Source organism: Cannabis sativa, chromosome 9, assembly GCF_029168945.1.
Source record: "Cannabis sativa cultivar Pink pepper isolate KNU-18-1 chromosome 9, ASM2916894v1, whole genome shotgun sequence".
In the NCBI taxonomy this organism is placed as follows: Eukaryota; Viridiplantae; Streptophyta; class Magnoliopsida; order Rosales; family Cannabaceae; genus Cannabis; species Cannabis sativa.
Window position 1 is genome coordinate 42,024,110 of NC_083609.1, and position 72,089 is coordinate 42,096,198.

The 72,089-nt window shown below is 34.3% G+C and overlaps 2 protein-coding genes, 1 non-coding gene and 1 pseudogene across 4 annotated transcripts; 2 read left to right on the forward strand and 2 right to left on the reverse strand.

Annotated features, from left to right (window-relative positions):
• Nucleotides 1–20,110: 20,110 nt before the first annotated feature.
• LOC115721770 (uncharacterized) lies at nt 20,111–22,068 on the reverse strand (annotated as a pseudogene).
• Nucleotides 22,069–23,162: 1,094 nt separating this feature from the next.
• On the forward strand, nt 23,163–44,570 carry LOC115722316 (pyridoxal kinase). Its single transcript, XM_030651501.2, has 13 exons — nt 23,163–23,492; nt 23,598–23,691; nt 26,332–26,425; nt 26,566–26,670; nt 27,591–27,674; nt 28,494–28,567; nt 33,797–33,861; nt 34,337–34,400; nt 41,136–41,201; nt 42,033–42,089; nt 43,519–43,563; nt 43,655–43,708; nt 44,260–44,570. Exons 1-13 carry the CDS (start codon nt 23,401–23,403, stop codon nt 44,398–44,400), a joined length of 1,035 nt encoding a protein of 344 aa, XP_030507361.1. The 5' UTR covers nt 23,163–23,400; the 3' UTR covers nt 44,401–44,570.
• On the reverse strand, nt 31,574–33,123 carry LOC133030894 (uncharacterized). 2 transcript variants are annotated; one of them, XM_061103869.1, is made up of 2 exons: nt 32,090–33,123; nt 31,574–31,781 (listed from the first exon to the last, which is right to left on the reverse strand). In XM_061103869.1, exons 1-2 carry the CDS (start codon nt 33,063–33,065, stop codon nt 31,753–31,755), a joined length of 1,005 nt encoding a protein of 334 aa, XP_060959852.1. In that variant the 5' UTR covers nt 33,066–33,123; the 3' UTR covers nt 31,574–31,752. The 2 variants fall into 2 exon arrangements, with proteins under 2 accessions (XP_060959852.1, XP_060959851.1); XM_061103868.1 differs by lacking the exon at nt 31,574–31,781 and adding an exon at nt 31,939–31,988.
• Nucleotides 44,571–54,798: 10,228 nt separating the features above from the next.
• LOC115724261 (small nucleolar RNA R71) lies at nt 54,799–54,905 on the forward strand. The gene has a single exon (XR_004013060.2). It is a non-coding gene; the product is annotated as a small nucleolar RNA R71 (small nucleolar RNA).
• The last annotated feature ends 17,184 nt before the right edge of the window (nt 54,906–72,089 follow it).

A 72,089-nucleotide genomic window follows, 5' to 3' on the forward strand; every position in this document is an offset into this window, starting at 1 on the left:
TACTAACTACTTTTAAATATTTAATGGTATTTTATAAATAAAATTAAATAAAAAATTAAAAAAGATAAATAAATATCTTTTTCAGATTTTAAATGTAATTTAAATAAATAAAATAACAAAATTTAAAAGTTAGCAAAATATCTTACATCTATTTAAAATTACATGATTATAGTTATCTTATTTTAAATTTAAATAAGGTCAAATTATTTTAAAAAAAATTAATTTAAAAAATTTAATATCTGACCTTAAATTTAAAAAATAAGATAAGATATAATCAAATTTAAAAATAAGATAGATAATTAAGCAAAAAAGATAGATATTGACTATTTCAAATTCAAATTAAACTAATATCATGAATTAAATTTAAAAAATATTAAATAAATTAATTATGATAATTAGAATTGAATTAGGAATAGTAAATGTATAAATACAGAACTACACAAAAAATCGGAAGTTAAATCCATGAAAAAACATGAAAAATCGAAGAAAAACGAAAAGAATGCGAGCTGTACGGACAGTATTCTTGGCATACTGTCCGTGGGCGCGCAAGGGGCTGCATGCAGCCTGTTCCGCGCGTATCCCTGTTGTTCAACCCCGATTTTTTTGAAACTTCAAAAAATCATAACTAATTCAAATTAAATCGAAATTGAGTTCTGTAAAAAAGTAACTTGCTTAATTTTTCCCATACTATCCAATAAAAATAATTCCAGAAACAGGTATTCAATTATTTTTCACGAAAATTCACAAACATCAATCAATCATCAAATAACACTCAATACAACATGATACCATCCAAAAACATCAAACAATCGTTTTAAAGTCCAAATTTCTTGCAAGCAAATCAATTACCATGACTCTGATACCAGTTGTTGGAAATTATTTTACCAGGATCTTAGATCTACTCACAAGTATGTTGATTAACACCCTAAATATGAACTTTCTAAAACGATAAAATAAACACATATAAAGTTTAGTAAACCTTACATTGGGTGCAACAGAATATAATGACTCCTTCCATTCAGATATCTAGCCCTTGATTCCTTTCTGTAGCAGACCACTATCAATATCTGAACGTGGATCTCTTTCTCTGAATCTTTGATGTTGAATCTCCTTCTTGCTGATAGTCTTTCTTCACGATCTTCCTCACTATGATTGAGGTATCACTTGCTGTGTGTGGGCACTACTCATACACTTAGAATTTTGAAATTCAAGAGGGAAGAAAAAGAGAGAGGGAGTGGTCGGCCAGATAGGGAAAGAGAAGGCTCAGGTTTTTCTCTGAATCAGAAGTGTAATTTTCCTGAAGCCTTCACTATCTATTTATAGCATTCCACTAGGTTAGGTTTGAATTATTTGGCTTTAAAATAATGAAAATATCAGTTTAAATTCCCTACGAAAGTGGCCGGCCCTATACAAGTGGATTTGGGCCTCACTTTTTGCAATTTTGCAGTTTTATCTTTTCTGCATTTGATTTTCTCAAAAACGCCAATTTTCTAATTCAACCATTTAAATGCCAATTCTAACTATTTAATAACTATAAATAATTATTAAATAATATTGTCATTTATCATATTTATTAATTGAACCACACAAAGTATCATAATTAACAAATATGCCCCTATAAACTCTTTCTTTACAATTTCGCCCGTACTTAGTGAAAAATTCACAGATAGACATAGTCTAAATTGAGAATTATAATTGATTAATCAAAACCAATTATATGAGTCTTACAAGCAATATTATCTCAACTAGTGCGGGGACCATGGGTCTATATGACCGAGCTTCCAATAAGTAGATCAAGAATTTATCACTAAAATTCACTAACTTATTAATTCTTCGTTGAATCCACGTATAGAACTTAGAATTGCACTCTCAGTATATAGAATGCTCTATATGTTTCACCATATAGACACATCATTAGTTATCCATTATTATAATTCTAATTTGATCAATGATCCTCTATATGAATGATCTACACCGTAAAGGGATTAGATTACCGTTACACCCTACAATGTATTTAATCCTTAAAACACTTAACCCCGTATAAATGATATTTCAGCTTATGTGAAATGAGATCTCCACCATTTATTTTCGTTTGGTCAAGCTCGAAGGAGATCATCCTTTACTTACTATTCGCCAGATAGAAGCTATAGATTCCATGTTTATGATAGCGCTCCCACTCAATTGCACTACCGTGTTCCCAAAATGTACGTATCACCCTAATCTAGGAAACTTTATTCACATAGTCATGTTTACTTTCCAATGTGTTGATGACACAATAAACAGGATCAAGTATGTGAAAAGGGTTTCAGATGAATTCATACATTATGTACATATAATCATGAAATAAATCATGTGAACCATGCAACATTAAATGTTATTTCTGATCTATATTAATAAGTAAATCTGATTATATTGAAATGAGTTTTATTTAGGGCATAAAACCCAACATTATCATTATATCTGTTGGTTCATATTCCACAAAATTGACACGTGTCACTTTCTAAAGTGCAGCCGAATTTTGGGTATAACAGCCTGCTAAAGAGATAAAGGCAAATGATGACGATCATTGATACTGCCCATGCACCCAACACTACTAGAAAAATGGGTTTCATTGACCCATGTTGAGTGTCTCTAAAAATATTTAGTGACACTTCACTGCGCGTCACTAATGTGGGTGACTGGAAAAACAGTATTTAGTGACACTTCAGTGTGGGTCACTAAATCCTTTTAGAATCTCTCATCATGTGTCACTATAGGCTTTTAGAGTCAGGCACCAACAAACTGAAAAAGTAGCAGCAACACTTCAGGCATGTCACTATATATTTTTCTTTTCTTTTGTTAATTATTTCTTTAGATACAATGACGCACAAAAAAAGCCACTATATCATATTTTTTTAAAAAAAAAAAATAATAAAATCACAAACAATTAATTTTGATTCATCAAAACAAATGCTAATTTGTATATTAATTTCTCTTGTCATATAGCTTTTCTTTTCAAGAGAGAGTAGCAATTTTTTAATACAGATACTAAATAGAAAACATTATATTATCAATTATGAAAAGAAGAAATCAAAATAATAAATCTACAAGTCCTAAGGGCCTCTACATCATTGGTGTTTTATGAACCATGACCCCAGCCACAGCTTCAATGAATCTGAACCATCCCACCGTCTCAGTCAACCTACAGATAAAAAATAGATATACATTTACCCATAAATCCAAACATCTATACATATTTCTTGCCAAAAATTAAAACAAATTTCATATAAAACATGAAATTTCAGAACAGTCACCAAATAAAATTTTGTTTTTTTTATTAGCCAAAAAAAAATTATTGAAACAAAATAAACCTAAAAAAATCAATCCATTTTCCCTCCGACATACACGAACCAAAAACCTCTGTGAAACACCAAGCTCCATCGAACACGGATGATCGAGGTCAACGACAAGCTCGAACGTTGTCACCTGCACAAGAGAAATAGCGAGCGAGAGAGAAGAAAAGTAAAGAAATAAAGAAAAGAAAATGAGAACAAGTGTTGATCTTTGGGTTTCGAGGTTGTGGATCTGGGACAAGCATTTGCTGGAGGTTAAATAGTTGTCTCAGGGGAGGAGGAGAGACGGCGAGTCGGAGAGAGGCCAAAAAGGGGAGATGGCGAGGTGGATTAGGGGCTTTGGAAGTCGACAAAGTTAAATATGATGGGAATTTTTGGTCCCAGTTGCCGGAGGAGGGCTGCGCAGCCATGACGAGAGAGAAAACTAGAGAGGTGAGAGGGAGCGAAAGAATAAGAACTGAATAAAAAAATTAGGGTTTGTGAAAGGACCGAATAACATATGTCCTTTTATTTATCTTCTTGTAACTTGTTTTCTTTTGTCAAATTAAAAAGTAAGTAAGAAAAAAAAGGCTAAAAAGAGGGATTGGTAGGCTCATTTTAGATTTTTTTAAAATTAATATTTTATAAGTTCTTTTTTTTTTGTTTGTTTTTATAATTTTTTCATTAAGTATTTAGTGACCCGCATTGTGTGATTCTGAATACTTTTAGAGTTGCACAATGCGCATCACTATATATATATTTTAAAATAAATAATTTTTAGTGACACACATCATGGAACATAAATATTAAATTTTACGGTCCAGCAATGCGTGTCACTAAAAACTAATAAAAACATTTAGTGACCCGCACTTTTTGTGCTTGTCACTATAGAGTGTCACTAAATGTGTAAATTGTAGTAGTGCAAGGCACGTGTCATTGCATTTATTGAGGCTGGAGACAGTGTACAAGTCTCATTTACCCACGACTAAATAAGACTTGGGGGTGAATGTTGCCCCAAGTTTCTCCCAATATATGTGGCAACTGTAATGCGGGACACGTGGCAGGTAGAAGCCTATCATCCGGAGATGAACAAAAGACTTAATTAAATCTCCTTTGTGTTAACTCAAACTTTTCGATCTCCTTGTTTTGATGATTAACAAATATTTGATTATTATTTGTTACTAATGATTTATTGATTTTGTAGCAAATTTAAAAGAGAAAATAAATATTTTGGTATTTTTACCAAACTTTTGAAAGCAACACTAAATGGATTCAACAAGCATATCAAGAGCAAAAGATTCATCAAGGGATCAACAACTCAAGACCCTATTCAAAAGAGGTCTTCAAAATCCCAAAGTCAAAAGGTCAACCCGAAAGTCAAAGTCAAAGTCAAAGTCAAGGTCAACTCTCGGGAAAAGTCAACTTGGGATCAAAAACATGCAAATCAAGCTAGGAGGCTCATCTACATCAAGACTACTCAAAATTAAATGGTATAAATCTACTTTAGTCTTGTTAAAGTGATTTGCATAGCACACTAAGTTTTTATAAATTTGAATTTTGGCCCATTCACTAACTTGTGCAACAAGTTTTCTCATACGATAGTTCAAAAAAAAAACAAGTTGGTTGAGCATTTATTACATATATCTAACCTATCTAAGTGAGATTAAGGAGCTTCTAAGTTTGAAATTCAAACCAACACTTTTCACACACTTTGAGCCAACATTTGATTTTATTCATCTTAAGTGTGCTTGCTTTTCACTCTAGGTTTCCATTGTATCATCATATTTCTAGAGTGATTTTAGCTTGTATATCAAACACATTTCCATATTGTGATTGAGGTGAGGTTGGCACCGGTTTTGTAAACAACCCGGTAATAGTGAGATTGGCACTTCAACAATCCGAGAAAGAGGTTAATAGTCCTCGGGGGTGCGAAACTATTGTAAGAGGTTTGGAAATACCTTGGTGAAAATTTCCCGGTTGTAAGGGTTAGTCAAGCCCGTTAACTTGGCTCGATATTGGAACTCAAAGCTAGGTCCATAGCTTTGAAGACCAAGGACGTAGGTGGCATAGTTCTACCGAACCTTGTAAAAATTGAGAGTTTGCATTTTCTAATCCTTAAACTCTTTACCTTACAAGTTTAATTATTTGTCTTAATATATTGCTTGCCATACTACTTGTGTAAAGCCCGCTTAGTTAATTTGGAAATTAGCAGTTGTTTATGTTTAATTATGAAATTATTTATAGCTATTTAAATAATTTATGATACTGTTATTTATGTTATTCAGTAGCTTGCATATTTTGCATTTCCGGTGTCCGGTATTTTGGAACTCGGCGTTTGGCTCAGTAGAAATCACAACTTAGTATGTTAGTAGTTTGGGGACGGGTTTTAGACATTGGGAATGTCGGGAATGGCCGGGAATTTAGAATTTCCCAAAAATACCCCTTTTAGTATGATTTATGTGATTTTATGTGGAGGGGCAAAATGGTCTTTTTGCCCCATTAGTTTTGTCTTATGTGATTTATTAGATGGATTAAATGCTTATTTTAAATATTTATTTTGGCTGAAATAAGGTGTTATATGCATTAAAATCCTTTTTCTCTCAAACTTTACACAGCAAAAAATTAGAAAACTTTGAAAAAGAGAATTTTCTCTCATTCTTTCTCTCTATTTCGACTTGGTGTGAGCTGCTAGGGCTGGGGGATTTTCTCATCAATTCAATCATTTTTCTACCATTTTAAGTGTAATTCAATTGTAGGTAAGATCCTTGAACTTGTCCTTCTATGTTTTCTTGGAATGTTTGATAAAAAGATGAGTAAATGCATGTTATTTTGGATGTTGTTGCTGCTGCATTCTGTGGTTATTTTCTGTAGTTAAAAAGCATGATTTTTAGATGTTAATTAAGCTACTTGCGGTGTATGATTCCTAGGTTGAGCATGCTAGAATTTTCTTATGCAAAAGTTTGGTTTTCAAAGGAAAAATTGAGAAATTGTTGGCTGTAGTTGTTGCATGAACTAGGTTTTGTTTTCTGCTATATTTCTATGCTTGATTATGTGATTCTAAGCTAGCTTGAGGCTTGTGTGAGAGCTTTAGCCAAGTTTGAGTTTTTACTCAAAGCTTGGAGCTCACATGGTGATTTTTGAATCTGTGATTTCTGGGTTAGTTTGAGGCCTTAGAAATGTTCTAGGGAAGGTATAGAACAGGTCTGGAAAGTTTGAGGTGATTTGGGGTTGAATTGTGCAAGATATGATTATTTGATGTTGCTGCCTGCGAGGAACTGGAATTCCGGTTGTGCATCCGGAATTCCGGATGGGGGTCCTGAATTTCCCAGAACCGGAATTCCGGTTGGGCAACCGGTCTACCGGTTGGGGGATTTTTCAGAACCCTAGTTTTCCTCGTTTTTAGGTTTTTAGGGGTATTGCCATGCTTTTTATCGATAGGGAAACTTTTAGTTCCAAGTTTTAGTCCCCGGGAAGTGATTTAGCGTGTCACTTATAGCGTTGTGATTTTTATGGTTTAGGAGCTAGTAATCCGCCGCTCAGCTTCAGTTCCAGTCAGGTTGACCGGCACACCTGAAATCGGAATCCATGTAAGATTAGTATAACAGTATGCATATGTAGATTACATGTTTAGCGTGCATGTAGGAAGCCTGCTAGATTACATTAGATATGTATTTAGGCTTCGAACCATCCAACCCTGTCACGTCGGTACAGGCTGGAGTATGACCAGCAGCCGGAGTATGACCGGTTCGACCGATCAGCCGACACTTGGTTGGTGGTTCGGTCTTATTGACCTATCCGTCGGTACAGTGGAGTATGACCGACGGCCGGAGTATGACCGGTTCGACCGATCAGGAGGATACTTGTCAATAGTACCGTCCCCTGAACGTTCAAAACTCAGTACCATGTTGGACATGGCAGTAGTGGCTCAGTACCATGTTGGACATGGCAGTAGCGGGACTCAGTATCGTGTTGGACACGGCAGTTAGTTTTATGTATGATATTATTATGCTTTTCTTACTGAGTCTGTCGACTCACAGTTTATGTTCATGTGTAGGTAAAGGCAAGGCTATAGCTGATGGACCGTGAGCGAGCTTATGAGATTGTACATGTCGGGGCGGTTAGGCCTGGAGCGTACGATCCTCGGGACAGCAAGGCTGAGATTTTTGTAACTGTCGTTAGACGACTTTTATTTTGATGTAATAGTTAAACAGTTAAAATGTTTGTAAATGATTTTATAAATCGGGATCCCGAGACTTTTATAATATGGTTTATAAGTTTAATTAAAAAGCAAAATTTTAATTAATCACGTTTTTCCATAAACCTCGTTGATTAGCAACGAGCTGCACAGTACGTTTAAAAATCACGTAATACGCCTAAGATAGTTAGGGTGTTACAATTTGCTTTTACTTGATTAATTGACTAATTGCATAATTTTGTGTTAAAAGTTTTAATTTTCCGAAATTAGTTTAAATTTCCAATTCACCCCCCCTCTTGGAAACATATCTTGGGCTAACACTTTGGACCAACAATTATGATTCAAGGGCAAGCTCCCAAATATGGAAAAATAGCTCCACTTCTTCTTTGGGAGGTGAAGGACGAATAAACTCCTCCGGGCCAGTGAAGCTGGAGGTGAACAGTCACCTCACATTTAATGCGACATGGGGAAAACATCTGCGAATACCCATAAGAGGACGTGTCAGACGTCATAAACCCAGTTTTGGGCGATTGCACGATAATCAAGGAAGCTAGTGACGACTCCATTATGAAGAATCACATCAATCAAGAAGGGATGAAGGCTAATCTCACTTAAAACCTAAACAGCCTACTACGTAGGTTATGCATGCCCTATTTTGTACTTTTTGGGAACTTGTGCATGCCCGTAGGTGGCACTTGAAGACAAGTTACCCCTTTTCTTCTTTCCACCAATCGGTATAAAATACCCCTCAATAAAATTAGTGAGGGGATCGGAAAAAAAATAAAAGAAACACATTCTCTGTAAGAAACACTCACTCATTAATAACAGAGACTCGTGGACTACGGATAATTAATGCTCGAACCACGTGAAAAACTACCTACATTAATTATCCCTAAGCTCTGATTATTACTTTAGATATTTGGTTGCCGAAAATCTCGGTCAACAATACAAACCAACTTTTAAACTTATTGGCTCTAAAATCAATAACTAAAGTAAATATATATATACAACAAAACTTACCACAAAAACTTCAAGAACAATCTCCGAACTCAATAAAATGCTTCAAAAATTTAGAATAGACGAAGACAAACACGAATTAGCTAGAGGACGAAGAAGGAAAAAATAAAAAAGGATGAATGAAATGATGATGATGATGATTAATACTAAACTAAAAAATTCCCCAACCTAAAAAACTCTAAGCTCCATCTGTGATAAAGAAAGAAGAGCTAAAAAATGGAGAAGAAAAAGGAAGAATGTGAAATTGGGAAAAGAAAAAGTGAAAGAGCAATAATGACTGTAACGTTAAGTGTAATCTGTAGTAGTTGTGTATACAAAAAGCAAGCTACTATTCCTATTTTATTTCCTTATTTTATTACATTTTAAATAAAATTAACAAAATGAAAAAAAATAAATTATGTGTTATAAAATAATATAGGATAATATAAAGGGCCAAGATGCAAAATGACCCTAAATCTAATAATTAAGTTAATAAATGTCTCTTTTTATAAAAAATTAACAAAATGTATCTATTCTGTTAAAAGTTTGATGATGAAATTACAATTATAACCTTGAATAATTGAGTGTTTCGTATAGTTATTTTGCACAATCGTATATCGTTTTTACATGCAATTGTATATTAAAAAAAAAACTGAAAGGTAGTATATTAGTTTAAGATTGTAGTATATTATTTTGATATGCTATGGTATATAATGAACGAAAGACGGAAATTTAAAAATGTGGAATATTAATATAAGTTTGAGGTATAGTTATATTTCACTAGGAAATATTGTCTTTATGTTCATTAGTATATCATGAAGGAAAGAAAAAGAAAAAAAAACATGTGGAATATTAAATTAAATTTTTGGTATGTATATATTTTTTCCACTATACTGGTGGTATATTAATTTTTCACTATAGTATTTATGCTTATGATTGCAGAATATAGTTTTTATATGCTATTGTATATCGTAGAAAAAAAAAACCATTTAATAGTATATTAGTTTAAGTTTATCGTATATTCATATTGGTCTAAGGTATATCGTTTGTATGTTATATTATATATCATGAAGGAAAGAAATAAAAATAAAATTAAAAGAATACATATCAGTAAAAAAAAAATAAAAAAGGACATAATAACTCATATTACTATAAGGTATAGTATTTGTATGTTATATTCATATTACTCTAAGGTATTTTTATAATACCTTTTATATAATGAAGGATATTTTAGGTATTAAAAAGTAAAAATGGACATTTGTTTAATTATTTTAAAAAATGGACATTAACTATCACTAAAGTTAGAAATATGGTTATTTACTAACATTTCTCTAATATAAAATAGATAAGAAGAAAAGAAGAAGAAGAAGGAGAGAGAAAGAGAAAATGAATGAGAATTTCTCAGTTGTTTATTCCAATAAAGTGACTATTTATATAAAAATATGACTAAAAGAATAAGAAACTAAATCAATATAATAAAAGAAAATACAACCAAGCATTAATGGTGATAATTAATTTGGTGATTTGGAGATCCATAAATAATATTTCATAATAATATAATATTTTAAAAATTATAACATAAAAAAATCCATAAAAATATAAATAAAACTAAAAGCCTGTACCATTTAACAGTATTTAATTACGTAAAAAAAATAAACACTAAAAAAATCATATAATTCATAATTCGTGTAATTACAACATATCGAATCATATGCATTACCCCCTAATATTTATATATGGTAATATTATGGTAGGACCTAGCAAAAGTTCCCTATTGGTAGGAAACTTTTTTTTACCATTGATTTTAGATCTTGTAGTTATTATGATGTAAGGTATATACTCTTAGTATAGAACTACTTGTATACAATTAAAATCTTATACATATTATAATAATATTTAATGATATATTTATTTTCAAAAAAATAAAATAATATTAATACTTAAAATTTTTATTAATTTTTATTTTTAATTATTGTTATTTTTTTCGAAAGTTAATTTAAATTGTTTTAAAATAGGTATTTATTTTCAAAGTTCTTCTCATGTAGGATCACTTAAATAATTTTAGACGCTTTTTAATTGGTACCGTACTAACTTACTTCTTCTAAACTCATTTTTTTTTTTGCAAGAAAAATAATATCTAACTCACTTAATTAATTAATACTCAAGCATACAATAACTATAGTTTGCTTTCATATGCTTTTAAGGTAGATAAAAAGTTTTTTTAAAAAAAAAATTTAAGAGAAGCAATTATTTTTTGAAAACAAATACCAATATAAAAATAATTCAAAATTAACTTTATAAAAAAATAATAATAATTTAAAATAAAAATTTCAATTATTAATATCATTTTATTTTTTTTAAAAAATAAAAATCTTTAAATATTATTGTTATACCCAAAATTCGGTGAGCACATCAGAGGAAGACACGTGTTGAGCTGGGAAGAACGAAGAACTCAAACACGCAATCGTAAGTACACTTCGCATGGAACAACTCGTTAGAAACACAATTTGCAGAGTATGTTTATAACTCGGCTGGCTGAACAGTTTTCTGGGAGACCGAAACGTACGAACTGCTAACTTATGTATCGACGAGAAACCATGTGAGTGCAAGTGTGCATGACGAGGCTTCAACCTCGTCGCGTGGAAGAGAAACGATAACGATAAAAATACTTAGCGTATATTACATGGTATACAAACTAAGTATATACAATTTGGTGAATCAAGATGACAGACAGCGAGGCGTCTATCTCGCTATATGATGGTATGCATGCGAGAAAGATCATCTCGATACCAGAAAATGTAGTTATCAGAATTAAAGTAATATTAATCTCGAGAAGTCATATGACGAGCACTAGTTCGCCATCAAAGTTAACTCAGCTCCATTCCTAGCGAGGCATCCTCATGAGATAAGGCTTATCATATATCTTTAATATGCGTTCATCTCGACCCAATAAAAGCGGGATACTCACAGCTATGTAAATTCTAAATAAACACTTCATTTACTTACCGTAATTTCTAATCAAATCCCATGATTTGAGGGAATAATTGCTTTCAAGATCACAGTCAACTTTTGTAGTTTACTGCCCACTATGTACTTATAAATAGTGGCAGACAAGATCAAAAGGGGGGACGAAAAAACTCACACAAGAAAGGCCCTGAAAAATAATCAGAAATCTGAATAAGATGGACTCGTGGACTATGCATAATTTTAACTGCAAAACTACGTAAAAAACCCTGTGTTCATACTTTTATTTCTATAACTTTTATTTTTCTGTGCGAAATCACCACTGTGAGGTTCAAATTTAGTTAACGAAAATCTGCGTTAACAGTTTGGTGCCTTCATTGAGAGCCTCTGTGAAAAAGCTCAGAAAAAGCCTCCTGACATAAAAGTAATGGATGACGAAGATAACAATCCTCAAGAAGGAATCAGTCATCGCCTTGGAAAAGAACCATTGAGTCCTCAGGGATCTATTGAGTCATCGCATGAACAGACTGCAAGCCCCGAGAAAACCCAGTATTGGAGTCCTTGGCTTGATGGACCTTGGGTAAACAACAACTGGGCACTTCCTAACCAGGTTGATGAGGATGGCGCCTACGACCCAACTAGGTACATACCAATCGTGAAATTAGAAAATCGCCATCTTAGCCGTCGATTGGAGAAAGCAAGTCGACGTAATGCTGAGTTAGAGCGTGAAATAGCTGCAGTAAGGGCAGTGCATGAGAATGGTACCCAAAATCAACCTAACCTTGAGAGAAGAGATTCACGAGGCAAACCTCACAACTCGCAAACCAAGGGGCAGGAGACAACCTAGAGATATACTCAGAGCTCTCAGGAGATGCAACCTGAGGAAACTAAGGAAAATTTGGGGACACAACCTGAGATATGTGGAACATCGGACGGAAATCGCCAACCCTCTCTTCAGGTTCATAAAAAAGAAACTCGCGCCATCCCTTATGGGGAGAATAAGGTAAATCAAAACTTAAGAGGAAGAGCAATGTTCGACCGCAGTCACGACATGAGTGATCTACCAGGGCATCTGAACTTCAAGAAGCCTGATCTTCGTCAATAACTCAGTCCAAAGCAAAAGGTTTCATTCCATTTGCGAATGGACGAGTTGGAGAATAAGTTCAGAAGGCATCAAGTCACGAAGCCCAGAAGACAACCAGGGCATGATACTGTTGGAGAATTTGATTCGGAAGCCTGAGGATCAAAGAGAGAAGACGATTCCAAAAGGTTGCCCAAGGATAAGAAACACATCAAATATATCCCTCTTTATGCTGAAGATACCGAGCTCAATGAAACTTAGGAAAATATCTACCTCTCGCATGTACAGGAAATCGTTTTTAGCGAGCCAAAACCTATGAAATATGTGAGGCATAAAAGGGATCCAACTAAACGGTGTGAATATCATGGAGATATTGGTCATACCACGGAAGAGTGTTGCCAACTGAAAGATGAGATAGAAGGTCTCATATCGCAAGGACACTTTCAATGATATGTAAAGGGGCAGGACGATGTCCATGATCAGCTCGATCTGCCCAATAACTCGAGCAACCAAGGGTTATAACCCTCCCCTGTAGAAGGAAGGGACATCTCGGTTATCTCGAGAGGGAGCGAGTCACAAGAATACAAGGGGCAGTTACTCCAGTAAAGCAATTTTAAAAATAATAATAATAAAATTGCGACGTTAGAAGATATTGACCCACTATGGTTGCCATATCAAGCTGCCACAAGGAAAGCTGGTCGTCAACCAGTAGCAGTCAAAGACAAGACCAGGATTACTTCACCTGGAACCCTGAGATATGTCAGGGATTAACCCTAGATATTGAAACAATTATGGGAGTATGTGAGGGATTGACCCTGAACATCAAAACCCGTTTTATCAAAACCAGATGCTCCTAGAAGATTGATAAAATAAACGATTGAACTGGGGAAGTTCTTATGAGATTAATGATTGTAAGTCACATTACTGATGAAATATTTTGAACTTCAGTTGTGAATAAAGTAATCATTTCTCTCAAACAAGTAATTATAAAGTGTAAACCCTTTAAAATTACTTAAGGGGCATATATGTATGATTAACCGGAATTAATCTAGAAATACATAGTACAATGCAAACCCATCATTTAAAAAAAAAATTGAAAACTTTTTAAAAGGTCCTCGACCAAACCTTTTTGATGAAAGAGGGGTCGAACTGTTATAACTCCCTGACCAAACCTTTTTGACGGAAGAGGGGTCGAATCGTTATAACACCTTGATCAAACCTTTCTGACGAGAAAGGGATCAAACAACTGTATTTTTTTGGTTTAAAACCTACCTAACAAGAAAGGAAAATCAAAAGTTACGATTAGCGCATAAAGCTGAATACTAACGGCTCGTGCTAAGTGAAAGTATTAAACGAGACGTCAAAGTGTCTTGAAAAGATACTTAAACCTAACACGTGGGTAGAAGATCTAACTACTCATGTAATTAAGCAATGAAAATATATACAAGATGACAAGTTCATTAAAAATATATTTGAGTTTGCTTAAAATAAGATCATTTCTGATGATCGCGAGGTGGAATCAATGATGGCTCGCAGGTTGAGGGTTGGGCAGATAAGCTGCTAGCGCGTAAAGTAGGAAATTAACTACTTAGCATCAGAGGAAAATACGAGCAATGGAAACCCCTAATAAACTTTATGCATGTGATTGTTTAAATTGTGAATGAAACGCAAGCAAACAGCTGCACATTAAAGTTTAAACTTAAAAGTATGAGGCATTAAAAAAGCAAAGTTGGCCATCCAACCTTGCAAATCTGTCCTTACAAAAAAAAATGCCACCAGGGGCAAACCATTGTCTTGGCCAAGGGGCCATTTTCTAAAAGAGAAAAGCGAGATAAATAAATAACCAAGTCTGCATGCTAGAAGACTTGCACAGGTCTTCTTCTTCTTCTTCCTCAACCTCGCCATCTTCCTCCTCCATCCTGGTCTTCTCGCAAAGGGCTAAAGTTTCCTCTTCCTACTCCTCTAAGAAGCTGGTGTCCATATTGAGGTTCGTCATCTAGGCTCGATAAACGGTGTGAAAACCAACCTTGTCGCATCGTTCAACGGTCTCGACTTCTTTTTCAGCGAGCTTCTTCTCAAACTCATCGGCTTGGGCTTTGACGATCTTCTTGGCCTCCTCTTTTTCCTTCTCGGCTTCCTCTTTGGCCTTCTCGGCTTCCTCTTTTGCATTCTCGGCTTCCTCCTTCGCTCTCTCGGCTTCTTGCTTAAGGCGGGTATTTTCTTATTAGGCGTCGTCCTGATGCTTATTCACAGCCTTGCATTGGATAGTAATTTGTGGACCTCGCCCTCCAAGTATTCGAGCACCTCAGAGAGTAGTTGATTGGAAGCAAAAGAAGCCTGGAGAATTGCAAACAGATGAATATGAAAGAGGTATAAAAAGAATAATATAATTATAATAACAAAGCCAACGTACCATGAAGTTATAGTTTAAGCTCCTTGAAAGCATCTCTTTTGGACTCCTAAGATTGAGAAAATCCCAATTAGGGGGAAGAAGAGTTTGAAGTTGGCACCAGCAGAAAACTCCATATGCTTGGGCAAATTTAGACCCGACCTCTCCTACTGCGGTCGACAAGGTCTCAATGGCCTTGCTCGAAGAAGCAGTAGCGGGGGTTTCCTCGTGACGAGGAGCATTGGCGTCGGAAACAACTGGAGGAGGAACTTGTTCTTGGATCTCGTTGTCAGAGACCTCGAGATCGATGGGCTCGTCCAGTGATTTCTTCTTATGGGCGGTGGTTTTCCTTTGCCTCTTGGGATGAACCACTTCAGCAGTTGTAGGGACCCTAAGATTGGTTGCCCTTTTCTTCCCCTTCCGGTCCATGATATCTTCATAACCCATGTCTACAAAACAAGACAAAGCGTTGTAATTATTGAAAAGGCAGATGAAAAAAGAAGGAATACGATTTTCCACCTAAGGGATTTACCAAAATCACTAGAAGGCGAGCTATCACTAGATGAAGGGGTAGAGGGACCATAATATCCACTAAAATCCCTACAACATGTAATCTTGAATATATCAAAAGGCTCGATTGGTTCTAAATCCCAGCTCGCATCTATGTGACCTGCCCTATCTTCCATAGTACCGTATTTCTCAGCTATACCATAATATGACTCATGACAGTTAACCTGGACGTGGAATCTAGGATACCAGATGTCAAACTTATGAGCAATGCGGTCCACGAGAAGGGAATTTCAAATATAAAAATTAAGATGGGAGTCTTGGAAGGTGACTAATGTATTACGCTCAGCCCTAAGTACAGTAGGAGACAAACCACATTGATTACCTCGGGATGCTCCTTCACCAAATTCTCAAGGGGCAGTGTTTTGAAGGTATTGTGCTTGAGCCAAGCGATCCCAGGCTTGGTCCTTGGTCGGAACAGTAATCTGTTGCCAAGAAGAATACTTGGGAATCTTGTAATCACAAGTATATTCCTTATCAGCGAGAAGGCCCACCGATCGCAGGATGGCCTCGCTCAAAAGGAAATCGCATGACCGAAGACCGTAGGGAAGAGTTATCAGTCGACTATGCCTACTGACCATCTCGGGGGTAGGAGTAGGCCTCGTCAAGAGGGTTGTCAAAACAAACAAAACATTGGTCGTAAACTTGAAAAAAAAGATTGATGTAAATGAGCAAGAAGAGAACAATCACTTACGAAGTTTGCGAAATGTGGTTGTGCCGATGGGGAAAAGACCAGACGTCCAGAAGAAGTTGTTCTTGAAGGATACTTTATTTTGAAAGTCTACAATAATTTTAGGCTCGCTAGAATGAGTACTGAGATAGAAAAAGCCCCCTGCAGCATTCTTCCTTGACGAAACAGCCTTAACCGAGTAAAGATATTCAATCTCTACTGGTGTGGGACACCCCCAGTTCAAAATTTTGTATAAGACTTTCAAACTAGCGAGAATCCTGTAAGAGATGGGAGTCAACTGGAATGGGGCAACTCCAATGTGATTTATGTAATCTTTGAAGTAGTCTCGAAGAGGAAGCGTGGCCCCTGCACTGATATGCTCAAGGCTCCAGGCGCCCATACTAGTCGAACCACTGGTACTAGTCTCACCACTAGTCCCCGAGTTACTGCTTGCAAAACGTGCAGGGGGTAACAACTTAACTCACCCTCCTGTACTGATCTAACTTGGCATGATTGCCCAAGTTTGATCCCGCAGGTCTTCAACATCTCGCCCGTGTAGCCTGAGATAGACCACACCTTCGATTCTATCAACTCAGCCTCAAAGGTGACATTGGGGTTCTGGGGAGTCTTTGATGTACGTGGCTTGGGAGGCATAATTTCAAAATCCAAGTCACCTGGTTCAAAAGCAATCGTGACGTTGGGTAAAAACAAAGGCTTTGCCACAGGAATAAAGGACACACTGGATGGTTCCGGCCAGGCTGCTTCTCGTAAGAATCGGCATTTACCTTCGGAGATTTCTTGCAAGAAATGCCTGTAGCGACTACCAATATCTTTCTGTTGGGTTCTCACTACGTGTTCCCTAACCCTAGCATCGTTCAACTCTAATTTGGAGGTGGGTTTTGAAGGGTTGGGTTTATACGGGATGACTGATTCTGTAGGAAACTCAAACTATAAAACTTCTAGATGATAAATTCCTGAATTAGAGTGGGACATTGCTGCAAGCAAAAAGCAGTCCCAATCCCTGGAGAGAATTTTATCAAATCTTAAGGTAATGAGTTGGAGATCTCAAAACAACCTACATATTGCGTGAACCCTAGTATGAACCTAGATACAGTTTAAACCCTAAAAACTACCAAAACCAGATGAGATGACAATGATACAAACAAACTAATTAACAAATCCAAACAATGTAACAAACATGAGAAAGAAGAAAGAAACTTACTGTTTAAAGTTAGGGCTTGGGGCAATGACTGGTTACTCCGTCTAAAAATCTTCGAATGAAGCAAGGATCGCTTTGAGAGGATGAAGTCGGAGGAAACTCTCAAGAAAAAGGTCATGGACAGAAATGGCCTACAAGTCCTCGGACAAACTTAATTGTGATCCTTGATGAAGAAGCTTAAGAGTTTATTCAGACTTTCTAAAATGGAGAAAATAATGCAAAGGTGGTTCCTTTTTTCTTACTTTATACCTATGATAGTGGCTTTGTTAGATCAGAGAAAGATTTGATCCTAGGGACATGATTCAAAGTGGAAGTGGAAAATATGGTCATTTAATTCCGATGTACCTCAAAACCGCACAACCGCCAAAATCAGAGGGCATGCATCTTTTTAAAAAGAGGAACGTGACGGAAATACCCGTTGTAATCATTAAAAAGCTATTTTTATTAAAAAAAAACTTTTTAAGGGACAATTGTTATACCCAAAATTCGGTGAGCACATCAGAGGAAGACACGTGTCGAGCTGGGAAGAATGAAGAACTCAAACACGCAATCATAAGTACACTTGGCATGGAACAACTCGTTAGAAACACAATTTGTAGAGTATGTTTATAACTCGGCTGGCTGAACATTCTTCTGGGAGACAGAAACGTACGAACTGCTAACTTATGTATCAACGAGAAATTATGTGAGTGCAAGTGTGCATGACGCGGCTTCAACCTCGTTACGTGGAAGAGAAACGATAACAATAAAAACACTTAGCGTATATTACATGGTATACAAACTAAGAATATACAGTTTGGTGAATCAAGATGACAGACAGCGAGGCGTCTATCTCCCTGTATGATGGTATGCATGCGAGAAAGATCATCTCGATATCAGAAAATGTAGTTATCAGAATTTAAGTAATATTAATCTCGAGAAGTCATATGACGAGCACTAGTTCGCCATCAAAGTTAACTAAACTCTATTCCTAGCGAGGCATCCTCATGAGATAAGGCTTACCGTATATCTTTAATATGTGTTCATCTCGACCCAATAAAAACGGGATACTCACAGCTGTGTAAATTCTAAATAAACACCGCATTTGCTTAGCGTAATTTGTAATCAATACACATATAGTTACATTAACATATATACGAATGTATGCTTTTTGTTTCATTTATTAATTTACTATTATTAGGTTAATTTCAATTAGTATTTTTATGGGGTTAGAATTATAAGAAGTACATTCCTTAATTAGTCTTTATGTTGTGATCGTGTTTATGTGTTGAGAAACTAATTTAGTTTTTCCCATTAGTCTTGTCTTTTGACACGGTTCTTTAGTCTTTTCCTTTTAATTTTTCCCATTAGTCTTGTCTTTTGACATTGTTCTTTAGTCTTTTCCTTTTAATTTTTCTAGTTCGAGTCTTGTCTTTTAGCATGGGTTGTGTAGCTCGGAATCATCATGGTGCTATGGTAGAAGCATTCAAGAAGGGGAAGATTGGATGTGTTCAACCTGAAATTGCTGAGATAGTAGCCATTAAAGAAGCCTTGAGTTGGATTGCAACTCATTCGTGGGATAGAGTCATGTTGGAAACAGATAACTTGGTGTGTGTCCAAGCGATTCAAAGCAGTATTCTTATGCCTTCACAGTTTGGTCTTATTGTTCAAGATATTCAAAATTTGCTTTTGGCTTTATCTTTTGTTGATTTGTGTTTTGTAAAACGATCTACAAATAAGTTGGCTCATTGCTTGGAAAGAGACTCTTGTTTCTCAACAGGTCGTGTGCTTCAGTTAGAGGAATGTTCCTCTAAAGTGCGTTCTATTGTTTTGAAAGAATTTATTAATTAATATATCGTATGATTTTATTCAAAAAAATCCCATGATTTGAGGGAATAATTGCTGTAAAAATTACAGTCAATTTTTGTAATTTACTGCCCACTATGTAATTATAAATAGTGGCAGACAAGATCAAAAGGGGGGACGAAAAAACTCATACAAGAGAGGCCTTGAAAAATAATCAGAAATCTGAATAACATGGACTCGTGGACTATGCAGAATTTTAACTGCAAAACCACGTAAAAAACTCCTGTGTTCATACTTTTATTTCTATAGCTTTTATTTATCTGTGCGAAATCACCACTGTGAGGTTCAAATTTATTTAACGAAAATCTGCGTTAACAATTATTATAATATGTATAAAATTTTAATTGTATACAAGCAGTTCTATCGTAAGAGTATATACCTTAGATCATAATAACCACATGATCTAAAATTAATGGTCAAAAAAGTTCACTACCGATAGGAAACTTTTGCTAGGTCTTGCCCAATATATATATATACTAGGTAGATGTTACGTGTCGAGCCACGTAAATAATAGTTCTATTTAAGGTTTTGATGTTTTTTTTTTAGATTTCAGTGACTAAATAAAGTATGATTATATGAGCAGTTTGTTTTATCAGATTAAACTAATAAAATATTGTTGTGTATATAAACTTATGATATGTACATTGCTATTAATAATAAAAAATAAATTGTTCCCAATTTTTACATACTCATATAGTACTTATCCTTAATGTGAAGAAATAGTTTATGATAATTGATAAATCATAATAGCATATGACTTTAACATTTATTATTTGTTTCTGAAAAATTTAAAGGAACAATATATTATATGTGTTCTAAAATTTAAAGGAAACATTATGTAGCGAAAACTAAAGAAAAAATACCATCGTAAAATAGAGGGAAAAAATTATTAAATAAAATCTTAAGAAATAACACATTTCAACACAAAAACTTGGTGTATGCACATTTGAGAAGTAAGGAGATAGAGAGTAGTGCAGGGTTAAATTTATTTAGTTGAAAAGAGAACAATTTGAGGTTAACAATTTGCTCATATTCTTAATTAAATTACCTTTCATCTTTCTCCTCTGTAAATAGAGAACATGACATATTCCCATCACCCAACACAATCAATCTCCCCTAACCAATTAAATAAATAAAAAGTAAACCATAAAATAAACTCAGCCTAGAATTGATCTCTTGTGTTCTTCAAAGTTCAAACAGTGGTTGCAGTTGGCTTGAAACAATCAATATTGCATAATCTAACAGATCTGACCATGCTGCCAAAGCTACCAACATAAGTCAACCACTCAGGATAACCAAATTTAAATGCAAGATATATATTATATGCCACATTGGCCAAGTTTGCATTGAACAAAGGGAAAACATATAGATAATCCATAGAAAGAAATTTAAAATTGAAGTATTAATCAGTATAAGTTGCTAACCGGTCAATGATGTTCCTTGTCTTCTCTGGTTGATCCAAGCTATTTGCTTTCTCAGATCGATCAATGCTTTTTCTTGATCTCTCTCTCTTATTAGTGCTGACACTTGACTTCTCACTGCGGCCTGTACTAAATCTAGGCTTTTCTCTCTGGTCAACACTCGGTTTAGAATTCTCTCTCCAATCTGTGCTTGATCTAGATCTTTCTTGAAAATATGTGCTCTTTCGAGCACTTTCTAATTGCACTGTAAATTTTCCGAACTCTTGAGATGTTTTATGTTCTCCGAGTAAAGTTCTAAAATCACACTGATTCCCTCCTTTCACCCACAATGGCTCATATTTCTCCTTACAAAGTTCCGCCAGTCACTTACCGTGGGAGCAATCCACTACATCATCAGCAGTTCCCTGTCTAATGGCGGAGACAATTAAAAAGTTGCATGGAATATTTTCTTCCTAATAGTTACTCAGTTATTACACAAATCATTAATAAAAGTTGATATGACATTTAATTTTTGAAGGAATTCCATTTACCAATTACTAAATGCGAATGCCAACTGCATTACAGATATGGCTATTTACACTTGAATCATTCTATTACCTCTAGAGTGTACATGAAACAGAAATTCCAAAAAAGCAAATAAATAAATAAATAAATAAATAACTTTCTTAACAATCACCAATTGTAAATTTGTAATAGAGGTCCAGCAATGTTGTTCATAATGATCATTATGTGCAAAGTCAATCGAGTCCAGGGGCCACATCCACTTAATATTCTAAAATAAAATTATCATCTTTAAATCTTGTGTTACTCAGACATCAAAAATAGCAAGCACTTCAATACCATCCACAAATGTCCAATCAAATATCAAACATAAGTGAGTTAAATTTTGTGCAATTAACCATTAAACATGGTCTAACATAATTTCCTTTTGTAATAAATAATCCAAAAAAAAGGAAAATGTAAGACAGATAACAAAGAAAGATTCCTTAAAAGAAAAATATAGAAAACATTCACTTTAAAGAGTCGGATTGGGATACTTACATGAATTACCAGAACTGGACAATTAACAAGGGGTATTTTGTCTATGTTCTACTATAATTTCTGTAGAAAATACATGGAAGAATCATTACCAACTTTATATTTTATCCAAGCATTTTGTGCGAAGCGTGTATAAATTCTTGTAAATGTCAAACCAGTAGGTTCGTTTGATAGAATACATGACTCGGAGACCAGACAAGATGGGACTATGTAGAATAACATCTCTCAAACTTGGCAACCGGGTAGAGTGGGTCCACTACCAACCGACTGCCCATATAAGATAACATCTTCCTCCTTGACCCCATACTTCTCCACAAGGCACCGGTAAGCTGCTTCAATATCAGCATAAGTGCTTTGTTCACACGGTTGTTTTTAGAATCTGAAAGTGTTACCTTAAAGTTATACAACAATATTAAAATTACATTATAGTTAAGACTAACTGAACTTGAAAGGTATAAAAGTTTGGATTAGACTCATTTCAGGTTCTTTGAAAAGCAAAAGGAAAATTCCAAAATAGATTATTAAAACTAAGTAATCACAAGAGCGTGTTAATCAAGTTCCAAAAAGAGAAGAAAAAAAGTCATTTTCAGCTTGAAGATTCTCAAATGGGTTCAAAATTAAAAATCGGATCAATCGAACCAATCTACAACCCAAATATAAAATTGTATCAACTCAGTATTTTTTATTTTAACAAAAATTATATATGGAAAATTGGACCAATCACCATTATATGAAAAATCAATAACTCTTCAATAAAGATCACAGTAAGGAAGAAATACCTCAGGAAGAACTCGAATAGTGCAAGTCGCCATCAATGATTGGAATGCTTGGCTATTATTCTAGAGTTTTCCATGACAAAATTCAAATTTCTTAGCACTAACCTGATCGAATTTTTCTTAGCAAAATTAAAATTATTAAAAATTATGCAGAGTTGATACAATTCCAAACTCGGCTTGGTCTGATTGGTTCGATTTGAAGTTCAATCGTAGAAATTTAAAGAGCTTGATCGGTGGTGAAAAGTCCCTGACTGGGTCGAATATGTTAGGTGTTCGGAGATCTTGGGGTTAGAGACGGTTGTCGAAGGATCCGCAGTGGGCAATTCCGATTGTGTGGCCGCCAGAGAGGGCGACGATGTCTGTGCGGTTGAGGTTTTGGTTATCGGTGAGCTGTTACTGAGAAAGATAGGAAGAAGGGAACTCGTGGGAAAATCAAGCGAAGAAATGATGGGGCTGGTTAGATTGTTATTAATGTTATATTATAAGTAACGGAGTTAAGCTTCCGTTTAAGTCCTTTATAATTTTTTTTTTTTTTAAAAAGAACGTTACAAAAAATCGTTAAACCAAGAAATGTCGTTTTTAATATATAAAGATATGTTTTTCTTTTTTTAATAACATACCCCTAATATTTCTTACTACCAAGCAAAAAGATTTTTTATTTTTTTTTAAAAAAAAAATGAAAAAAATAAGTAAAACAAAAGAAAAAGGAAAGAAACACACAAAATTGGTGATAATGCATTATTTTTAATTTGGCGGCTTTGACACAGTCAGCAGTTGTGGAGGCTCAGCTCATGCAACGATTTTACCAGACTATCCTTTTGCCTCCAACTCACCAAACACAAACATTTGACTCAAACATATTCAGATTGGTAATTTTCCAGTCAAATCTAAAACAACTCCGTGAAACAAACTCATAATAAATTATTCTATGCCGTTTCACTTTCGATCTTTCTGCGGTGTTCTGCGTCAGCCCTTACGCAATATTCATCTCCGGGGTTTCCCGGCATCCCACATTTTTCGGTAGAGATTCTGTTCATCCTCCCTTTCATTACATATTTTTAAAATTATTTTGATTTTGACTTCGCTTCTACTTGTTGTTTTAATTTCTATATGGAAATCGACAAGTGCAAGAATTTCGGGAATGGCACCTCCGATTCTTTCATTAGCTCTCCCTTCGGAGACTGGTCGAGTTCTCAGTATCCAGTCTCATACAGTTCAGGTATTCATGGATACTTCGAATTAATTTCTGTTTGGATGCTGAGAGAAAGCGAATTAAGGAGATAGGGGAGTGAATTTCTTTACAAAATAGGGGATACCAAATATAGTTAATACGTTTATGAATTGCTTGAGTAAACTGTTTTAGGTTGGAGTTGGAATGAGATCAGAAAGAGTTTTTCATCTTTTTTCTGGGTTTATCTGAGGTTTACTGCATGAATGCTGTTTGAATTCCTATCAATCTTTATCTAGATTCGTACATGTTTTTATCCCATTATAAATGATACTAAATGGATTTATTCAATGAAAAAAATGATTTGCTCATTGATAGGACTTAGGCACCGTTAAAAAACTCTGCAATTCACAACCTTTTAAATTCAATAGTATAATTGTCAGAATACTTTACATTTGTGACAAAATTTACTAGTCTGATGAAGATGGATATGACTTCATTGGACCACATATTGGTGTTTGTGGGTATCTAATTTCAGATTTTAGACAGAAATTTGTGTTGTATGAAAACCTTAACAGCCTTGTTGTCGCAGTCTATCTGTCACCAGCTTAAAAATGGGAAGAGGTACGACGCTGATGTGTTTGTTGGTTATCATGTCGTTATACTATTAAATTTAGTGTAAGCATGGATTTGTGCATGGGGAGATATGTTGACCTAGAACATGATGCTCAAACCTATCTGATGTGGCCTAATTTTGACTAGAACATTTTGTCAGGTTATGCTATATATGTTTCTTTATGTCTTTTTTACTCTTCTACTAAAAAAGAGACGACCGAATTAGTTAACATTTCAAAGTATTGCATTGAGAAGGGAAACATGGTAAGTAGGATGTGTAAGCATGTTGTCTTTCTCATGTTAGAAACTTTATAATGCTGATTTTGAATGTCAATCTTTGGACATTAATGTTGGAAGAGTAATATCATAATGGGTAGAAGCAGTCATATGGCGAGTGATGAACACAATTTTATTTATTTATTTATTTGATAAAGTCATGTATATTGCAATCAGACCATGAAAGAAGAGGTACATAACCTTGGGAAGGAAATTTGAGTGGAAGGGAAAGGAGATGAGTTTTCACTTACTGAATTCTTTAGAGATGAAAAAGTATAGACAAAAAATCACCTTGTTCGGTACAAAATTATTACAAGGAGGGAATAGAGAACAATTTATGTTATTTGAGTAACATGTAGAAATGTTTATTAGACATAGTGGTAATGGTGTTTCGCAACCATTTTCTTTCCTTCTAAAAGGGAAGAAGGTCATATGTCCATGACTAACCTTCTCGTGAATTTATTAGGGAGCCTCACTTATGGGGGAAACCGTGGTAACAAAAAGTAAATTAGAGAAATACAGCAAAACGGAAAGAACAAATATGAATTAAGCTAAAAAAACTCTTTTTCTCAGAACCAAAAACAAAACAAAGGCAGAATATACTGAAAGAAAATAATAAAACTTAGTGCAGAATGCTTCCTACTCTCTCCTAAGGTCTCCTCAAATCCCTTAGCCTTATAGACCCAAGTTGCAAACCAAAATTTGACCTTCTCCCATCTTCTGGTGTATTGACTTTATCGCTGAAGATCCTACCATATCTTTATATTTGAATCTCAGTTCCTTCTTTATTGTCAGTTTTTGACTCAAAAGTCTTAAACTCAACTATAATTTTGTAGATAAAATTGGAAAGGTTGATTGTTTGTATGAGCTAGGATGTTAAATATATAAAAGTGAGGTATTACACTGCTTACGTATAAGATCTGTGGGACCATATTCGATGATATAAAAAGTGATGCAGTAGATTTGTGGGAGAAGACCCAATGTTGGGTTGCAACTTGGGTTTACAAGACTAAAGGTTTTGAGGGGCTTTCTTTTCAAGATCTAAGCATTGGGGAAATCTTTTACAATAAGATCCTATTTACCCTGTTTCAATACTTATTTTCTTCTTCTTTTCCAAAAAAAAAAAACTTATTTTCTTCTGCTTTTTTGTATTTCATTCGATGTATTGAAATGGTAGGTTTGGAATTTTGGTTCAATCTTTAGGTTGTAACATTCCTATTAGTGTTTTTTTTTTATTACTATGGTTTTCCTCTACCATAAGTGAGCCTCTCTAATAAATTTGGGTCAGTCTCAGACATATGTGAGCTTTGTCTCTTTTCTAAAAAAAAAAAAAGAAGTATCACATTTGCTTCCAAATTGTAGGACAATTAAGAAAGTTTACATTTATGTTAATTTATAGAATATTCATGTACTGTGTAAGAAAACTTATTCATCTTGAATTATCCAATTTATAACTATGTCTGTGTCTTGAGTGTCATTGTTTATGTTGCTTATTTTTAGATATTCTCTTTGCCATATCATGTGATGCTATGAGAAAGAAATTGTCTGTAGTTTGTTTTAAATTTGTGAACCATGCCCAAAGCTAAGGTTCATATGTGCACAATCCAATTTCATCTTGTATCTCATCACTGACCTAGACTCCAACAGTTCTGAGATTTTGTTTCTAAGCTTTTGTCTTTGATCATAAATTGGTTAGTTCTATTATACATGTAAAATAATCTACTTGCAGTGAACGTATTAATTCAACATGTTTATATTTCTATTGTCAACTTAAAATGTTGCTATCTTAAATCATTTTAGGGATATGTTGGCAACAAATCTTCCGTCTTTCCTCTCCAATTATTAGGCTACGATGTCGATCCAATTAATTCTGTGCAGTTCTCAAACCACACAGGCAAGATGATTCTCTTAATTCATTCAAACAACCTTAGAATTCTGAGGCCTTATGTATGATACGATTTTTCATTAAGTTAGTATGGTGTCCTAGTTTGATGAAATGAAGATCATGGATTGATTAACTTGAAAATCTTGCAGGATACCCAACTTTTAAGGGTCAAGTCCTAAATGGAAAACAACTATGGGAACTAATAGAAGGCCTTGAAGAGAATAATTTGTTATACTACACTCATTTATTAACAGGTATCATCAAATTTATCCTCATGACACTTTTAATATTTGGGCATGGTTAGATTTATGAGTTTGGATGAACTATATGTCTAGCATAAGAGACAAACTTTCTCTGCATAGAATCTTCGTTATGTTTGCGCAACCAACCCAATTGATGTAAAGGAACTTGTTTCTAGATCTCATAGTGCAATTCTTTTACTTTTGATGTAGTTTATAGTAGCCCAAAATTTGTATCCATTTTTCACGATATTATGTATGGATTAAAAATTTGATGGCAACACAATATAAAAATAAACCCGTTTATGACATTTTGATTATTTATCAAAGGAACCACAACAGTCTATACAACCTTCAAACAATAAAAAATAAAAACAGTCTACGCAAAACTTGTGCTCGTATTTTACATTATGCCTTACATCACCTTTTATCATCAATAAAAAATTAGAACCATTACCTTATATTCAAAAGTACTTGTGACATCACTTTATTAATTATTCTTCCCATACTAGTGTTGATCATTTACTTTCAATCAATTTGATATCATTTTGTAGTGGTTCAGAATTAAATTATGCAATCTTAATTTTTTTAAAAGTGGTAACTTGAAAATATGGATTGCTCTTTACAGCCTTTCCATCTATTAATTCCAAGGATATGTGGTTGACTGGTTGGTAAATGATAAGTTTTGAAATAATATTTGTATATTATTGATTTTATTTTTTGAAAAAGATAAAGAGGTCGCTTGTCTTAGACCGACCAACCCCGTTATGTTATTAAATCCTCACTTGTGGCAGAGGAAAAGCTGTAGTAAGACAAACTAAGTAGATAACTTTTGACTCTACCTCATTTAATTAATTATTATTTTCTTATTGGTAAAGTAATTAGTTCTCTATTAATTTGATGCTATTTAATTCTTGCTAAATTATACTTTGCAGGTTATATTGGTTCAGTTTCTTTTTTGAACACTGTATTGGAAGTTGTCCATAAGCTTCGTACTGTAAACCCGAAACTCACGTATGGTAAGTAGATTTAGTGGCTTGAAATTCATTACCATTTACTAGGACTTTTAACAAATCTCTACTTCTGTTCACTTGAGATATTGTAGAATTGAGGCTATTGAAAAATGTATCTGTCCTGCAGCAGGGCTATACTTTATTGGTTTTTTACATTTTGCACACCAATGGCACCTCTCTCATGTTTCAGGCTCAAAGATCAGCCCTAATTTTGCAATAAAAGAAGTCAGTTTTTGTAGTATTTTCTGATTATTATATCAAATACTACCCCTATCTAAGGTGTTCTTTTAATTATGTTACACTAGACATGCAGCAAACAAGCTAATAACCCCATATGATCTGGTCATAAACCTTTCTGGGATATGTATACAATACTTGTTTCCAATCTGCCATAATTGAGTTCATTTGCAACATTGAATGAACATACTAGTACCTACTTGCTAGAATCATCCTAAGATTTTGGAACAATATATTTGTACTTATGCAAGCTGTCTTAGCAACACCTTTTTGCCAAAATCTTACATCCTTTCCACAAAGTTTATCAGTCTGAAATTCGAGATCATGACCCGACACTAATCCACTTGAAAGAGCTATAAAACAGTGACTCTTATTAACACACAATGAATGAGCATCCATTACAATTTACAACATGCCTGGGTAATGAATACACTATTTATGTTGCTTTCAGTTTCACATAGATAATCACTGTTGAAGTGTGGGCATAGTAATTTTTCTTTGTGTAGACATTCCATTATGCTCTTAGAAAAATAATTGAAAAACATACACGTCTTTATGTTGTCATCAATGTTTACCTTTCTTGTCTAGTATGTGATCCAGTGATGGGTGATGAAGGAAAGCTCTATGTCCCTCCTGAGCTGGTATCAGTATATCGTGAAAAGGTAAGTAATATGCTCAGCCGTTTATGGGTGTGCATGTGTGTATTGTTTTTATATCCTTGTGTGTTTGTAATCTGAAACATTGGTTGCTGATAAAGTAGTGAATAAAGGTGTAATGACAAATGAACACAGCAATTGTGTTTCCATATTGTAGAAAATAGTGATTCGAATTGTGTATTGATTTCATAGAATAATACATATTTATATACAAAGTTAGGAGACATAAAAGGGAAACTACCAAAAAATAGGAAACTACTAAATATCTACTAAACAAATAATTCTTTTACAGTTAATATCTAACACTCCCCCTCAAGCTGGAACATAGATGTTAATCATGCCCAGCTTGTTACAAAGATAATCGACCCGCACCCCATTCAAAGCCTTTGTAAAAATATCTCCTAGTTGTTCTCCGGTCTTCACATATCCTGTGGAGATCAGACCTTGTTGAATTTTCTCACGAACAAAATGACAATCAATCTCAATGTGCTTAGTTCGCTCGTGGAATACGGGATTCGAGGCAATATGAAGAGCAGCTTGATTATCACACCATAATTTTGCTGGAATAGAAGTCTTAAACCCGAATTCAGTCAAAAGCTGATAAATCCATATTACCTCACACACGGACTGGGCCATAGCTCTATATTCTGATTCAGCACTGGATCTAGATACAACATTTTGTTTCTTACTCTTCCAAGAGACCAGATTGCCCCCAACAAATACACAATATCCTGAAGTGGATCGTCTATCTACCTTGGAGCCTGCCCAATCGGCATCAGAAAAACACTCAATATGGGTATGTCCATGATCCTTGTAAACTATACCTCGTCCTGGTGCTCCTTTTAAGTAACATAAAATTTGTTCTAATGCTGCCCAATGATGAATTGTTGGGGAAGACATGAACTGACTGATAACACTAACTGGAAATGCAATATCTGGACGAGTCACAGTTAAATAATTCAACTTCCTAACTAACCTGCGATATTTCTCAGGATCTTCAAATGGTTTCCCATCACGTGTAAGATGCACAGCTGGATTCATTGGAGCATTGCAAGGTTTTGATCCCAATTTCCCTGTCTCAGTTAGCAAATCAAGTACATACTTTCTTTGAGACAGAAAAATACCTTGTTTACTCCGAGTAACTTCAATCCCCAAGAAATACTTGAGTTCCCCTAAATCTTTCGTGTTAAACTGGGCGTGAATGAAAGACTTAAGGGATGAGATGCCTTCAGTATCATTTCCAGTAATAACGATGTCATCAACATACACCACTAACAAAATGATACCAACAGTTGATCTTTTATAAAACACAGAATGATCTGACTTACTTTTCAACAAACCAAACTTCTCAACAGCCTGACTAAATTTACCAAACCAAGCACGAGGGCTTTGTTTCAATCCATATAAAGATTTGCGAAGATGACAAACTCGCCCTAACTCCCCCTGAGCAACAAACCTAGGAGGTTGCTCCATATATACTTCTTCCTCAAGATCTCCATGAAGAAAAGCATTTTTAATATCAAGCTGATGCAAAGGCCAATGATGAGTAGCTGCCAGGGAAATGAACAGTCGAACAGATGTGAGTTTAGCAACAGGAGAAAAAATATCACAATAGTCCACTCCATAGGTTTGAGCATAACCCTTGGCAACAAGACGGGCCTTTAAGCGAGCAACTGTGCCGTCTGAATTGAATTTAACCGTGAACACCCATTTACACCCGATGGCCTGTTTTCCGGAAGATAAATCAACCAAGACCCAAGTACCATTCGCAACCAAAGCATTCATCTCTTCTATCATTGCGTTAAAGAAGCCAACCAGGATGAGACATCGCTTCTCGAACAGTTTTAGGAATAGTGATAGAATCAAGAGAAGCAATAAAAGAACAAGAAGAAGAGGAGAGATGATTATAAGACACAAAAGAAGTAATAGGAAAAGTACATTGGCGTTTACCTTTACGTAGTGCAATGGGAAGATCATCTGAGATGTCCAGATCTGATGACGAAGATGCGGGTGCGGGACATGAAACGGGAGGTGGAGGAGGGGGCGCCCGGTGTACACTATAGGAGGCCGAGGGAGTGGTGGAGGTGGTAGAGGTGGTGGAGGTGGTGGAGGTGTAGACATTGTGGGGGTGACGACCGAGGCGGTGAAGGAACAAGAGACCCGCCAGAACATGGAGCAGGCGCATAGGATGTGACAGAATAAACCAACAAATCATCATCCTCCCCCTGACTAGTAGAAGTAGTGGAAGATGAAAAATAAGGTGTATTTTCTACAAAAGTAACATCAATAGAAACAAGATATTTGTTGAGATCAGGACAGTAACACCTATACCCTTTCTGAAGACGAGAATAACCAAGAAAGACACACTTTAGTGCCTTAGGGTCTAATTTGGTGACAGATGGACGGACATCGCGAGCAAAACAAACACTACCAAATACTCGCGGAGCAACTGGAAATAATGACTTATTAGGAAAAAGAATTTTAAATGGAATTTCACCATTAAGAACAGAGGAGGGCATGCGATTAATAAGAAAGCATGCCGTGGAAACTGCATCGGCCCAAAAAGGTTTAGGGACTTTCATTTGAAACAAGAGAGCACGTGCAGTTTCAAGAAGATGTACGTTTTTACGTTACGCAACACCATTACGAGGTGCGTATCAACACAAGAAGTTTCATGAAGCATGCCATTAGAGGTCATATAAGATTGAAATTGAGCGAGACATGTACTCTTTGGCATTATCACTTCTCAAAGTACGAATAGATACATTAAATTGAGTTTGAATCTCGGCCACAAAAAGCACGAGAATATAGAAAACAACTCGTAACGATTTTTCATTAAATATAACCAAGTTAAACGAGAATGATCATCCACAAAAGTAACAAAATACCTGAATCCAGGTTGAGACAAAATAGGAGAAGGACCCCAAACATCAGAATGAACTAACTCAAAAAGAACACTAGCACGTTTATTGACACGTGGACTCAAACTAACACGATGATGTTTGGCAAACTGACATGACTCACATTCTAACGAAGATAAAGTACTATATTGGGGACACAGTTTCTTGAGCAAAGGAAGGGATGGATGACCTAAACGACAATGAGCCTCAAAAGCGGAAGCAACACTCGAACAAGCAATAGAGGTTGGCGGAAGTGGGTCAAGAACATACAAGCCACCAGATTCATGTCCTTTACCAATAATCTTCTTCGTCATAAGATCCTGAAACAAACAATGATCAGGAAAGAATGAGATGCAACAATTTAGATTACGAGTGAGTTGACTAACAGAAAGCAAATTAAAGGACAAATCTGGTAAATGTAAGACTGATGATAAAGACAACATAGGTGTAGGAACAATAGTGCCAGATCCAAGAATAGAAGCTGTTGACCCATCAGCTAAGGTGACAACAGAAGTGGGACTGTGAGACTGAAAAGTGGAAAAGAGACGGGAATTACCTGTATGATCTGTGGCACCAGAATCAATGACCTATTTTGAGGATTTGGAAAGAAGGCAGGCATTAGAGTTACCTGAATCAGCAATCGCAGTGACAGAAGAAGATGAAGACTTAAGTGTTTCCTGATACCTTGAGAACTTGGCAAATTCATCAGCAGAAATAAGGACCGATTTGTCAGATGCATCACTAGTGCTTGCAATATTGGCAGAGTGTTGTTGTCGATTCTTAAATTGTAACTTCCTACACTCAAACTTGGTGTGGCCTGGTTTCTTACAATAATTGCACATGATGCTCCCAGAATTTGGTGTGCGGTTATCAGGTCCTTGTGAATTACCTCCTTTAAATCCACTTGGAGTAGAGTTTCTTTCCGGTGCAGAATTATTACGACTCACCAAGGCGCTATTAAGAGGAGTTGAAGAGGTAGTCTCTGTGCGAAGAACACGAGTAAACACATCTTGTAAAGAGGAGACATCAGAACCAGAGAGAACTTGTGACTTTGCAGAGTCAAATTCAGATGAGAGTCCTGCAAGAAAACTCATAATAGCCATCTGTTCTCGTTGGCGCTGTTGAACTTTTACATCAGGACTAAACGGTAATAGCACATTAAGTTCTTCATATGTTTTCTTGAAAGCCATAAAATAATTCATAAGAGACTTATCTTGTTTCTCCGCGCGATAAAAAGCTTTGCAAACATCATATATGCGAGATATGTTGTCTTTGCCAGAATACAAAAACTCCAAGTAACCCATTAGTTCTTTAACCAATTCACAATGATTAATCAAACTAATTACCTCATTATCGATAGAATTTCGAATTTGAAGGAACAAGCGAGCATCCTCACGGAGCCATATTTTCCTTGAATCGTTTGTTTCTTCAGGAGGATCATCAGTCAAGTGATCATCTTTGTCAATACTCCTCAAATACAGTCGAATCGTCTTACTCCATTCTAAATAATTCGAACCAATCAACTTATGGTCCGTGATTTTAGACATCACGGGAACCACATCAGAAACAACGATTGATTTCGAATCTGATTTTATCTCTGCCATAATCTCGAAACCAAAAAATTGACAGAAAAAGGAAGAGAGCAAACTCAAAGGAATAGATACCTAAACACAAAGAAGACAAAAGTATCAAACCACAAAATGCGAAGAACCGCCGAAAACCGAAGCAAGGAGGACGAGAAAAGAGCAGGAGTGGGACGGGCGTCGACCGCCACCGGAGAAGACGCCGGACGCGCCCTCACGCGCCGGCGCGTGGGACGGTCGGCAGCGGCGGACGACGGCGCGTGGGCCCCACGCGCGGTGAATCTGGACGCCGGACTTTTGGGTTTTGCAGTCCGGCGGCTGGGCAGTCCTCCTATGTGGGCGGTGAGAAAAAATGGTCACTCCAAATAGGGTTTTCGAAAAAACAACCCTAAACTCAAACCCTAATTTTTTTTTTTTTTCAGAACCCTAATTTCGAATTTCGAATTTTGAATCACAATGCTCTGATACCATGTAGAAAATAGTGATTCGAATTGTGTATTGATTTCATAGAATAATACATATTTATATACAAAGTTAGGAGACATAAAAGGAAAACTACCAAAAAATAAGAAACTACTAAATATCTACTAAACAACTAATTCTTTTACAGTTAATATCTAACACATATATTTATAAATAAGCAAATTAAGCTTAATTTCTAGTTTTGGCTAGTTTCTGAGGCTTATTCTTGGTGCAAAACTTGAAATTTAATCCTATGGTGGTGGCTTTTATATGATGTTTATTGCTACTAGGTGGTTCCAGTGGCTTCAATGTTGACTCCTAACCAGTTTGAAGCAGAAAAATTGACGGCGTCCAGGTAATGTCTGATATCATTTTATATAGGTAGACACTGTTTTAATATTATTGTTATTATTGCCCTTGGGATATCATTGGTGTTGAAAACTGTACAATTTTCCTAATAGTTTGGCCACAGATAATTGTGTGTATGATGACATTAAAAACAGTCAAGTTATTTTTCTTTTTCTTCTTTTTTTCTTTTTTTTCGAAAAGAGAAAGGGGTCACTCAAATATATTGAAAACCCTCATTTGTGGCGGAGGAAACCATGGTAACAAAAGTTATAGCATAAAGCACAATAAAACACATAACAAACAAAACAAACAACACAAAAACCATGTTTTAAATTTTTCTATTTCACAAAAAAATTTTACTTCTTTATGATCTCCACAAGATACCTACATATGCCCGTATATATTATGATTTAATAATGTGTTATCAAAGTATGAAGGAAGTATATTACAAAACAGAAATTGACAAGTGTTACCTGTTACAGGATAGAATCTGAAAGTGATGGTCGTGAAGCTTGCAACATTCTTCATGCAGCTGGACCTTCAAAGGTTCAGTATCTAATTCATAAGTCACATGCCAAACCATGAAAATACTTTTATTATTTGTAATACCTCCTTGTTTAATCCTTATATTATGTCCTCTTGTACTGTTGGTCATAAAAAAGTAACAAATTTATATTATTATGTCTCTTATACATATCTGGATTGAAATAACTCATATAGTAGACAGAATAAAGTCAAAGAAACTCCTGATTTAACAATAATTAAAAATGGTTAACCATCTGCCAAATATGAAGAGGAAGATAAACTTGTTAAAATTCCTGTTTTTTTTTTTTTTTCTGTAATGCAATCTAGCTCTGTGTGGTATGCATAATCTTTGCTAATTCATTTCTGCTGTGAAGAAAGGTACTTGGTTTCTGTAATTTACTTGATCTTTATTGTTTGGTCATTCTTGGGCAGTTGATTTACTTGGCTATTGTTTGTATAAAATGATGGTTGTTTAACTTCCAATTGAAAAGAAAATCGCTACTTCACACATGCTTTTATTGTTCAGCATTCCATGCTGATTCCTAAGCTATTATTTTTAGATCAAATTTAAGCTCAAATACTTATTAGATAGCTGATATACACAGCAATAGTAATGACTGAATAACCTTGGTGTCAAGTGTATTGATGCTGGAAAATAGTCTTGCATTTGAGAGGCTAGAAATCTCTCCACTGATCGATCCAAGGGCAATTACAAATTCCAGAATGAATCCTCACTGCTCACACTCTACACTAATCAAACAAATTATTCTCCCTAGTTCCGAGGCCTGACTGAAAATATAAATTCTCCCTGTTATACCAGATAAAAGGAAATACATGTAAACATGACAGCAGTACTATAGCTTTCTATGTGGCCAGCTTGGCATACTTGAACCAACTAGGAGGCGTAGCAGTAGATCTTCCTGTTTTAGCATGAGAGCGGAAATCAATATTGTCATGTGTATCAGAAAGATCAAGGTTTCCTAGATGAAGTTTGTGCTTAGAAGTTGACCCAAAATCTGGTGATATTAGTTTACGATCCTGTATGTAACAATCTTGATAGGTAGATAATTTTTTTGAATTTCATTTTCAGTGGGCTGGATTTTAAGAATGACTTGTAGATTATGGGAATTGGGAATGTAATATCTTGAAACTATTGTGTGCATGAAGGTTGTTTAATTTTAATTGTTGACACCAAGAGGTAGCTCAAATGTTTGTGGTTTGCTCCTACATGGTTTGAGGTTCTAGTCCCTCTGGGTACCTAGATAGCAATTGCAACAATTTACTGCTCACCATATATTGTAAGGTTAGGCGGGAATTCTAGTATAAAAAAAATTATCTGTTGATAAGTTGAACATAGTAGGATATTGGGTTTTGGAAATTATCTTTGGTGATACAGCAGGCTAGGGCTTAGCACGCAAGGGAGTGGTTGCCTTGACATTAGCTGGGTTATATAACCAACTAACCAAATTTGCTGGGTATCCTTTTTATATTCTATCTAATGAATCTCTATCAAGAAAATGGTCAACACTATTTTGTGAAATGGAAAATTCACCCAAATGTTACATTGCCTATTAGGGAAATTGTAACCTGTGAATTTTCATTAGTAAGATCCTATCTTTATCTGTTTGAGTTGAGTGGAACGTTGAAAAAAGAATATATGTGATGTTAGAATATAATTAGCTGTATATTGGTTGTAAAAAATTTAGTGTTAATTGTATTTAGGTAGTTTCCTATTTAGTCTCCTAATTTTGTATATATATACAAATTATTCCTTTGAATAAAATCTACTATTCATTTACCATATTTTACATGGTATCAAAGCAGATTTTGGGATTAGAATTTGAAATTCGAAATCAGGGTTTATCTGAAATTGGAGTTCTCAATTAGGGATCATAAATTTGGGTTTTTCAGTTAGGGTTCATTTTTCGAAAACCATCTTCATAGGAATCATTTATTCTCACCGCCCACTTAGAAGGATTGCTGAGCTGCCGATCTGCCAAACCCCAAAATTCGGTTGCCGGATTCCTCGCGTGTGTGGCTCACATGCCGCTTCTTTCTATTGCAACCTACCCCACGCGCCGGCGCATGGAGGCGTGTGTGACAGAGATTTCGATGACAAATCATCATCGGTTCGTTTCAGGTTCCTCTTAAACCTACTCGCGTTTGTTCAGGTTGTAGTTTGGTTTTTCTCCCTACTTTTTCTTTAAGTGTTCTTTACTTGTTCTTCGTTGTTCGACTCTGTCTTGTCTCTTTCGATATTTGTTTTTGAAGTTATGCCAGAGACAAAATCAGATCCAAAACCACTAGTTGTTTCTGATGTGGTTCCCATGATGTCTAGAATCACGGACCATAAATTGATTAGTTCGAATTATTTGGAATGGAGTACGACGATTCGACTTTATCTAAGGAGTATTGACAAAAATCATCACTTGACTGATGATCCTCCCAAAAAAAAGATGATTTAAGAAAAGTGTGGCTATGTGAGGATGCTCGCTTGTTTCTTCTAATCTGAAATTCTATCGATAATGAGGTAATTAGTTCGATTAATCATTGTGAATTGGTTAAAGAACTAATGGATTACTTGGGGTTTTTGTATTTTGGCAAAGGCAACTTGTTTTGTATGTATGATGTTTGCAAAGCCTTTTATCGTGCGGAGAAACAAGATCAGTCTCTTATGAATTACTTTATGGTATTTAAAAAAACGTATGAAGAGCTTAATGTGTTACTGCAATTTACTCCTTGTGTGAAGGTGCAACAACGCCAACAAGAGAAGATGGCTATTATGAGTTTTCTTTTAGGACTCTCATCTGAATTTGACTCTGCGAAGTCACAGGTTCCTTCTGGTTCTGATGTCTCCTCTTTACAAGATGTGTTTACTTGTGTTCTTCGCACAAAAACTACCTCTTCAGCTCCTGTTAATAGCGCCTTAGTGAGTTGTAACAATTCTGCACCATGGAAGAACTCTACTCCAAGTGGATACAAAGGAAGTAATTCACAAGATGTGTTTACTCGTGTTCTTCGCACAAAAATTACCTCTTCAGCTCCTCTTAATAGCGCCTTGGTGAGTCGTAACAATTCTGCACCATGGAAGAACTCTACTCCAAGTGGATACAAAGGAAGTAATTCACAAGGACCTGATAATCGAACACCATATTACGGGAGCATTATGTGCACCTATTGTAAGAAACCAGGCTACACCAAGTTTGAGTGTAGGAAGTTACAGTTCTAAAATCAGCAAAAGCACTCTGCTAATATTGCAAGCACTAGTGATGCATCTGATAAATCGGTCCTTGTTTCTGTTGATGAATTTGCCAAGTTATTGAGGTATCAAGAATCACTTAAGTCTTAATCTCCTTCTCTCACTGCGATTGCTGATTCAGGTAATTCTAATGCATGTCTTCTTTCCACATCCTCAAAATTGATCTTTGATTCTAGTGCCACATATCATATGACAGATAATTCCAGTATCTTTTCCACTTTTCAGTCTCATAGTCCCACTTCTACTGTTACCTTAGCTGATAGATCACCATCTTCTATTCTTAGATCTAGCACTGTTGCTCCTACACCTCTGCTCACTTTGTCATCAGTCTTACATTTACCTAATTTGTCTTTTAATTTGCTTTCTGTTAGTCAGCTCACTCGTAATCTAAGTTGTTGAATCTCATTCTTTCTTGATCATTGTACATTTCAAGATCTTATGATGAAGAAGGTTATTGGTAAAGGACATGAATCTGACAGCTTGTATGTTCTTGATCCACTTCCACCAACCCCTATTGCTTGTCTGAGTGTTGCTTCCGCTTTTGAGGCTCATTGTCGTTTGGGCCATTCATCCCTTCCCTTGCTGAAAAAACTTTGTCCCCAATATAGTAAGGTGTCTTCATTAAATTGTGAGTCATGTCAGTTTGTCAAACATCATCGTGTTAGTTTGAGTCCTCGAGTCAATAAACGTGCTAGTGTTCCTTTTGAGTTAGTTGGGGTCCTTCTCCTATTCTGTCTAAACTTGGATTCAGGTATTTTTGTTACTTTTGTGGATGATTATTCTCGTGTAACTTTGTTGTATTTAATGAAAAATCGTTCTAAATTGTTTTCTATATTTTGTGCTTTTTGTGCTGAGATTCAAAATTATTTTTATGGGTTTGTTCGTACTTTGTGAAGTGATAATGCCAAAGAATACACATCTTCTCAATTTCAAGCTTACATAACCTCTAATGGCAGGCTTCATGAAACTTCTTGCATTGATACTCCACCCCAAAATGGTGAAGCAGAATGTAAAAACAGACATCTTCTTGAAACTGCATGTGCCCTCCTGTTTCAAATGTACGTTCCTAAACCTTTTTGGGCCGATGCAGTTTCCACTGCATGCTTTCTTATTAATTGCATGTCATCGTTTGTACTTAATGGTGACATCCCATTTAAAATCTTTTTCCTAGTAAGTCTATGCAGTTGCTCCTCGGATATTTGACAGTGATTGTTTTGCTCGAGATGTTTGTCCACATGTTGCCAAATTAGATTCTAAGTCATTAAAGTGTGTCTTTCTTGGTTATTCTCTTCTTTAGAAAGGGTATTGTTGTTATTATCCCGATCTCAACAAATATTTTATTTCTACTGATGTTACTTTTGTAGAAAATACACCTTATTTTTCATCTTCACCTACTCCTATTCGTCAGGGAGAGGATGATGATTTGTTGGTAAATTCTGTCACACCTTCTGTGCCTATTACATGTTTTGATGAGTCTTTTGTTCCTTCACCTGCCTCGGTCATAGCTCCCACAACGCCCACACCTCCACCATCTCCTATAGTGTACTCGAGGCGTCTACTTCCTCCACCTCCAGTTTCATTTCTTGCACCTGCATTTTGTCATCAAATTCGAAACTCAACAATGATCTTCCCATTGCACTACGTGAAGGTAAACGCCGATGTACATATCCTATTTCTTCATTTGTTTTTTATAAACATCTCTCTTCTTCTTGCTCTTTTATTGCTTCTCTTGAATCTATCACTATTCCTAAAACTGAAGCAATGTCTCGTCCTTGTTGGCTTGCTGCAATGATAGAAGAGATGAATGTTTTAGTTGCAAATGATACTTGGGTCTTGGTTAATTTACCTTCGGGAAAACGAACCATAGGGTGTAAATGGGTGTTACGTTTAAAGTGAATCCAGATGGAACAATTGCTCGCTTAAAGGTCTGTCTTGTTGCCAAGGGTTATGCTCAAACCTATGGAATGGACTATTGTGATACTTTTTCTCCTGTTGTTAAACTTACATTTGTTCGACTGTTCATTTCCATGGCAGCTACTCATCATTGGCTTTTGCATCAGCTTGATATTAAAAATGCTTTTATTCATGAAGATCTTGAGGAAGAAGTATATATGAAGCAACCTCCTGGGGTTGTTGCTCACGGGGAGTTAGGGCAAGTTTGTCGTCTTCGCAAATCTTTATATGGATTGAAACAAAGTCCTCTTGCTTGGTTTGGTAAATTTAGTCAGCTGTTGAGAAATTCGACTTGTTGAAAAGTAAGTCAGATCATTCTGTGTTTTATAAAAGATCAACTGTTGGAATCATTTCGTTCGATTGTATGTGGATGACATCGTTATTACTGGAAATGATACTAAAAACATCTCATCTCTTAAGTCTTTCATTCATACCCTGCTTTACACGAAGGATTTAGGGGTGCTCAAGTAATTCTTAATAGTTTAAGTTACTCGGAGTAAACAAGGTATTTTTTTGTCTCAAAGGAAGTATGTACTTGATTTGTTAACTGAGATAGGAAAATTGGGAGCAAAACCTTGTAGTGCTACAATGAATCCAGCTGTGCATCTTACATGTGGTGGGGAACCATTTAAAACTCCCGAGAAATATTGCAGATTGGTTGGAAAGTTGAATTATCTAACTGTGGCTCGTCCAGATATTACATTCTCAGTTAGTATTGTTAGTCAGTCTTCTCCAACAATTCATCATTGGACAGCATTAGAGCAAATTTTGTGTTACTTGAAAGGAGCAACGGGATGAGGTATTGTTTACAAGGATCATCGACACACCCAAATTTAGTGGTTCTCTTATGTAGATTGGGCAGGCTCTTAGGTAAATAGACAATTCACTTCAGGGTATTGTGTATTTGTTGGGGGCAATTTGATCTTTTGGAAGAGTAAGAAACAAAATCTTGTGTCTAGATCTAGTGCTGAATCAGAATATAGAGCTATGACACAGTCTGTGTGTGAGATAGTATGGATTTATTAGCTTTTGACAGAATTTGGGTTTGACTTCACTTTCAGCAAAATTGTGGTGTGATAATCAAGCTGCTATTGATTCTCATTTTGTTCATGAGAAAATTCAATAAGGCCTAATCTCCACAAAATATGTATAGACCTGAGAACATTTAGGAGATATTTTTACAAAGGCTTTGAAAAGGAGGCAGGTTGATTATCTTTGTAACAAACTAGGCATGATTAACATCTATGTTCCAGCTTCAGGGGGAGTGTTAGAATATAATTAGCTGTATATTGGTTGTAAAAAAATTAGAGTTAATTGTATTTAGGTAGTTTCTTATTTAGTCTCCTAAGTTTGTATATAATACACACTATTCCTTTGAATAAAATGTACAATTCATTTACCATGTTTTACAAACAATAATATTTTAATTTTTTCAAGAAAATTTATGTATCCACTTCTTTTATTTCTGGTGTTACCTTTATCTCTTATTTTTTAAGAAAAGCAAAATCTAGTATTTGATGACTGAATTGTGATAATTTTTTCAGGTTGTAATTACAAGCATTAACATAGATGGTAATCTTCTCCTCATTGGCAGTCATCTAAATGAAGAGGTATATTTCTTTGTAGGGTTTATAGCATAGCCATCCACTGAAGCTTTTGTTGTTTGAAAATTCAGTCAGTTGAGAAATTTTGTTGACAATTAAGTTCTTCAATTTCAAAACAGTGCAATGAAGTCATTTTAGTTCATTTTTAAGGTAAATTCGAAGTTTTTTCTTGGATAATTTGATATTTTTCTTAACATTATACACATTGCATTGTATAAGAAAAATAAAAAAACCTTCTTTCAAAAACTAAGAATTTTGAGAAAAATAAACAACAAGGAGTAATTCTTGAGGACTGAATTTCCAAACAAGGTGAAAGTCAGGGAGTACTTCTATGAAGAGCGTAAATGCAAAAATATTTTTTGTCTTGAACTTCTTTTTCTTTGTTTTCCTTCCTGCTTTCCTCTCTCTCTCTCTCTATATATATAGTGAGAGAGGGAGGGAAAGAGGGAGGGAGTAAGTTAGTCAGCTCACAACCAATGCAATCCATTAAAAACCTAGAGAGGGAGGGAAGAGGGAGTTAATCAGCTCACAACCAATGCAAGTCATGTTTAGGAACTTTGGTTTTCTTTAGTTTTCCCTGTAGTCAACTAATTAATGATTGATAATTCTGTATTGTATGATATTGATTAAAATGGTATGAATCTCTTTCAATATTTGACACACAAGAATGGCGCAATATCTGTTGCACATATGTTCTTTGAAAATCGGGAGAAGATGTTAGTTGTTATTCTGCTGTCAAAGTGCAGAATTCTTTTTTTTTTGGAGGTGAAAGTACTAGTTTATTTACTCTACTGTATAGCTGTAATGAAGTATGATATTTTGGTTTGAATTTGACAGGGTGAGTCACCTAAGCAGTTTAAGATCAGGATTCCCAAAATTCCTGCATATTTCACGGTACGAGGAATATTCTTATTTCTTACGAGTTCTTCCATCAGCAAAGTTTTATGTATAATTTTCTTCATAAAAGGCTTGAAATTTGACTGTGTCTGTTACCTAACCAGATCAATGTCAGAGGGCTTGTTTATATTGTTTTTACTTTTTGCTGTGAGAAACTAATTTATTAGCTGATTAAAACAACAAAAAGTTGCTATTTCATAATAATCTGACTGCTGCTTTCAATGACTTGTGGACAGAGCCTAAGAATTACTCATCAAATTACAATTTTTTGTAAAGTAAATTGCAGTCCTTTTAGATTATATATCATTTGGCACTTTAAACACTTATGCCTTTGACAAGGTATAGATTCTAACTTAGTTAGACCCATGAATAGTAAATAGTTTAAGTACTATGACCTATGGTTTTCTCCATGAAGTATGGAACACAATTTCTAACATTATACTAGATATATTGCCTCTCAAAGCTTGTAGGTTTAACTATATATTCTTAAGATCTTAATTTAGTCCTACTGGTCCCCTATGTGAAACCACCAAGATATTTTATGAAGTAGAAGGTTCATTCCACACTAAAAACCATTGGTTGCACTTCGCACCATCTTATATTTTCAATTCAAGGGTGTATTTAGAACGACTGGAGTGCAGTTTTTTTGCTTGTGGAATTCTGTGTTTGTTTATTATTTTCTTATAAAAAAAATGTTTACTGCTTGAAGTAACTTTATGGTAATTAAGAGAACTTGAATTTGAATTATGTTAAGTGGCTGGTAAAGGACTACTGAAGATGTGCTTCAATATGTTGAGTATTTCTGAGAAATGGAAGATTCTTGGGTGTTTATTTACTTGTTACTTATAAGCTGGTTAGGATGTTTTGGAGGATTAATGTTTTCATTTTGTTACAGAAATCCATGATACCTATTTTGAAAAATCTCACACTTTCAATGTTTATCTGAAAATGGTACAAGGGTATGTGGTCTAAAATGGATATCTTCTTAAGAAATTTTAAAGGGAAGTTTTCGAATTAAGATAAAGAAAAAAATCATAGAATCATTAGTAGCATTTTGGCATTCTTCAGTCCTCAGAAAGATATATTTCAAAGAAACATGGGACAGAAGATCTTTTTCATTGTTAAGAGCTTCACGGAAGATGTTTTCAATTGAACTTTTAGCTTGATTTTCTTTTAGCATGTTTCAATACTAACCAGATTAAATAAATTGATGACATCATTATTTACAACAGACTTCTGATCTAAATGTTCTTGCCGATCACAATCTAATTTGCTTGGTTATTAATAGTGGATGCCTCCTATAGATACTATCATCGATGTGTACTGTCACTGCTGTTTTGTTTATTGCAGCTTTAGCTCTACAGTATTAGTTATTTTCCTCTGTAAGATGCTTTAGACTAACAAATTTATATTACGCTTATGCAAGGGCACTGGAGATCTTATGACAGCACTTCTACTTGGTTGGAGCAATGTAAGGAATTTAAAATATTTTCTGGCTAATCATTTGCTAGTATGAAGCAATTCATGCCAGAATTAATAGATTTTCTTTTCTTGTTCATCAGAAATATCCTGACGACCTTGACAAGGCAGCAGAACTTGCTGTATCAAGCTTACAGGTAGGCTGTTTTAATTCCTGATAATAAAGACTTCACCTAATGTTAATAATTTTGCTGTGAATACTCTCATATAAGCCGGAGCTCATTTATTTAATAAATAATTACAGTTTTGGTTTAGGTTTTAGGCAAGATATAGCAGGAGTTTGTAGGTTTCAGCTCAATGGTTTCTCTCATTTTGTAACTTTAACAATTTCGATGTACTCGCTTTTGTTACTTTATCGAAAGAGACCTCAATTGATATACCGTACTAACGCACCTACCTATTTAAAGTTTTAGACACCTTCTTAAAAGTGGTTTTATTTATTGTACATGAAATTATACGGCCTTAGCTTATCACTAATCCACCAATGTTTGCAAAATAGATGTATCACCTGGAAACAAAATAGGGTTTTGTGCTAGAATCATTGTTTTTTGCTTCACCTTATTCACTTCCCAGACATTTTGTTTTGGACACGAAGCAAATTAGTATCCAAAACAAAATTTATCTTAGATAGCTATATTATTTCAGTGTAGTTTCTGATTGACTAATGAATCTTTTTCATAACTTACAGGCACTTCTGCAGAGGACACTGAATGATTACAAAAGAGCTGGTCACGATCCCAAGTCAAGCAGTTTGGAGATTCGTTTGATCCAAAGCCAGGACGACATCCGCAACCCACAAGTTAATTTCACTGCCGAAAGATATAACTGAATGTACAAAGCAAATGCTGAGAGCGTTTGACTTAATAAAAGACTTGGCGTTTTCTCTTTAAACTTCACCTATTGCTTTTGGGTGTATAGTTGTTTATTTCAAGGGGCTCTGCAGTGTCTTAATTAAAAAAAAAAAAAAGAAAATAAACTATTCCATTATGCTATACCTTAGAGGACACTGTTCGGAAAAAATCAAGGGTCTTTAAGATCTTTAACAGCATATAAACAAAATAGTGATGATAAATCACGTCATGACACGAACTCATACGAATTATTATGGATTAGGATCATGAAAGATAGATGTGTGTCGAACTTAAATAACACAAAATTTATTTGGGTTGGGTTAGGGTTATCTCCCGAAATACGAATTGACTCATTTATATATCATTAAAATCATTAATTTATTGTTAAATTAATATTTTCATAAAAAAAACTCTAGATTAGAAGAAAAACTATTTAATAGCAATAATGATACAAAAATAATGAATTGAAAAAAACTTTCCCACTCCTCTCTCATTCAGTCTCATCAGAGCTATGGCAAAAAAAGCGAAAATGGCCGGGAAAGGGAAATCTAAAGGCAAGAAAACTGGTCCATCATCTTTGGATAGAGTCATCAAGACTAGATTCATGGATGCTGTGCTAGGGTAACAAGAACTGGAGATTCAAGAGACTGAAGATTCAATGGAACAGTGCGAGGAACCAATGGAACAGTATGTTGAGAAAATTTTCTCACTTGAAGAATCGGAGGTACTTATCAAAAGGCAGAGTGAGATTCGACAAGATTTTTTAGACTGGCTTTCGATTGCTAATCGTGCTACTCAGGATGTAAGTTATGGGAAGAAGATTTCACCTCCTATTCTCAGTTTTAACATCGTGAGAAACTTGGAGAATTCGTTCGATAAATTGAGTCATGATGCTGAGGAGAATTTAGGCTCGAAGAAGAGAATTAAGATAGATTTCAAAGACATTGCAGATGAAGTGAACTACTAGCAACCATCTTTGCTATGCTATGTTATTGGAGCTAACCCTCCAATAAGCATACTGGAAGGTTTTGTCAGAAGGCTTTGGAAAGATGAAGTTGTCAAGGTTGGTCTGCTTGCGAAAGGCATTTTCATCATCAGATTTCAGAGCTTGGAGCAGAGAGATAAGGTGATGCAGCAAGGGTATGTTTTCTTTGATCAAAAGCCAATGGTTATGAAACCCTGGAATCCAGTAGATGATTTTACTAAAGAAGAGGTGACAAATGTACCAACATGGATACAATTAAAAAGGCCTAGACATCAAGTACTGGGGGAGTCCTCATTGTTCAAAATCGTGGGCCAGCTGTGGGAACCTTTACAGGTTGATAATGTAACCAAGAACAGAGATAAACTACAGTATCCAAGGATTCTAACTCAGGTAAGTCTATCACAAGAGTTTCCTGATAAAATTGCCTTTATTGATGAATTTAACCATGAAGTGGAGTTAGATGTTAAATATGAGTGGATGCCCCTAGTGTGTTATAATTGTTCTGGAATTGGGCATAGTACTAAAGATTGCAGGAAGAAAGAGGAGAAAAAGGAACCAAGGAAACACATATGGGTGCCAAAGCAGAAAGTAATAGAGAAGGAGAAGCAAGTAGACGCTGAAGGGTTCTAGAAAGTGAGCAACGACAAGAGAATTCTGATAAATAAGGATTTAGAAGGGACAGTAGTGAATAATATGTTTGAGACTCTTGGAGAAGAACCTGGAAATGAGATTAACACAAGAGGGGAGGGAGATTCCTCTTCCTCAAAGGGATAGGTTCTTGTGTTGGAATGTAAGGGGGATTAACAATCAACACAAACACAATGAGATTAAGCAATTGATCTACTCAAAGAAAGATGGTTTTGTTAGTCTCCTAGAAATAAAGGTTCAAAATAAGAACATGGGAACCTTATATACTAGTCTATTACAAGGTTGGTGTTTTAAAAACAATAATCCTTGGTTAGATAAAGGAAGAATAGTAGTTTCTTGGCAACCTAGTGTATACTCTGTAGACATTCGATATTGCTCTAGCCAAATAATGCATTGTCATGTTCAATCACAGTAGCAAGTAGGGCAGTTTTATGTATCACTGATATATGCCTTTAATGATGAGAAAAAAGGGATCATCTGTGGGAAGAATTAGAATAATTGGCAAGGAAAATAGATGAGCCATGGATAATGATGTTTGATTTCAATGAGATAATGAATGCTGATGAAGAATAGGGAAAAGAGCTCATAGCCTCCCATCTTAGAGATTCCGAGACTGTATGGAGACCTGTAATATGACAGATTTGAAATTCTCAGGTTCCTATTTCACTTGGAACAACAAGCAAAAGCCTGAGGAGAGAATATTTTCCAAAATTGATCGAGCAATGGCCAATCCGCATTGGATAAATGTCTTTCCTTGTTCTGAAGCTGTGTTTTTACTTGAGCTGAGTTTCGATCATAGCCCTATCTTGGTGTCTATTTATGAAGATAGAAGCTATGGGAGGAAGCCCTTTAGGTACTATAACATGTGGAAACTGGCACCTGAGTATGATGAGTTGGTTACCAAGTCTTGGAAAGAGGAAAGCAGGGGGTCAAAAATTTTCAGTATTGTTCAAAAATTGAGAAGGTTGAAGATAGTGCTGAAACAGATTAATCAAGCAGGTTTTTTAGAGATACACAAGACAGAAATCACAACAAGAGCAGCATTGGCTGAACTACAAGCCAAACCTAACCAGGTTCCAAAAAACACAGAGTTGATGGAATAGGAGCATGAGTTAAGGATTAAGTTTGCTGAGATTAGCAAGGCCTTTGCTAGCTTCATGTCTCAAAAAGCTAAAGTTAGTTGGGCAAAGTTTGGGATGAGAACTCTCACATTTTCCATGATTCTCTAAAATCAAGAAGAATTCAAAACAGAATCTTCTCATTGAAGATGAGTGAAAATTGGTGTGATTCACCAGAGAAGGTTCAACAAGCTTTCCTAGAATATTATCAAAAGCTACGGGGGTCTAACATACAAGCAAGAAGAAAAGTCTTTCAATCAGTTGTGGATCTTAGCCCTAAAATAACAAATAGTCACAAGGAGATTTTGCTGGCTGATTACACAAGGAAAGAAGTGGAAGAGGCTGTGTTTGTAATTGATAGGAACAAAGCACCTGGCCCTGATGGTTATGGAAGTGCATTCTTTCAAGAAAATTTGGGATTTAGCGGGGAAGGACATTGTAGAGGCTGTTTTGTCTTTTTTAAATTCTGGAAAGATTTTAAAAGAGATTAACACCACTACAATCACACTAATTGCAAAGACAGCTTGCCCTAAGAGTGTAGTGGATTTTAGACCCATCTCATGTTGCAATGTAATGTACAAGATTGCTACTAAGGTGATCTGTAATAGACTAAGGGGGATACTTCCTGATCTTATTGTAGAGAACCAAGGAGGTTTTGCACATGGGAGGTTCATTGCTCATAATGTGCTAGTGTGCCAAGACTTGGTGAGGCTTTATGGGAGGAAAAATTGTAAACCAAGTTATATGATCAAAATTGATTTGAGGAAGGCTTATGATACAATAGAATGGGACTTCTTGGAAGAGATGTTGAGAGCTCTGAGTTTTCCTGGTAAGTTCATTAATCTTATTATGGAATGCATAAGTACTCCTAAGTTTTCCTTGCTGCTGAATGATGCTATGTGTGGGTTCTTTAATGCAAAGAGAGGGTTAAGACAAGGGGTTCCAATGTCTCCCCTCCTCTTTGTATTAGGAATGGAATATCTATTTAGAATTTTCACCAAGGTTGGAGAATGGTCAGGGTTTAAATTCTATGATAGATGTGCCTCATTAAAGCTGAATCATATGTGTTTTGCGGATGACTTGTTAGTCTTTTGGAATGGAGACTTTATCTTTGCAATGCTGCTTCTCAAAGGACTTAAATTGTTCTCATCTTCATTTAGTCTGCTTCCAAATGAACAAAAAACAACAATATATTGTTCAAGAATGCCTAATAATGAAGTTTCTGTTGGGTTTTGTGCCCTAAATAAAATCCATTTCAATATAATCAGGTTTACTTATTAATAAAGATCAGAAATAACATTTTATGTTGCATGGTTCACATGATTTATTTCATGATTATATATATAATGTATGAATTCTATTTAAGTCCAGAACATATGAATTTGTTAGTGATTATAGTGTTGTCAGTACAGTGGAATTAATTATATGTTCGAAAGTTTATTCCCTGATTTGTCAGTTCACTGGATTTAGACTGGCATGATATAATCAGGGATAGGTATTCTTACACCTTGGATAAGTGTTATGTCCTTTCCAGGGCATTGGCAAAGTTTACCAGTATCGGATGTATGGAGTATACATCGGAAGGGACCGATATTGAACTTTGATTAGATATATTAAAATTTACCGTAATATCTATTCAATTCAATATCACCTGTTGATCCTAGATAAAATTTACAATCAGGTGTTAGAATTTATTTTACCAGGATCTTAAGTATGTTATTTAACACCCTAAATATGAACTTTCTAAAACGATAATTAAACACATATAAAGTTAATAAAACCTTATATTGGTAGCAGCGGAATAGTGTCTCCTTCCACTCAGATCTCTAACCCTTGTATCCCTTCTGTCGCAGAGTATTATCAAGATCTGAGCCCGAATGTCCTTCTCTTTGTGTGTGATCCTTCACAGTCTTCCAATCTATGATTGAGGTACCACTTGTTGTGAAAATTATATACGCAAGTATACGCAGTCACACAAGTAATAAAGTGATAAGTAAGATCGTCTCCACAGGGATTGCAAACAAAGTTTGATATAAAATCAACTAATTACAACTTAAAATAAAAAGAAATAATATGTAAATGGTTGAGTAATGATTCAAAATTAAAATGGACAAGAATTAAACTTGCTAAAATTAAAACTACTGCTGCTAGAAAAATTGTTTGCAAGATAAAAAATATAATATGGCAAAAATGGCTTGAATAACTAATTCCTTCTAGTCAGGTTTTTTTTACAGTCAGTACAGCATTGGTTCAGCATTACTTCAGCATTCTGCACAGAGATAACAACAAATTCCTCTAGGCTTGTGAGAATTTTCCAACACTCACAACTTTAGTTCTACCATTTAGCTTAATATATTCCTATATCAAACCAGCAAGCAGAACACTATTCAAGCATTAATTTGGTAAGTTATGCAAGGTAAATGAAATATTCCTATTCCGCTTACAAAGAAAAGCCTAAATCTAGGTTTTCACTTGCTCCATTCAAGTTGAACTACTAGATCTAGCCCTTCCGGTACAAGATCTAGCTTAGCAAATTGTTATTCATGGCCAAGAAACAACAATCAATTAAAATGAAACTCACTTGAATGAACAAACGCAAACAAATGCTAAAGTAAGCTTAAAATTTAATCATACCCAACTTAGAAGTTCATAGTCATTCAAGCCTCAAAAGCTTAGCTCATATTCAAATAAAAAGATAAAATCCAAGCTAAAAATACTTCATCCATGGCTGCTGCCCAAATTTACAATCTCAAGAAGTTTTGAATACTAAGTACAAACAACAATAACAAAGAGAAAAATAAAGAAGACTATCAAGAAAGGGTAAAAGAAAATTCAAACACTAGGCTTGGTCCCCTCTTCTTTCTTCTTTGTTGTACTTCCTGCTGCAATTAAAACTCCTCCAGAAAAAATGCAGCTGCCCCGTACTGTACATACAAGATGATGAAGATGATTATGGTGTACTCCCTTTTCCTTCTCTTTTGTTGTTGGGTTTTTAGGGTACAAACTTCATACCCCAAAATAGAAGCCCAAACTTTTCCACTTTGGCCCACTAGGGTTAGACCCCTTTCTTCCACGTCAGCTGGCTGGTGCAATTTGAGTGACTGGACCGAAGTTGCTGAGGTGGATAAGTGAAATTCGTGTTTCCACGTCACTGCCAGGATGCTGAATTCACTTCAGCATTGCTTCAGCAATCAGCCCAGTTTCAGCTTGTGCTCCTTTTCTTCCTTGCTTCTTTTTCTTTTACCTATCAATTTAATTCCTCCTTTTTCAACAAAATAAGCACAGTTAATTGGAAAAACACACCCAACAATATCAATATTTACAAAACTTAAAGGTTAGATTACTAAATAGAAAATAACACTAAAACTAATTAAAATTAAGCAAAATAAACACATTTTCACTACTCTCCTCACAATACTTTAGTTTAAAAGCATAAAAATTAACTCTATAACATAGAGTTATCACACCCCAAACTTAGAGTATTGCTCGTCCTCGAGTAATGAAAAATACAAAGAACTAAACAATAAGAACAGAAAATGACAACGACACTAACACGCTTGCAGTAGAGAAAATCTTGCTCTTTCACACTTGGTTTAGGGACAAAATTTGCTCTCAGAATTAGATGAAATGGAAATGTAATTGGTAGTAGTGAATATGCCTCGAACTTGTGTGTTTCAACAGAATTTTGCATGCTATTTATGTCCTTAAAACTTATCAAGAGTAATTCGATCAAATAAGTGTGCAAATACTTCCCACCAACAACTTGAATTTCTATAACAACCACCTTTGATCCTCAAGTTTAAAGGTTTGCTTCCATAAGTTGAATTAGTGCAATCCTCTCCACTAATGTAGCTTAGCTTTGCAACTTAGATCAAAAGGACTTGACTAGGCTTGAATGTTAGGCTTGGGTTAGGGTATGGTATAGGATGTATTTAAGCTAGCTCAACACCTAACCACTTCACTTGTCAAAAGCCGAGTCTCTTCCTTAAATTTTTTTTTCTCTTGACCCTCTTCCCTAATTCAATACTCACAAGTACTTGATATTAAAATTGACTTCTCTTGCTATGTTTATTCTCTTCTTCTTTTTTTTTTTTTTGAACTAAAATGGGTGGAACACCCCAAACTTAGTTGCAAGCATATGTATTTTTTTTTTTTTTCATTGCTGATTTTTTTTTTTTTTCATATATTAGAAAGACATTTATTACTATATTATACTTATATAATAAATAGCAAGAGAAGGTTAATTGAAAGTTCATACTCATATACTTTGTGAGCTAATACCCCCACCCCAAACTTACAATCCAACATTGTCCCCAATGTGGCTAAAAGTATAACTTTGAATTAGCTCGCCACAAGTTACACTCACCGCACTCACCCCAAACTTAATGTGAAACTTGGCTCTTGACAAGTGAGCAATTAAGTTAGGATATATGTGGAAATGCAAATTAGGATTGGCGTTAGATGTATGATTGGGTTGCACAACAAGAATAGGCTAAACGGCTCAAACTTGGGTGACTAGAGAAAAATTGATTTTATAGGGAAGGTTAGAAAGGCTCAAACGTCCAAAGATGGCCTAAATCATTTCTAAGTTATAAAGCTCGCTAGGATTTCGCCTCAAGGATTACACTAGCTAATTCTAGATGCTTAAACTCTCTCAAAGTGTTAGCTATTCTAAAAACTCAAGGTATGGTGGAATAACACAAGCACACAATTGTTGAAAGCATTCCTCATAGGCTAGCATTTGGACAAAAATAACACTTAAAATTAGCATTTTCAACACACAAACCAAGGCACTCCACAAATGGAGGGAAATGGATATTTTTCATCATCGAGCGCTACCCTAAACCAAGCTGAAAATACAAGCAGTATTTTTCTCATTTGCAAGCTAAAACAAAACGTAACAAACATGACAAAACAACATGATTAATACACATCTAATCCACATAATATTTATTACTCACACAACTAAAGACAACAATAAAAGTAAACTAAGTAAACAATCAAACACAACCAGCAATAACAATTTAACTAAGGAAAAAAAGAAAACTCCCTCAAGATTTGAACTCTTCCCCACTAGAGTCTCTGCTTCAAAATGCTGAAGCGATGCTGATCCAATGCTGTACTGGGACCTACTGCTTCAACATACAAATTTGCTCACACCATATTGCAGCAGCCCCTTTTTTCTGTCATTCCTTGCTTTGCACCAGCAATAAAGATCACCACACTACAGCAAAATCATTAGTAAATGTAGGAAATTAAAAATTATATATATATATGTAATTATATAAGTATGTATATACTAATTTTTTTTCCTTTTTCTTCTTTTCCTCTTTTTTTTTTCTTTTTCTTCTTTTCCTTTTTTTTTTTTCTTTCTTTTTTTTTTTCAAGGGGTGGCACACCCCAAACTTAATTGTAAATACATATATATTTTTTTCAAGGGGTGGCACACCCCAAACTTATTACATAGCATATATATAACTAAATATAATCTTGTTCCTCCGCTCTTGGGTTGCCCAAATGTGATTCACTAAAGCCATGACAACCCGAGACCCTTCTTCCTCAAGCCTCTTCCAATGTGATGGAGGTCTTTGCTCGATCACCCTCACCACCCCCAAACTTCACTCCTTGGCCTTTCACCAAAAATTTTCTTCTTGAAAGTGCATCACGTAGTTCTACCACCCCATCGGGGTACACTCTCACCACCAAGAAAGATCCATCACACCTTGAATCTAGTCGTCCATGAGTAGCCTTCGTTAAAGAGTTAGCAAAAATCACTTGTTGCCCAACTTCAAACATTTGAGACCAAAATTTTCTACTAAACTTCTTTTTCTTTCTCTTCTTTTTGGGTGGTTTTTTAGGGTCAAATGATGTTTTGTCTTTACTTTCTTGCGGCTCGTGATCCTTAGCAATTTCTTTAAGGGGAATCTTCTTTCTCACCTTCTTACTATTTTTGAATTTGGACTCCTCAACCATGTTAGGATCCATATCTCCAATTGCTAAGCATTCTCCTATTGCATCCGGAGCACGCATAGGATGAAAGACCTTGAATGTGGCTTGCTCATCTTGAGCTCTCATGGTAAGCTCTCCCTTTTCAACATCTATCAAAGTTCTTCCCGTGGCAAGAAATGGCCTCCCTAAAATGATTGGAACTTCCCTATCTTCCTCATAGTCAAGAATAATGAAATCGGCCGGAAAAATGAACTTATCCACTTGTACCAACACATCTTCAATTTTCCCTTCGGATGAGCCATGGAACGATCCGCTAATTGCAAAGTGACGGTGGTTGGCCTTGCTTCTCCAATTCCCAACTTCCTAAAAATAGACATAGGCATGAGATTAATACTAGCTCCCAAGTCACAAAGAGCTCTTCCAACATCTCGACCCCTATAGAAATAGGAATTGTAAAGGCTGCCGGATCTTTCAATTTGGGTGGAATTTTACTTTTCAACATAGCACTACATCCCTCCGTCAAAGCGACCGTTTCAAACTCGCCAAGCCTCCTTTTCTTTATCAAAATATCCTTCAAAAACTTCACATAAGTTGGCATTTGCTCCAAAGCTTCCACTAAAGGTATATTGATGTGGAGCTGCTTTAGAACATCAAGAAATCTCGAATTGACCATCATCTTGTTGCTTCTTGAACCGTTGAGGAAATGGTAGAGGTGGCTTTTGCAAAGATTTTTCTCGCAGCCAGAATGTCGACCGGATCTTTGTAACTACTGGGGAATTTCAGCGGTGAAGTTGCTGGTTTTTTCTTCATTTCCCTCTTTTTGGATTGAAGAGGGCTCTTTACTGCCTGTTGCAGCCACATTTGACTCAATTATTTTTCCACTTCTCAATGTTACCGCTTTGCAATGTTCCTTGCCATCTCTTCTTGGATTTTCGGTGTCACTAGGCAAGGTGCCTTGTGGTCTATTCTTCAAATCATTGGCCAATTGCCCCAATTGAACTTCAAGATTCCGAAGAGATGCTGCCTGGCTTTGAATTACAGCGTCATTCTTGGCCATATAATCTCTCATTAAGCTCTCCAAAGAACTAGTTTGAGAGCCTTGAGGTTGGTGAGGTTGTTGAGGTCTTGGTTGTTGAGAAAAACCCGGTGGGAATGATTGCTTTCCTTGTCCTTGTGCTCCACTTGAACTTGCCCCTTGACCTCCCCATGAAAAGTTCGGATGATGCTTCCATGCCGGATTGTAGGAGTTTGAGTATGGATTGTTGTTGCGGTTGAAGTTTTGATTACCCACATAGCAAACCGAAGCTGGATTTGAAGGACAATTTTCAAAAGTATGCCCATCACCACAATACACACAAGAGATTTCTGCCCTTTGAATGGCAGCGGCTGGTTGTACACTTCCTCCCATATTCATATTCTTCAAAATGTTGGTCATTGAGGCCATTTGAGCGGTTAGAGCGGTCAAAGCATCTACTTCAAGAACACCCGCTACTTTTCGGCTTGTAGGAGCTCTATTAGTTGACCATTGATAGTTGTTGCTAGCTATCCTTTCCAAAATCTCAAAAGCTTCATTGTAAGACTTGGAAAGAATGGCTCCATTAGCGAAAGCATCCAACACCATCCTAGAGGCCGCATTGAGACCATTGTAAAATGTCTCAAGTTGAATACAATGAGGAATACCATGGTGTGGGCACTTCCTTAACAACTCCTTGAATCTTTCCCATGCATCACTAGTAGTCTCATCTTCCAACTGTTGAAAGGACATGATCTCGCTTCGAAACTTTGCATTTCTTGTTGGAGGAAAGTACTTTCTCAAGAATTTTTCAGCCAAGTCATTCCAATTAGTCACCGAATCGGGAGGAAGAGTGTTAAGCCATGCTCTAGCCCGATCCCTCAAGGAAAATGGGAACAACTTCAATCTTAAAGCCTCTTCACTTACTCCTTGTAGCTTGAAAGAATCACTCACCTCCAAAAATGAGCGAATATGGAGGTGAGGATCTTCCGTTGGCGACCCACCAAATTGACCAACCGTTTGGAGCATTTGAAACATGACGGGCTTGAGCTCAAAGTGAGGTGCTTGGATTTCGGGTCTCACAATACCCGGATTTAGCTCATTGAACATAGGGGCTGCATACTCTCTTATTGCTCGGGCTCTATCATCGGCCAAAGCAATAGGATTGGCTTCATTATGAGCACCTCCAATTTCAAACCCATCGGCCATATTGCAGCGTTTTTTAGCCTTTTGTTCCTTCCTCCTTTGTCTAAAAGTGCGTTCAATTTCGGGGTCAATAGGAGCAAGTTCAAGGTCTTCTTCTTGCTCGTTCATACACTAGATTACACCTGAAAAAGAAAAATTCAGCGCACCAAAATAGGATTAAAACTTTAAACCAGAAAATAAATTGCAAAATAGTTGATAATACACAATTTTTAGTTTCAATCCCCGGCAACGGCGCCAAAAACTTGTTGTGAAAAATTGTGTACGCAAGTATACGCAATCGTAACAAGTAATAAAGTGATAAATCGAGTATCGTCTCCACAGGGATTGAAAATTGGAAATTAATTTATAAAACTAATTACTCACAAATTGGTTTCAACAAAAATAAAATAAAGTGATGAGGATATGTAAAAAATTAACAAACACAAACTATGAAGAAAACAAGCTAGAATTATTAAATTGGCCTAAAAATGCAAAGTTGATATACTGGTGCTAATGAGTATTGTTGTAAATTGATAATGTCAACTAGGAATTTAAAATGTCATAATCCTTTTTTCAAAGTGTTTATGGTTTAATTCTCTAATTAATTAACATATTCCTATGCCCAATTAATTTTAAGAATACCAATTTAAGTACAATTCCTTCAAGTCATACATGGTAAATAACATATTCCTATGCCATTTACAAATCACATTTTTTTCAAAGTGATATTCATGCATCATTCAAGCAATTCCACTAACCCTATTTTTTCCAAAATCAAGATTAGCTACTACTTACTAATGGTGATCAAGCAAAAGTAAGCAATTGCACAATAACCACACTTGAATGAACAAAACCAATTTACTAAAACATAGCAATAAAATATCAAATCACAATTCAAATCAATAAAAATAATTCTAGCAAAAAGAAAATTAACTCATAATGGATTGTGCAAAAATTACAAAGTTTAAAATAAGAGAAAGAGGAAAAGAAAAACCCATATTGGAGTTGTCACAATACTCCAAGCTTTTTCTTGCCAAAATCTTCTTCTTCTTCCTTTGAATATTTGCCAATCTCCAAAATAAAAATGCTAAATTAAAACCCTAAATAAAACTCTTTCTCTCTCTTTTTCTTTTTCTTCTTTTTTTTCATTTTTCTCTTTTTTTTCCCTTTCAGCCACCTCCTGCTTCTTTTTCAATCCACTCACGCCTACTGCCCTTCTCAATTCATCATATATATAATGTCTTTTTTTTTTCATTTCTATTTTTTTTTCAAATCAAGCCCTCACTTGATTTTCTTTTCTCTTTCTTTCTTTTTTTTTTTTTTTTTTGGCCCAATCTTTCTTTCTTTTGACTTTCAACTAAAGCCCAATAAATATAGCCACTCAAGTGTAAAATGTTTGGGCTTTTAGTCCATTTCACTTTACATCAAATATTGGTGGTCATTAGTGAGTCCATCCATGAACATTAATACTCTTCATTTGAACTAATGTGACAAGCCCAAAATACACATTTAAACTTTCTACAAAATAAAAACAAAACATTGAGATTAAAACTTATAAAATGGGAAACTAAATAAAATTGATAAAATATTACAAAATTAATTGAAAAATACTAAAATTACTATTTATGCATAACTAAATAAAACCAAATAAAAGTCACTAAAATAAACTAAAAATACTTGAGAACAAAGCTAATTTAATGCCCAAAAAGATATAAATAACTCTATTTTCATAGAGTTATCACACCCCAAACTTAAAACTTTGCTTGTCCTCAAGCAAAAAGAAAAAATAAAGAAAATAAAACAAGAGGCAATATGATACTAAAGTTGGTGATCTTTGAATTTTCCTTAAAGATTGATTAGTGAACATAGCTTAGAGAAAAATAAAAAGATTGTCCAATGATTGTAAAAAATTCAAGAACAAGTTTCATTCCAATTTTTGATACTCCAAGTGTGTGTGTGTGAAATGCCTTTTATCAAAATATTACTTGCAATTTAGATCAATTTATGTAAATATGAATTAAGCACAAAATCTCTAAAGTGAAAAAGTCTCATAGGTTTGTTTTTCATCTCTCTCTCCACTAATGTAGACAAACACAAACCAAAGATCAAAAGGACTTTTTCGAGCTTGTAATGTAAGGCTTAGGTGAAGGTGGTTAAGAGAAGTCATTTTTGGCTCAAATCACCTAAAAAACCTTAATTTTTCTAAGACCAAAATGAGACCTCACACTTACTTCCTCAAATAATATCCCACAAAAAATTTGAGTATTAATATTGCCATTATTTATTGCCCCAAAATTTTCCAAAATAATGTGCTCCCAGGAGTTATAGCAATGCTTTAGCATAGCATTTTTTTTTTCTGTCTCTGCTCCAGAATGCTGAAGCAATGCTATAACACCTGGGACTTCAAGCTTCTAAAAAAAAAAAAATCCTGCTCTTTTTTTTTTTTTTTTTGCAAGGGGTGGCACACCCCAAACTTAAGTTTGAACACTCTTTCTTTTTTTTTTCAAGGGGTGGCACACCCCAAACTTAATTTTAAACATTCATTCTTTTTTTTTTTTTTGAATAACTAACAATACAAATATAATAATGGCAATATACACAAAATATGGTAACTCTCCCTCAACTTAAAATTCAACATTATCCCCAATGGTGAGAATAATAAAGTAGTACAATGAAAACACTCACCCAATTACCACTCAACCAAAATTACACTCCTCTCATCCCTTTCATGACCCAACTAACAAATATCTTAGAATAATAAGGTGTTCAATGGGTATATGGTAAAGATATTTGTATTTGGCTAGGCTTACATGTGGTAAAAAAAAAATAAAGAGATCAATTATGCTCAAAGGGGGTGACTAGGGATGAAATAATACTATGGTTGGCTCAAAAGGCTCAAACGGTCCAAAAATGGCCTAAATCATGTCTTTGGTTAAGTGTCGTCTAAGATTTCGCCTCAAGAGAGAATCAAACAAATTCTAAGACTTGTGAGATCACAAAATCATATATTTACACAAACTTTTACCAAATCACACGCAGTTAAATGATCAAGGCATTTATGCTCAAAATTAGACATATCTCAATCAAAATGAAACTAGCACAAGAATTAGTCACAAGCTCAAGCAATATTTACATTTTTCAACAAGCTATGCACACTATCAATCATGTATTAGAATGTGGAAAATCACCAAACCAAAGCACATATGCCTCAATTTTTTTTTTCAAACTAGCAAAAGAAAAGAAAAGAAAAAAAATATATATTTAGATTCCCAAACCATTGTATGCACAAAATTCTCAAATATGTGTGAGCAAGTTTAAAATTAATAAAGAAGAGTTAAAGAAGAACTCCCCTTTCAATGATGTGCAAACTCGCTAGTGTCAACCTCCGTAAGTGTGCCCAATTCCATTTGACTTTATACTTGCACCTACAAGAGAGAAAGAGAAAAGAAAGAGAGAAAAAAAAAACTACAATGCACTTGTCAAAATCATTTAACATTGCATATTTATTGAATTTAAAACAAAACAAAGACAAAGTTTAGAAAACTTGGGTTGCCTCCCAAGAAGCGCTTGATTTAAAGTCGTCGGCTTGACTTTTTGAGAAGCACTCATCAAAGAGCGGCTTCCGCCCATAGAGAGTGGCATATGCCCTCACAAATGGGTCTTTGTCATGAACGCCCTCAAGCTTGGCGAGATATGGAATTGAAAAGGCAAAATGCTCAACTTGACTTGAATTTGATGGATGCACATGATGGATGCCAAGGTACCATGCCAATGGTGGAGGAGGAGGTGGTGGCAAAAAAGGATCTTCATAAACATAATATTCTATTACCATGAGTTCTTTGACTTGAGGAATGCAAAAATGTTCTTGCTGAATTTTTTTAAAAACTGGGCAGTTTTGTTGTGATAATGCTACAGCATTATGAGCAGCAACAAATGTTGACCAACTTGGAATGCTTGCTTCCTTATCTTTTTTTTCACTACTTTGGATTGAAGTGAGCTCTTGTAATTGCTTAAAATTTTCCCCAAGTGTCTCCAACTCATCACCACTCCTCAAAATGATATTTTCACTTTCTTCTTCCTCCCTTGAATTTTTCATATCAATACCCAAAGTTTCATGGGGTTTATCACGCAACTCATTGACCAAAAGCTCAAATTGATTCTCCAATTTCCTCAAGGATGAAGCTTGACTTTGAATTAAGGCATCATTTTTCGCCATGAACTCCATCATCAATACCTCAAATGAGCTTGATTGAGCCATTTGATGAGGATCTTCTTCTATGTTGAACTCTTGAAAATCCTTCAATTTCTCATCATTTGGTACTTGAGTGTAAGTGTCAAAATTTGGCTCCAAATTGTTGTAGTTGTCCTCCCAAACATGATCATTGTTTGGACAATTACAACACCACTCATTGTACTCCGCCATGTCTTCCAACATCCAATAGGCTTCATCGATTGATAATTCGTAGAAATTGGTGGTACCATCTCCTCTTTCTACCCATTTTCGTGTGCTTGGATTCAACCCATTTAGGAAGATTTCTAATTGACACTCTTTGGACAACCCATGATATGGAAACCTCACTAGAAATGCCTTGTATCTCCACCATGCTTCATACAAGGGCTCCAAGTCATGTTGAACAAAATTCATAAGGACTTGTAGATGAGACATCTCAAGACCTTGCAAAAGAAACCAAAACAAGACAAACAAAGCGTAAAATAGAACAAGGAAAATAGAATAAACAAATGAAAAACTAAAAAAAAAAAAATTGATAGTAATTAAGTTCTAAAAATAAAATTTCACTAAATCAATCCCCGACAACGGCGCCAAAAACTTGTTGTGAAAATTATATACGCAAGTATACGCAGTCACACAAGTAATAAAATGATAAGTAAGATCGTCTCCACAGGGATTGCAAACAAAGTTTGATATAAAATCAACTAATTACAACTTATAATAAAAAGAAATAATATGTAAATGGTTGAGTAATGATTCAAAATTAAAATGGACAAGAATTAAACTTGCTAAAATTAAAACTACTGCTGCTAGAAAAATTGTTTGCAAGATAAAAAATATAATATGGCAAAAATGGCTTGAATAACTAATTCCTTCTAGTCAGGTTTTTTTTACAGTCAGTACAGCATTGGTTCAGCATTACTTCAGCATTCTGCACAGAGATAACAACAAATTCCTCTAGGCTTGTGAGAATTTTCCAACACTCACAACTTTAGTTCTACCATTTAGCTTAATATATTCCTATATCAAACCAGCAAGCAGAACACTATTCAAGCATTAATTTGGTAAGTTATGCAAGGTAAATGAAATATTCCTATTCCGCTTACAAAGAAAAGCCTAAATCTAGGTTTTCACTTGCTCCATTCAAGTTGAACTACTAGATCTAGCCCTTCCAGTACAAGATCTAGCTTAGCAAATTGTTATTCATGGCCAAGAAACAACAATCAATTAAAATGAAACTCACTTGAATGAACAAAGGCAAACAAATGCTAAAGTAAGCTTAAAATTTAATCATACCCAACTTAGAAGTTCATAGTCATTCAAGCCTCAAAAGCTTAGCTCATATTCAAATAAAAAGATAAAATCCAAGCTAAAAATACTTCATCCATGGCTGCTGCCCAAATTTACAATCTCAAGAAGTTTTGAATACTAAGTACAAACAACAATAACAAAGAGAAAAATAAAGAAGACTATCAAGAAAGGGTAAAAGAAAATTCAAACACTAGGCTTGGTCCCCTCTTCTTTCTTCTTTGTTGTACTTCCTGCTGCAATTAAAACTCCTCCAGAAAAAATGCAGCTGCCCCGTACTGTACATACAAGATGATGAAGATGATTATGGTGTACTCCCTTTTCCTTCTCTTTTGTTGTTGGGTTTTTAGGGTACAAACTTCATACCCCAAAATAGAAGCCCAAACTTTTCCACTTTGGCCCACTAGGGTTAGACCCCTTTCTTCCACGTCAGCTGGCTGGTGCAATTTGAGTGACTGGACCGAAGTTGCTGAGGTGGATAAGTGAAATTCGTGTTTCCACGTCACTGCCAGGATGCTGAATTCACTTCAGCATTGCTTTAGCATTGCTTCAGCAATCAGCCCAGTTTCAGCTTGTGCTCCTTTTCTTCCTTGCTTCTTTTTCTTTTACCTATCAATTTAATTCCTCCTTTTTCAACAAAATAAGCACAGTTAATTGGAAAAACACACCCAACAATATCAATATTTACAAAACTTAAAGGTTAGATTACTAAATAGAAAATAACACTAAAACTAATTAAAATTAAGCAAAATAAACACATTTTCACTACTCTCCTCACAATACTTTAGTTTAAAAGCATAAAAATTAACTCTATAACATAGAGTTATCAAGCCCGAATGTCCTTCTCTTTGTGTGTGATCCTTCACAGTCTTCCAATCTATGATTGAGGTACCACTTGCTGTGTGTGGGCACTACTCAATCACTAGGGGGTTCGAAATTGTGAAGAAGAAAAGAGAGAGACGTAAGGTCGGCTATAGAGAGAGAAAGTGGAAGGCTCAGTTTTTCGGAAAAGGCAATCTTTGATTTTCTGACAAAAAGCTTATTTTTGACTGAGCCATCACTTTCTATTTATAGGCAACTACTAGGTTTAGGTTAGTAATTATTTGGCATTAAAATAATGAAAATATTAATTGGAAAAAGCTAACCAAGTGGCCGGCCATAGGTGTTAATGGGCCTCACTTGGATTTTGAAGTTTTCACAATTTTTATTTCTATTTTCTCAAAAATACCAATTTTCCAATTCTAACCAATTAAATGCCAAAACTTATTATTTAATAACTACAATAGATTATTAAATAATATTGTCATTTAATATAATTATTAATTAGACATATAGAGTCTCTTAATTAATAAATAAACCTAGAATCTCTTTTCTTTACAATTTCACCCCTGCTTAGTGAAAGTTCACAAATTAGACATAGTCTAACTTTAGATTTATAATTGATTAATTATAAATCAATTATTGAGTCTTACAAGCAGTATGGTCTCAACTGGAATGAGGACCATGGATCTATATGCTGAGCTTCCAATAAGTGAACCGAATTTACTAAGTAAATCCCTACTTATTAATTCCTTGTTGAATTCACTCTTAGAACTTAGAATTGCACTCTCAGACTTATATAGAGCATTCTATATGTTTCACGATATAGATATGCTATCTCATTTAACCATTGTTATAATCTTAATGTGATCAAAGATCCTCTATATAGATGATTTACATCGAGATGGGATAAATTTACCGTTTTCACCCCTCAATGTATTTGGCCCCTTAAAACACTTAGCTACCTGTAAATGATGTTTAAGTGATCTATGAATTAGTCACTGAAACAAGAGCTCATCCATTTACTTCTATTTAACTAAGCTCGAAGGGAATCATCACTTGACTTCTATACACCAGTAGAAGCTACAGATTCCATATTTATGTTCAGCGCTCCCACTCAATCATACTATCATGTTCCCAAAATATACGTATCACCCTGACCCAAAAGTAGGCTTAACTAATAAATCAAAGAACATGAATAGCACTCCTGAGTTGAGCCTAAGCATATCAGGATTTAGATTCTTTTAATCTAAGATCAACTACTGATATTGACTTGGAAAGATACAACGATAAGTTAATAATATCTTAACTAAGTTCAATATCCGTCCAGTCCAATGTATACTCCATACATTCGAAACCAGTATACTTTACCAATGTCCTGGAAAGAACATAACACTTACTCCCACTGTAAGTACACATCATCGCTGATTATCACATCAGTGTAAATCCAAAACACTGATGAAACAGGGACTTAGTCTTTTGAATCATATAATCACAATCACATTCCACTGTGTTGACAATACTGTTATTGTGAATAAATATATGTTCTGGACTTAACAGATTTTGTGCATATATTAAAATTTATTAAACCATAAGCATGTAAAATTCATGCAAACATAAATCACTTCAAAATTTCTTAGATTGATTACTAATCAGTATGTAATGGGGTTTATTTAGGGCACAAAACCCAACATCAGGGTGATACATACATTTTGGGAACATGATAGTATAATTGAGTGGGAGCGCTAACATAAATATGGAGTCTATAACTTCTATAAGAATTTAGAAGTGAAACGATGATATCCTTCAAGCTTGGCTAAACAGAGATAAATGGTTGAGATCTCATTTCACTTTGCTGAAATATCATTTATACGGAGCTAAGTGTTTTAAGGATAAAATACATTAAAGGTGTAACGGTAAATTAGTGCCTATTCAATGTAGATCATCTATTAGAGGGTCATTGATCAAATTAGGGTTATAACAAAGGATAATTAATAGCGTATCTATATCGTGGAACATATAGAGCGTTCTATATGACTGAGAGTGCAATTCCAAGTTCTAAGTGTGGATTCAATAAGGAATTAATAAGTTAGGGAATTTACTTGGTAAATTCGGTTCGACTTATTAGAAGCTCGGTTATATAGGCCCATGGTCCCCATTCTAGTTGAGACCATACTGCTTGTAAGACTCAGTTAATTGATTTTAATTAATCAATTATAATTCTAAAGTTAGACTATGTCTAGTTTATGAATTTTCACTAAGCAAGCGCGAAATTGTAAAGAAAAGAGATTCTAGGTTTATTTATTAATTAAGAGACTTTATATGTCTAAATTAATAAATATATTAAATGACAATATTATTTAATAATTCATTTTTTGTTATTAAATAATTAGAATTGGCATTTAAATGGTTAAATTTGAAAATTGGCATTTTTGAGAAAATGGGATTGAAAAATGACAAAATGGCAAAATTGCAAAGTGAGGCCCATTATCCATATCATGGCCGACCACTATGCAAAGTGTTTTACCATTTATATTTTTCATTATTTTAATGCCATATAATTCTAACCTAAACCGAGATGGCTTACTATAAATAGATAGTGATGGCTTAGGAAATAATGACATGCATCTTATTCCTTTCAGAGAAAAACTTGAGCCTCCAATTCTTTCTCTATAGCCGCCATTCTTCTTCTCTTTTCTTCTCTTCAATTTCGAAATACCCTAGTGATAGAGTAGTGCCCACACACATCAAGTGGTATCTCAATCATAGTGTGGAAGATTGTGTAGAATCGAATCAAGAAGGAGAATCAGCATCAAAGGAATGAGAGAAAGAGATTCAGGTTCAAATCTTGATTATGTTCTGCTACAGAAAGGAATCAAGCGCTAGAGATCTGAACGAAAGGAGTAATTATATTTCGCTGCACCGAATGTAAGGTTTTCTTGAACCCTTATGTGTTTATTTCATTGTTTCAGAATTCATATTAGAATGTTAATGAAACGTACCTGGTAGTAAATCTAGATTCTAGTAAAATATTTCCAACAACTGGTATCAGAGCCATGGTAATGTTTTAATTTCATGAAATATGAATTAAAACGATGATATGTGTTGATTTGGATGGTTTCATGTGGTTTGATGAATATATGTGTTGTACCGAATTTTTTCCATGAAAAATATTTTTCTTTTTTTTTTTGAAAATATTTTATTTGTATTCCTTGTGAAAAATTAAGCAATTTTTGTTTTTACGGAACTAAATTCTGATAAAAAATGAAGAAGTTATGAATTTTGAAAAATCGGGTGTCCATGCGTGCTCAATCGCACGCATGAGGCTTCGGACAAGGAAGCCGTGCGCGCGCGAGCCTCGGTCACGCACTCGGCAATTCGCCCATGTGGAATCCTGCTGACGCCGAGGATTCTCGCCCAGCCCCTCATGCTCCGCGCGCGGAAGGCTGATTTGCAGCCTCTTGGGGCTGCATGTGCAGCCCTTCCTGGACAGCCAGCACCCAAATTCCGATTTTTGTTGGTTTTTTCCCCAAAAATCCGATTTTTTATGGGACTTTTTCCCAAAATCCGATTTTTCCAATTTTAAAACCCCAAATTAAATTAAAATATTATTTTTTAAGAATATTGAAACTTAAATATCATATTTCAAATTAATAATATTTATTTTTGGTAATTATTATTAATTTTGATATCTTGAGGTTTAAATTTAATAATTGATTATTTTATTTTTTAAATTATGGTCAGATTTAAAAATTTGTTAATTTCTTTAATATTTATATATTATTTAATTATAAGATTAGATATTTTGATATTTAACATATTTTAAATTAAAAGATAAATTTATCTTTTTTATTTGAAATATTATATTAAAATTATCTTATATGACAAATTAAATAATTAATAAATTTGAAATTAACCTAGATATTTTTATAGATATTCTAACCATAATATTTTCAAATTCAAAAGTTTATTATTTTGTTAAATATTTAATTATTTATAAATTATAAGTTTAAAATGATATTTTACTATTTTATATCATTTTACTTATTGGAAATTTATAAATTATATTTTAAATATTTAAATAACTTAAATATTTTTGTAGATATTTAAATAATGCTTAATTTGATATATTTTGACATATAATTATTGTAATTATTATTTATTTATTATTTTATTCCTAAAATAATAATTATCTAACTAAATCTATTTTAAAATTGGTTTATTTTACTATTTTAATTTTATTAAATTATAAGATTTAAAAATGATATTGAAGATATTTTTTTTTTCAAATCATTGATCTTATTTGATATTTAATTTAATTTGATAAAAATAATTCAAATAAATCTAGATATTTTAAAATTAGTTTTCATTTTTTTTAATTTAAATTTTGAGATTTTTAAGATTTCTTTTAACAACCCTAAATTTTTCAAAATTTATTTGGTTAGTTTAAGAATAATAATTTAATTATATTAATATCTTATTTCACATTTGTTACATGGACCATGTTTGTTTAATTTTATATTGTTTATTCAAAACTTTTTTTTTAACAAACCTATTATTTATTTGATCTAAATTGCTATGATTAACTTGTTGACAGATCTAATGATCTGATTTTAATCATAGTCCAATTGTCAATAGATCTTATAAATAATTTGTAACAGGTAAGTTTTGTACTTCTTTCATCTGTGTAAACCTAGTAACATGATAGGGCCCATCCAAATCATTTGACCTGTGTGAGCATATATGTTTGCTATTGGGCTTAGATGCATATAAGAAGCCCATTTAAGTTTTACTAAGTAAATGGATTAGGTTGGTAAAATAAATTTTGACATAAGTAAATTTATTTAGGCCCAATTAGTTTTGAGCTTATTCAATGAATAACAATTGTTTATTTAAAGGTTAAATTCCTCTCTTTTGGGCCTTGTGTGAGAGTTGGGGGCCAATAGAAGTGGGTACGACATACTGAACCCAACTCCCCCTCACATGAACTACCCCAATGGTGAAGGCCCATTTGCCTTATTTAAATAATTGTATTAGGTTAATTATATTAGTCTAACCTAATTAAAATTGAATTAGCAACATAAATAACTTTTAAAATATATGATTTTTTTTTTCCATTTAATATTTTAAAGTTAATTTTAGAAAAACACTTAGTTAATGATACATATGCTAGATAGTTATTTCTATTACTAATTATATTTTATAATATTTAATTAGGAAAATATCATAGATTATGAAATTAATTGTTTAATAATTAATTTTGGTACAATCTAAGTTAAGTATATTTTTTCTAGTATTAAACTAGAATTAATAATTAAGTCTCCTCGATACTTAATTTTTATTTCTTGAATTTAATACATTTAATTAAATTGAAAATTTAAATATCTAAGTTGATTTTCATCATGATACTTATATATTATTATTTTCATGTTATTTAATTAAATAGAAAATTATTTTAAGTTTGAAATCTTATTTCAGAATAACTTAAATTTGAATAATTTTCAAAATATATTTTATTTTATTTTATTAATCTTTTTCTCACAATTTCGAAATTGCATTTCTTAAATGCAGAAATTTCAAATTTTATTTGAAAAATAGATTAAAGTTGAAAATTATTTATTTTAATTTTAGACCAAGTTAAATCAATGATTTTTTTTCTTTTAATGATTAATTAAAATAAATGAACTAAAATATATTATAATTAGAAAAAGAATTAATTAGTCAATGAAAGTCTAGATAGATATTATCTGTTTTGCTTGAAGTATTTTTCTAGTGATATTTAATTAAATAGAAAATTTATATTTAAGTTGATTCTTAATCATGATACTTAAATATTTGAAAATTTTCTTAAATATTTAATTAAATAAGAAAATTATATTTTTTGTTGAAAATTAATTTTTATTAATTAATTTTGGGCCAACATAAAATTAGAATAATTTTTCCAGGATTTAATTTTATTTTATTTTAAAGCATTTTTTTTTTCGAAAATAGTACTCTAATATACTTCTTTTTTTTTTTTTTCGAAATGCAATATATATTTATAGAAAATTAAATTTGAGTTGTAAATTAATTTAAATTCATTTTTGAAACAACTTAAATTGAATAATTTTTCTAAATATTTATTGGAAATTATTACTAAGATGGAAATAATTTATGTTATTTTCATATCCATCTAAGTATAATTTATAAATATTAAATTAAAATTTATATTTAGAATTTTTCATTCTAAATTGAAAATTTTAATTAAATAAATATATATTTAAAATAAATTAATTAAAATAAATAATAGAAGAAAATACACTTTAAATGATGAGCTTTATTATTAGGATATTCGATCTCCATTGTTGGTTTTACATAGCTATTGTTTTAGTGAGTAATCCTCCCTAATGGAGGAACGTTCATTAGCAAGTTAGCGCCATTTAATCTCGAAAGATAAGTATTTTTGTAAGTTTTTTTATATAGTATTGATCACCCTAATGGTGGCGACTGTATAAGACTTACAAAAGTATGAAACAATGGTGGAAGCTCATAAGATAGAATAGCCTTGACTCTAGCCTAAACGGGACAACGCTGGATTCCAATCTTGATCGAATAAAAGGTTGCTAGAATGTTTATCATTTTAGATGAGCTGACAACTCTATTCAATGGATGGTAGCTTTGACTCTCGCCTAAACGGGACACTGATATCAGTTTGTTGAAGACCTTGGAAATTATTTAGGATTGTAGGTTTTAGTATTTTCACTTGTCATTCCTACTTGCTATGTGTTTAATAATTTCTGAATTGTGTATAAATTTATATTGAACCATGTTATTTTCTGTTATTAAATTGTAGTTTAATTTCGAATCTTCATTGTTGGTCTAACTTGGTTTGTTGTTCTATTGGGATAAATCCCGAATGGATTGTCAACATTAGACAAACATAATAGTGTTAGATCTCGAAAGATAAATATTGTAAATGCAACATCTAGCTGTTCATCAATTGATGACACCTTAGACTAGTATTTACAATATGAAACAAGAGGATTACATAAATAAGATTACTTTGACTTTCGCTAATCGAAGAATCGTTGGATTCTTATTTAAAAACGAAATTATCCTAATTCCTCTTAGCTTATTCATTTCGAATTAGCTCAATGACATATCATTGGATGAATGGTCTATAAATCATTTCATGTCATTCTATATTTTCTTTTAAGAAATTAAATGACGCATATTATTATATTCCCGAAATTCTATCCCAAAATGATATAAATCCTCAATCTTAAAAAAAATCTCCTACTTGTATGGGCAAATCAGACTTAGAGTTAAATTAGTAGTGGTGGCCCAAGAAAGAATTACTCATTATACAGTTACACTTTCACAAGTGTTTAATAACCATTTTCTATCAATGGATTCAAATTGTATGTTAGTATGGAATATGAGTTTAGTATTCTGTGACTAGAATCCACTTGCACTATTCTAAGAACTTTTTGATGTAATTAAACCTAAGTCTTCAAAAGATACAACCACATATTTTTTAAATCTATGGTATTTGTATCTTGTTCATAGTGTTTTTGACATGATCAATCTCTGCAAAGAGTTAATATGCCTATATCCACTGAAAATAAGTTCATCTCATTCGCAGATGGATGTACATTTAGGGGTGGATATGAGTTTTTCGTTATATTCTTAAAACGATCACTCTAGATTTTATCTTATGCAAAGAAATTTGAAACGTTTGAAAAATTTCATGAATTTCTAGCAATGGTGAAAAACCATTAAGGTAAGTGGTTAAAGATCTTGCGAACTGATAGGGGTGGAGAAATAGTTAGTAGATATGCAGTTCAAAGATCATTAAGTTGTTTTTGAATTATACCCAAACTTACCTCCCCAGAAATTCGATTTGCATATTGATGATTAGTTACTAGTCGTTGCCTAAATCCTTCTATGGTAATACCATTTCAGAATGATGCAATGGTTAGGTACTTAATGTAAATCATTACTAGATTCATGGACGACCAAATTGAAATCTTAAGAAAAGCTAGAACTATTGACCATGGTTTGCATGTTTGTTAGCTATTCTAAGTGATTAGGGGTGGACCATCCCATAATCATTAGATAAGAAAGTGTTTGTTTAAACAAATACTACTTTTCTAAGAGAATGACTAAGTCTGAAAATAAAGTAGCAAATAAAGGAGATAATTTTTTGATTCCAAAAGTGTTCTATCATCTTATTCGACTCTGTTGTCTTGACACAACTGAAGAGGTCAATACCATTTCGTTTTTCTTAGACATAATTCACGGTACCTTGTCGTAGTGGGAGGGCTTCAAGGATTTCACTCTTCTTATGACTTGGAAGACACTAGTGATTAAAATCCATTGTGAGTTTAAACAAGTAATGGATTGTCAAAAATAAGAAACTAAGAAGAAAGCCAAGAGAAATATGGTTTAATCCATTCACATGGAGTAACCTAAAGTTTTCTATTAAAAGGACAAGAAAGGAAATTTTAGTTTATAAGTTTATTCAATGGAATTAACAAAACTTCCTGTTCCTAGTATTATAGGTTTAAGTTTATCTAAACCTATGGCTTGTGGTACACCTGGTAATTACTTACTCTAATGCAAGCAACTTACTTTAGTAAGATGATGAAGCATTTTCTTTCCTAATGGCAATCTATAGAAGCTTCTCGACTTCTAGGCATAGATTTTATTTATCTAAGGAAAAGTCTCAACTATTCCAGAAAAGATAAAGCCATAAAAGAATTTCTTAAATCAACAGTGAGAGGTCTCAGATATGCTTTAGTATGCCTTAGACCAGACACCTACTGTTGAGTGGGAGTAATGAGTAGGTATCAGATTAATCCAGGAGAGGAACATTGGAAGACAATCAAGTAAATCTTAAGATTAAGAAGAGGAACTATATGTTAGTTGATAAGGGTGTCTTTAAAACTCTTAGACTACACCACATCAGATTTCGAGACTTGCCTTTGTGCTAGAAAGTCTACTGATAAGATGGTGATTACTCTACGGGTGGAGTAGTGATTTTGGAGAAGTGTAAAATCCTATCTGAAGTCTCTAGGTTTACCATAGAGAGACTGAATGTTAAAGAAGCAGGAAAGGTTCTTATTCAGTCTAAGGAAAGTTCTATACAATTTTGGCACCGTTCAAACATTTCTTAACTACTATTGTTACTTCCTCATTAACCAAAAAGTAGTTGTCGAAGGTATAGAATCCAATATCCCAAGAGAGTAGACATATAGAGAGAAATTTCACAATATCAAGGATTTTGTGATTAAAGAAGAGTAATGGTGGAGAAAAGGTTGTGTTTAATTCAACCTGTCAGATCCTATTACGAGAAGTATACTACTACTACACTTGATTTGTATATCAAGGTGTTGAGATTATTTGAAATCCACATTTTGTTTTATATTAGTGCAAGTGGGAGTTTGTTGGGTTTTGTGCCCTAAATAAAACCCATTTCAATATAATCAGTTTTACTTATTAATAAAGATCAGAAATAACATTTTTTGTTGCATGGTTCATGTAATACCCGGAATTAAGAAATGGATAAGCAAAACCCTAACTAGATAATTATGCGTAATTGATGGAATTATATTATTATATAGTTCAATATATGTGAAATTATATGAATTTTAATATGTTAAGAGCCCGTTGGTGAGCCAGGGGCATTTTGGTAATTATGACCCGAGAAGGGTAAATTGATGAAATTAATTTCATTGCGTGCTTAATAGAACTATATAGTTATATAGTATGCCTCTGCTGTCTTTTCAGGTATGTTCTGACAGGTTAGCGCGGTATAGTCACAATCGGGAATTTTGGGCCGAACTGGGTTTGGGCCCGAAATGCAAATTGAATTCATTATTTGGCATTTTATTTGACATGTGATAATATGAAATTATTTGTGAATTATTAATGCATGAAATTGATAAATTACCCTTGTGAGGGTGTATGTGTGATTTTAGGCCATGGGGGCAAAATGGTCATTTGACCATAATTGATTTACACAGAATAAAATGGTTTTTGAAAGGAAAAGGATTGATTTTTCTGGTTATATCTCTCTCTCTCTCTCACCCGAACACTCTCTCTCTCTTTCTCTCTCTCTCTCTATCTAACCTAGTTCAAAATTGAGGAAAAATTAATTGGGAGCTTGCTTGAATCAAGCTTAAGTGTTGCGAAGTTTTGTTTGGAGGCTTGGAAATAGATTGTGAAGGAATTGAGGTAGTTGTTTTCAAATTTTTAATTGAATTCTCATGCTAATTTTATGTGGGAAAAGCTTGGAAAAATAATTTGATCTTATAATTGCATGTTGTGTTCTTGAGATTAATTTGAGCATGTTATTGAATAAAGCTTTGTATGTTTAATGCTTATTATTTTAATTGAGCTTTGACTGAGATTTTGGAGGTGTTTTTAAG

Coding starts and splice junctions, on each gene's coding strand:
- LOC115722316 (XM_030651501.2), top strand. CDS start 23,401: ATGCCGTTTCACTTTCGATCTTTCTGCGGTGTTCTGCGTCAGCCCTTA. Junction 42,090..43,518: donor AAATTCCTGCATATTTCACG/GTACGAGGAATA, acceptor CGCTTATGCAAG/GGCACTGGAGATCTTATGAC. Junction 43,709..44,259: donor TTGCTGTATCAAGCTTACAG/GTAGGCTGTTTT, acceptor CATAACTTACAG/GCACTTCTGCAGAGGACACT.
- LOC133030894 (XM_061103868.1), bottom strand. CDS start 33,065: ATGGCAGAGATAAAATCAGATTCGAAATCAATCGTTGTTTCTGATGTG. Junction 31,989..32,089: donor CACTGCGATTGCTGATTCAG/GTAACTCTAATG, acceptor TCCACTTTTCAG/TCTCACAGTCCCACTTCTGT.